At 45.8% G+C, this 71,622-nt stretch overlaps 1 protein-coding gene across 2 annotated transcripts; it reads right to left on the reverse strand.

Annotated features, from left to right (window-relative positions):
• Positions 1-17,351: 17,351 nt before the first annotated feature.
• On the reverse strand, positions 17,352-53,953 carry PDGFRA (platelet derived growth factor receptor alpha). 2 transcript variants are annotated; one of them, XM_026093746.2, is made up of 23 exons: positions 53,592-53,953; positions 47,320-47,380; positions 45,550-45,864; positions 42,150-42,413; positions 41,113-41,243; positions 39,549-39,720; positions 39,256-39,445; positions 38,624-38,739; positions 38,023-38,149; positions 36,996-37,189; positions 36,477-36,571; positions 36,230-36,362; positions 31,313-31,417; positions 29,804-29,914; positions 29,390-29,543; positions 27,812-27,978; positions 26,527-26,642; positions 25,838-25,960; positions 25,111-25,222; positions 22,829-22,928; positions 22,602-22,707; positions 21,587-21,822; positions 17,352-20,756 (listed from the first exon to the last, which is right to left on the reverse strand). In XM_026093746.2, the coding sequence occupies exons 2-23, from the start codon at positions 47,366-47,368 to the stop codon at positions 20,609-20,611; spliced, it is 3,264 nt and encodes a 1,087-aa protein (XP_025949531.1). In that variant the 5' UTR covers positions 47,369-47,380; positions 53,592-53,953; the 3' UTR covers positions 17,352-20,608. The 2 variants fall into 2 exon arrangements, with proteins under 2 accessions (XP_025949531.1, XP_064367218.1); XM_064511148.1 differs by having other exon boundaries at positions 53,585-53,953.
• Positions 53,954-71,622: the final 17,669 nt, after the last annotated feature.

Here is a 71,622-nt window from a genome sequence, read left to right on the forward strand (position 1 = left end):
GAGTACCTCAGCCATCTCCTCTGTCTTTGTGATCGCCTATGATAACTGAGCTCATCGGCACTGTGGTAGGTATTGTTGGTAACCAGAAGGGTGGTATTTTCAGTGCTAAAGTGTAGGCAAGGAAACATCCTATTAGAGAATCTCAGAGCCTAGAAGAAAAAAGCCCCAAGAACAAGCGTATCCCGGAACTCAAGAGCCTGTTTTTGTCTCATGCCTTCTGTTTTGCTGTGGCTCTTGCCCTCACTGATTACAGAATGAGCCTCTTGATTTTTCTGACATTTAGATGGTGTTTTCTTTGTTTGCTGCTTCTTACACACGGTTTCCAGCTCTGAATTTGTCAAGCCAGGCATCTCAGGATTTTTTTAGTGTCGGTTGCAATTTCTACATTGCTGGCAATTTCTTCTGGATTTTCTTACTTGTAGCTTTTACCAGTGCTACAAGATGACAAGAATCTGAACAGTGTCCGTATTTCCTTTTTCTCAGCTTTTCAGATACCAGCTTTTAAGGGTTCTCTCTAATTGGAAACAACATTTTTCCTGCTTTATAAAAACAGTGAGATAAAAACATAGTATTAGGTTTTCAGAAAACATTGAATGCAACAAGAAAGATTTCATACGAATTGGACATCCAGGCTGGTGTTACCAGCGGGGCCTACAAGTCCTTTGGTATCATGGCAGTCATCAGTATAATTGCTGAAACGAGACAGAGATTGCATGAAGGATGAGGAAAACGACCGAATTCCTTAGAAACACTTGTGTGAAAGTGGCTGATCCACAGGGAATTGTACAACCCTGTTTACCCAGTGTCCTTCAAGGTTGATGGAGGCTCTGCAAAATCAGCTGGCTCTGGATCAGGCCCCTACTACCTTCTTGCTGGCACAGGTCTGCGAGAAGCAAGAAGGGCCAAGCAGCTGCACAAACCCATCATTCGTGGTGGCATCTACATGCAAGAAGCAGAGCAGCACACGGATTTGTGGGGGGAGCGAAAGAACTGCTCTGCTCTGGGAAGTTAGCTTAAACTGGCTTTTTTTAACAGAATTAAAAACAGAAGGTTTTTCTAACTTCAAATATTTACACGAGCAAGAGTACTGCGCTATATCAATCAAACACTCATGGGCTGAAGACGTGTTGAAATCTAGGTACCTGATCTCTCAGAGAGCTTCATGAGCTGCTTGGAGCTAGTTTATATAAAAAAAAGCCCTAACCTGAATGACAATACCAGAGCTTGTTAGTTCTGTGTTTACACTATGTGAACTTAAGTTACCAACGCGACAGGAGAGGATGTATATTTTAGATAACACAGTCTGGTTTCTATCTGTTGTATTTTTAGATTTTAATCCTATCAGTCTCTTAGCCAAGCAAATGAATATAGAGTTTAACCATTGTTTTAAAGGAGAGGAAAATCCCAGCTTATCTTAAAAACAATGGGTTTGAGTATTAAAAAAGTTAAACCTATTAATTAATTTAGAAACCGAGTGACATTTCTCTAACTCCTCTTCCACTTAGTGAAGCTTGCTGTGCCAAAGTAAAAGGAAATGGATTTCCCAAATTTTTGCTTCTTCTGCCTGCCCTTTTTTTCCTTCATAAACAGAAATCGGCTCTGAGAACTGATTTCCGCAGGCGTTACTTCTCCAGGATTTTCATAACATTTTCACAAAAACATTCACTCTCCTCCTGCCTCCCCTATAAACAGGGATGTGAGAGCGGAGCCAGATGCCGGCTGCCTGGCAGGGCTGCCCAGCCGCCGCCAGCGGTGCCGGGCTCGGCCACACGCCCGGAGCCGGGGCAGCTCCGGCGGCTCCTGTGCGGCGTTTGTGCATCACCAGCGGGCCGCGTTCGTGTCCTACCTCGCTCCTTGCCGGCCCTCGCCCTCCCGGTCTCAGGAGCGACGTGTGGGGCTGACGTGCCGATCCCAGTCATGTGGGGAAGGTCAGGGCCGTGGGGGATGCGGCAGCTGCAGCCAGCGCTGGAGTAGAGGCCGCTCTTTGCAAGCAGCGGACAGAGGCGAGGGACCTGATTACGTGGGGCGACCTCTCGGTACCGTATCATATGGTGCTAATGACTTACCGAAACCTCCGGGCACCAAACGTGGGGCCGATAAGGAACCAGCGATGCACCAGCGATCGTCTTCCACTGGGACAGCGTTACAGGTTGCTGGGGAAAAGTGTATCACTGCGTGGTCTGAAGGCCACCTCTGCGCCCTTGGAAGCCGTGCTGCTGTCCCGGGAAAAGGCGCACATCCCCCAGACGGCCTCAGCCATTTGCACCCAGGGTTTGGGAGGTGGCTGTGGGCAGCCAGGTTTCAGAGCCCTTCCTCGCTGCTCCTTCCATAGCTGCTGTGGCGGATGCTCGACGCGCTGGGTGAGCAAGGCTGGTTTGCTTTGAGTAGGTTAGGGTTGCTCTGCACACGCAGGCCAGGATATTACGCAAGCTGATTTCTGCCAAAGCAGGCAAAGCCCGGAAGAGGTAGGAGCCAAAGTCAAGAAGTGCCTGGGTAGAATAAATGGGGATTTTGCCTCAGTAAGGTTTGTAGCTCAGGCCTTTAATACAAACCAAGTCAAGAAAAATATGTTTGATTCAGCACTAAGCTAGCTATTTTAAAAGCTTTGAACAGCACCTCTGATGTGACTGACCTTGAAGAAATTTGTTATTTATGGTGCCATCAGCCAAAAAGGTTTGAACTCCTATAGCGGCTTTGCAGGGTGGTTTCCTAGGAAATTTTTAGCAGTGGTAGCAAAAGCAGAAAAAGCAATTCAGATAAGCACATAAGTAGATCCAGAACTGCATTTTTCAGTGGATGTAAAATACAGAGCCGGAGAAAGAACAGAAAACTTCTGGTTTGTGTAAAGGATTGTACTTATTAATAGATAATGTATCATTAACACACGCATAACTTCTAAGGGACAACAGACAGCTTATAACTGTAGTGTATAGCCATCCATAGGAACTTTCACTGCGGGGCTTTAATTTGCCCGGATCGCTGAGGAGCTGCCGTGGTGCTGCGCTGTCTCTCCGTGTGTGGAGGCATCGCTCTGCCCGGCTCCCCTGGCTGTGCAGGACGACCGCTCCGGCACTCCCCGTCGGCCCTTCCTCGGCGGCTCGCCGCCTCCCGCAGCAGGGCTTGGCGTCGCCCGCTCCCGCTTGCCCCTCAAAACATACCCTTGTGTAAAGAAGAGCTAAGAAGTATTTCCATTTTAGTTGCATCTCCAAAAACCTTCGGAAAAAGGATCTGCAAGTACTGCCACTGCAACCACAGGCAACCGCCCCAGGCTCTCCATCCGTGCTCATTACTAGCCATGCGTTTATTCCTGCTCCTCCTGTGCAGGAGTGTCACACCTTGGCAAGCTCTTGCAAAGCCCGGGAAGATTTCCGAACGCTTGCTTTTATCTTTCCTTCCCACTCACCTCCGGCGGCTCCGGCGCCTGCCGTGCTCGTTGGGCCTGCGCCCATGCTGCGCTCGCCGGCGCTACCTGATGAACCGATAAGTGGACAGGAAGCCCTGAAGGAGATCGAATTCGGATCAATTATGGGAATTCTGGACACTTCAGATAGTTCCCTAATCTCGCCAGAAGCCTGAGCTGACTTTTCCTCTGGTGCTGGCAATGCTCTGCCCTCCACGTTACCGTCCTGTTTTCAACCTTGTTATTTAATCTATAGGGTGATTTATGATCTTTGTTCTATTCAACGTGATGAGCATAACTGATAAAAGTACAGGGGTCTTTTAGAGAGATAGCTGATTACAGCTGGGGCCCTGTGACAGAAGTCTGAAGACAACTACTCCTCTTGAGAACAATTTGTATTTTAATTATATAAGTAGGGACAAATGTCATATAAGGAACATACAGACCTAATCAGTTCAAGTTGTACTGTCAAAGAAAATAACTACCTGACACTTTTCCTCATATAGCACTATAAATGCTTCATATTCATGTTTAATATTCATGTTCATTCATATTCATTTTCATATTTTTCCTATAACCCCATATACTTATACCTTCTTAACATTAATAAATACATGTTGCCTCCACAGTTACAAGGCCTGGCAGCATTTTCCAAGTCTGATGTTTTGGTTGATCTTCAAAATCCTCGCGGTGCAGTGTCTGCTTGTGGCCTGCTTTAGATTACTACGGCACATGTAAGGCGTGAGCCGGAGACACTGACTGGAAGCTCAAAATGCAGCTACCTGGGTGCCTAATTCCCCTTTAAGCATTTAAGCACCTGCTGGTTTCCGCAGGGGTTTAGACTCTGACAGGGAAGCCTCAGGGGAGCCTGGGCCTGGCTACCCAGGGGTGCGGGGCCCCGGGCCGGTGCGGCAAAGCCGGGGGCCGCATCCTCACCCGAGCACGGCCGCGCGCCTGCAGCAGAGCGTCTGCAGCCCCTGGGGAGGACCGTTCCCTCGGGAGGCTCAGCGCCTTCACTTTGGAGGGGAGCACATGGGCGGTCGTTTAGCATCCTTAATTTGCTGCCGGTTTTCATGCACAGCACTCTCAGCCAAGAGCGAGGCTTTTATTAATAAGTTATACCACCACGAAAAGCCCTAAGTGAGTCATACGCAATCATATGCAGAATCGTTTACTGCCTGCAGCTCACAGATAGCGCTGTCCAGATTCCCCCAGCTTTATTGAGATTTCAGGCCGTTCGCCCCGAGTGTCCAGCCCCCTGCGGTGCCTGTGACCGGCCCAGGGCCATCGCCTCCCTGGCGCGGGTGCTCAGTGCGGGGCCCGATGCCAGGCTGGGCGGACCTGGGCGCAGGCGCCTCGGAGGGGCAAGGCTGAGAAATGCCTGTGGTACAGGCGGGATGGAATGCAGAAAAGAAAGGATTTAAGAGGAGGAAAACAAGACAGATGACTCGTTAAATGAACAGCAGCACACGGTCTTTCTTGTCATACCCCACTTATAAAAGGATGTGATTTTCTGATGAGAGGTCATGGGACAGATCAGAGGCTAGCCAACAACTGAATTTCATAAGCTTATACTAAAGTATGTAATGCCAAAACAACATGTAACAAGGATACTAGAGAACAGTTTTAATAACATATTCCAAACTTCCTGAGGTTGTTTATATCTTATCTCAGACTGATGAAAAGCTTTTTCTTACATGTGGACTTGTATGAAATACTTCTAGCTAGTGCTAGAAGATCTGCAGGCAGAACACAGCGCATGCTTTCTCGGCTAAGGGCAGAATTGCTTCTATACCTCAAAAAAGAAAACCAAACCAAAACAACACATAATTGCAAGATTTAGGTTTTATTACCAAACCTTTCCTCCTATAAATTAGCATCTCAAACAGAAGATTAGCTGTTATTTTTAGAGTAATTGCATTGGGTAGACATTATTCTGTAAATTTTTTTCTTAGACGTTAGAATGGCTCATCGGTCAATGACAAGATGTGAAACGTCACATAAAAATCACCAGTCTGACCAGAGAACAGGACCAGATTCACTTCTGCACCCCAGATGTTTGCTCATGCAACCCCCCCGATAAAGCTACAAAGCTTAAGCATGACAACCATGAATCAGACCCAAAGTCATTACAGATTAAAACTAGTTACTAATGAATGGCTTGTTTGGTGAGCCATGTGAAAAAAGATGGTGTTTTCAGTACAGATCCCAGAAGACAGATGTCCACATTTCAGAAATTATTTCCAAACTGGCACTACTTGGCACTCTTAGAGCAGAGAGAAAAGATTTAAAAGAACACTTTTAAGCTAAAAACATATTTGTGTCTGAACTCTATTTACCCACTATGGCCTGTGAGCTTTTGAAGGGAAAAGGACTCTATTCTGCTGTTGTACGGCTCCAGGTACAAGGGGCTCCTGATTCTGAGTCTTTAGAGCTCAGGAACATGTTAATGTATCTTGTCTGAATTGATATAAGCCAAACAAGCAAGCCTCTATTTCTAGTTCATCTTCTATCAGATGTTGCTTCCCTTTACCCAATCGTCCACTTGTTTCCAGCTCTTCTGATTTTCTAAAGTCCCCCAAAGTTGCCAGGTGAGAACTCCAGTACAAAGGATATAAAGTCTCCACTGCAGGCGCAGGCTTCTTCACCACCTTTCATGGTCCCTTGCATAGCTCATGGACCTGGGAAAGTCTGCATGCCAGAAGGGGAACCCCACCGAACTATGGGCTAGGGTGCATATTCAAGGTGAAGGAAATCTCAGCTCTGTTCTGCTTTCCTCTGTACAAGGAGATTTGCACCTGCATCCTTTCCCCAGGAGACTGCCTTAGCCTTGCAAACTATGGTGCAGCACAGAAAGACTTCTGCTATCTCTCCTCTTGATGCAGTCTCACTTTGCATATTACATTTAAACACAAATGCAAGAGAGAGCTTTGCAATGCAGTGATTAGGGCACCCAGGTGGGTGCTGGGACACATGGGAACATCAGCTCTGACAAATATTTAATCTTTGTATGCAAAGTGTAACAGCTTCAACAGGAGAGATGCTGCACCTGCTCACCCAGCTCAACCTAGGGTCTACTGGCTGGAGTACGCTGCAGGAAAACTAAGCTTCAAACAGATGGCAGAGCTGAACTTGGATCTCCCAAACCCTAAGCATGTGCTTTAGTCAATCTGCACATTTGGCCTGATTAGTGAATAGTGTCGGATTAACCAAAGCCATGTTCTTCTGATAGTAAACTATTGACAGAACAAAAGAAAACATCTTACCCAGGCTCACCGGCTAGTCTTGCTGCTGATCGTGGCCCCGCAGCCAGCACCACTGTTTCACAGCAGTCACTTTGTCCTGCTGTCAGTGTGCATCCTTTAGACACCAGCAGGAAACAAAGCATGAAGCTGGAGACAGAAAACTGTATGATGACAGAAATAGGCAAAGACAGTTGTAATCCTCAAGCTGCTTTTAACTCATTTGGGGAAATAAACAGGTATCAGTCTGACAGCATCCCTTTAACAAGCATAGCTCGAGATTCCCGGGGCAAGATGCAGACTTCCTAGCAGGAGCGAGGGAACCCTGGAAGAGCCCGCTCCCCCTTTGGTGGGTAAACAGAGAGGACCTGGGGTGGCAGTTTCTGTGAAATCAGCTTAGAAAAGTGTGTTTTAAATTCAGCTTCTTGTGTCTTTAAGATAGTTGTTAAATGACAGCTATGGTGTGATACAAATTGAAGGAAGTCTAATAGTATTTGCCCTTGACTTCACAGCTGCTGTTTAGCCATCAGCTTTGCCTCTGCTACTGCCATTTCCTTACCTACAGCTGCTCCTTAGCTGGAAATTTTGGGACAGGTTTAACTTTGATCCTTCTAATCTCCAGCACCTTCCCTATCTGGGGACTTGTCTCTGCTCTTTTCCTGCCTCTTCTCATTAGTCTAACAACTGCGGTTTTTCTTCTTGGTTCTCTGTTCCTCTTCCCCCCCCCCCCCCCCCCAAGCAGCAAATAGTGAAAACAATTATACATTTAAAACTCCAGGAAGTACCGATTTTAAACCACGGAGATGATTTGTGTTTGAGGAAGAATTTGAGGTCAGGTTCTTCCAGCTTCTCACACTCCCGTGCTGCTCGCTGTTGCACCCGAGAGCCCCGCAGCCTCGCTGACAGCTCCCTGCACGCACATAGGGTTGCTAGAGGAAAAAAAGTGCAAACAACACCCCTCTCCAGCTGTACGTTCACATACACAGATAAATCCTGCTAGGAAATGACAAGAAGCAGCTAGAGGAAATGGACTTCAGAGATATGAAATGCTCATCTCTGCTGCCCTAGGAATGGGTGAGAGGAAAGAGAAAGTATCAAATCCAAAGCAAGCGCCGCGTGTCCACCTGGGATTGTGTACACACAGCCACTTCAACCTGCAGGAGACAAAAAGCAGACAAGCAGCTCAGCCTGATAAGGGAATATGGGTATTTATGTTATTATATGGTAACGACTGCACCCAAACCAGAGTGTAAACTGGCCTTCGTGAGAATGCGGGAGATAAACAGAGGTAAATCACACTTCTCTTGCAGTCTGCTCTACAGGTGTGAATATTTGAGACTGAAGGTAGTGCCAGTGTCTCCTACAGAGTATAGCCCTTGAATTCGCCTTCAGTCCTGTTCAGATTACTGCTAATTATTACAGCTTATCCAGGCAAACTGTGGTACTGTTTAGCAACAGCTTCTGGGACTCTCATTTTACAAAAGTTATTTTCAAGTTGAAAAAGAGGTGGGGGAGGACTTTTTTTTTCTTGCTGGAGCACCTAACCCTGCATATAATATTACTAAATCGTCTGAATGCTGGTGGTTTTCCCTGAGAATGAAGTTCTGGAGAAGGAGTCCCAAAATCTTCTATGAACTCCTTCTGTGGACTTTTGTGCTGGCAGAAGGAGAGTTGGATTTACAGTGAGCTGGACTGCTAGGGCAACGTGTTGCATCAGATTGCTGCGCCATAGCTTTGCAATGGATGGCTTTTGCTGGAATCACAGTTTTTTCGCCTTCATTCGTACACAGCTTTCATGATCCCAGATAAACATCATAACGTGAGGGGAACCAAAAGAACCCAGCACGTTTTGTTTTGCTTTTAAACCATGCATTGGAGGATCAACGTATGATGTTTTGCTATCGGGTACAGTAATACTTCAGATTTTTCCTGAGGGCCATCACCATTTTGCTCCCTAGACAGCTATCAGGGCTAATAAGTTCAGCCAGTTAGGAGTATATAGGACATTACAAAATCAAGAAAGGCCCTAAGTCAAATTCCTTTTATGTCAGTAGGAATCTTTCCAGACCTGTACCAGAAGATGTATAGGGGTGAAACACCACATGAGGACATTTTGGACAGTCCTTTGGGTAAGCTACTACAAGCAGAGACGGGAATGGACCCTTATTTACAAAGGACTGAAGAGTCATGAATTCAGCATCCGGAGATGGTATCAAGGAGCCAGTGTATATTGCCATTTATTGTTTTAGTAATACTGTATTTCTGCCTTTTCTTTCCCTCCTCCAGTGGGCAGCCCTTACACCAAAAGAGTTATTTTTTAAAGAGAGGGTCTAGCTGTGTTCTGGACAGTCACTCATAAATAAGTTCCTTTGAAATCTGTGGGTTTTAAACCCAAGACCAGGCTACAATTCAAAGTATTGCAGCGAGCATATAGCGAAGCATCTGTGTCCTCAGGAGCAGTGTTGAGGAGAATGAATCACAGCACCTGCAGGAAGGGAAGGAGGAGTCAAACTGATTTTCCAAAGTGCTGACCACTGACATAACATGGGGGAGATGTGGCCTTAAGGAAGGGGAAGGACGAGAAAGGAGAACAGTACTGCTTTTTGATGTCTTCCACAATGTTATCTTTGCAACATTAGGGGAGAAGCAGGAAAGGCACATATTTATCAGATGCCACTTTCTGGTTGTTGTGTGCTAAGGGGACTTTCTGCCACTCTCTTTGCAAAAAGATTTCCGCTTGCTGAATGCTAAACTAGTAGCGGTTGTATTAGGGCAGGACGTATTGGCAGCAGGGCACAGGCAAACACAGTCACTGCACAGATAGTCCCTGCACCTACAGCTCCTCTAGGAGCGTTTTATTACCTTCGCTACTCCATCCAAAACAATATCTTCGATTTCATGAGGACAGTTGTCTCATCAAAGAGAAACTATAGCCCTTTTGGAAGGACTTTGGCAGATATATAGCCATACATCTCTATATTTAGTAGAATTTATTTGCAGAGTTACTTACAGTGTGCAAAGGGTGATATGCTGAAACTGCAGGTTTAGATTTTTGACAAAATTTCAACAAAACCTTTTGATGTAGTCATCATAATGTACTGAAAAGTTTGAAAGATGTATAGCTTTTGCAATAAACTATTATTCTCTTATGCTTTGAAGTATTAATGCTTGTGTCCAGCCTTTGAGCATTTCTAATCATAGAACTACTGAAGCGAGAAGAATTCAGCTGATTAACTGGGTGTCTTCAAGATGTGCCTTATCTATTGAAAAGATCTGATCTCAGCTTAGGCTCTGGGTCATATAAGATAGGTAATGGTTGATTTTTTATTGTTTTTAAAATGTTTTATATGATTTTTTTATTTTTACTAAATCAAACCTTTTCTTCTCTCTTCTCACTTTGTTGGTTTTTTTCCTAGATTCAGGAAAAAAGAGAAACTTCCAAACTTTTCCGGAACTTTCTGGTTGGCATTTTAATGAAATAAAAAGTAAACACAATGTTTCTTTTCATTTCATGAAAGAGGTAGAGTACATTTTTCAATGCACAAAATGCCCACTATTTGGAATGTTTGACCATTCAAAGACAGAAGAAGATACAGGCATGCATATATTTTCAGAAGCACGAACAATCCAATCTCATCACATCACATCAGTTTGAACAACATAAGAATATCATAAAATCATGATTTCTCAGTATTTCTGCTACTGCGTGACTAGATGACATAAAACTATAACTAAATGGCAGAACGGGTGGTTTGGGAAGTTGATAAGAGGATATATAGCTTGTCAGCTGTTTGAATCCAGCCCAGGTTGCCAACAGAAATAATAACAGTAATGGAAAGTCTTTACCATCTGACAGCTGCTTGGCTTAAGTGAAATGAGTCAGTGGCCTACTCTGATATTTTTAGATTACCCATCACTCCAGTTTGTAGATAGTACCATAAAATCTCTCAGACCGCTTCCTAGAGGAGAGGTGTCAATGCACAAAACTCAATGAGGGTGTCTTTAGTGATGGTAAGAAACTTCAAGGCAGAAATAAAAAACCTTCTCAGGCCTACTGGAGCCTCCTTTGGTGACTGCATTTACAATCTTCTGAAGCTCTCCTGGTGATATCCTCAAGGCTAAATCCTTAATTGTCCCTATGTCCATCCAGGTGATCTGAGAGTATCATTCTTTAGGGCTTACTGTTCCTCACCAGATCCTTTTTGGGTGCTCTGGTGTGAATGAGAACAGAGGTGCTTTGCCCTAGACCAGGGTGACAGCTTTTGCCTGTTGCAAGGAGTATAGGCTATGTTATATGATGACATTTACCCTGTATGTCAATTCAGTGTTTACTCCCAAAGCCTCTCCATGCACAACCGCACAAGGGTCCCTCAACAGCAGCCCATCCAGCACCCTTTGCATTGCTGCAGGTGCTGGGCCAGAGCTGGAGCTGCCCCCGCAAAAGTGCATCTGGGGGCCTGGCATTTCCTGGTGGGGAAATGCCAGAAAGCATCCCCGAGGACATCCCGGTGAGCCATAACTGCTTCGTTCCCCCCCACTCAGGGCAGCTGAGCAGGCGAAGCAAAGGCAAGACACCCAACCACATCAAGATGTAGGCATACCTCAGGAGATGACTGTGGGTGCTCATTATATCCGTGGGTCATTCCTTCTGCTAGCTCCTACACTGCTGTTTGCTGGGAGATGCTGGTGGATAACTGCATGAGTCAGCCTGGTGTCAGGCTTGTAGCACAGGCACGTTGAGGAACCTCAGCAGGCATCGGGGGACAAGACACCCTGGCAGTAGGAGGACAAGGTGGAGCGATTTGCCATGAGCTACGTTACTGCTCTTCAGTAAATATATAAGAAAACAGACCTCTTCCTTTCTGTTAATTCAGCACCTCTCGCAAGCCCTATGTTCATTCTTCAGTGTATGAGAAGAAAAAGAGCTGAACAACATCACACACAAAATGTGGTGCTGGTGCAGTAGAGCTCCTGTAGCTGACATGGTCTCAAGATAACAGTGAGTCAGTGAACCTGATAAAGTATATTAACTCCTCCTACAAGCCTCACTTCATTTATAAAACTCAAGATTCAGGCCACATTCTCTCAACCCCCATTTTTCTTTTTTAGGCATCCGCTGCGTTTTTATCCTAGATGCTGCTGTCAGCATCTCTGACTTACATGAAGTAGCAAGGCAGTGGCAGGATTTGGACCCTTCCTTCTCTTACTCCTGGGATCAAAAGCCAAGGGTGGGCAGGCACATGCCTTTCCCTGGGAGCATCCTGTGGCGGTGGGTCACGAGGACACAGCACAGCTCCCGTGTCCGCAAACCTATCTAGAGAGGCTGTCAGCTTTGTTGGAACCTGCCAGGATAACAAATCTTTAATCGATACTCCCTTGTGGTTCAAAGGCAACTTCTAACAGCAGTTCCTCTGAAAGGCCCTTGTAATGGCATAGTCTCATTCTCAGCACAGGACCTCATAATGCGCTCGCTAGTCTTTTCTGGAGGGAAAGGGTGCAAGTGGATTTCAACAGAAAAGTCAAAACTTTCTGTCAATGTTTTCCATAGCGAACATGGCATTTCCAGGAGAAAATGTGAATACTGAAACATTTGAGCCAAAAAATAAAGTTTTTAATTTTTGGCAGTGCAGGACAGGTTTGGGCTGTTCAGTTTTTGACAGTAAAACAACATATATTCACACCACACTTTTTTTTCTCTTTTACAGAATGCTGACATTTTCAAACCCATTTCCCTTCAACATCCAGTTTCTCTTGAACGTTTGCAACAGCGCTCGTCACAGGATTTAGTTCCGAGGGCTGCTCGCTGCCGAGGGAACAGCCAGGGATCCCGGGAAGAGAGCTGTGGCAGCGCATTAGCTATGCAAGCTCTCGGGGGCACCGGACCCCCGGCGGCCCTGGCCTTTGGCAGCGAGTCTGAACGAGGGAAGCAGCGCTGCTCCCGGCCCGCTTCGCCAGGGGAAGGCTGAAAATGCTGCGTGGGAGGAAAAACAGCCAAGTCGAATGCACTGCTGAACAAATCTGGCCATCTTAGCAAGGCGACAGAAGAAGCGGAAAACACCATGCCCCAGCATCTTCCAGACGATCCCGCCAAGACTTTACCCACTAACCGCGTAGCCAGGAACTATGCCCTCTCTCTTGGGAGAGAGAGGGAAAACATTAACGTTTAACTAAATTCACCCATGTTTTCTTACAGTGTGGAAATGTTTTATATCACTTTTTTGGCTACAGGCACCTTTCCTCCTTCAGGCCAGTTCCCCTCCACTAACTGGAAGCCAGAGGAAGCCCCACTGCATACACAGAGCACCAGCGCATCGCACACACGTAACCAAAACTGCCAAAGACAGAAATGAGAAACTGAACTGAAAATGATTGAAATACGTTGATGAAATCCAGCCGCTCCCCCATTCACCCAGCCGATCAGTCTGGAAATGATGGCTAACGGGTTTCTGAGCTCCTCTAAGCAAACAATGTGGAACTGAGTCTTGGTTTGGTGCATGCCTGGAGTGTCAAACTAATAACACTTGTCTCACATGTAAGCAGCTGCAAAACCTGATATTTACACAAGGATTCACAGAGATGAGAAAAGACTGGTTTTGGTTTTTTTTTTTTTTTTCCTAAATGACAGGCTCTGGTTCAAATGGGAATTAATTTGGGAAAACCCTCTGGTCTGTGTCATACAGCATGCCAGGTTAAATGACGACAATAGACTCTTGTTTTTATAATTGAAGATTGTCTTTAAAGTGTTGACATCCTTCCCACATCAACATAGCAACATTTTTACCTACCAAAGCACTCTTCATTTTTCATGTCAAATAGATTGTGAGCAAAACAAAATTCTACCTTTGAAAGCAATCAACCAGCAAGTTGACAAATACACTTTGTGTAAATACAAATACACCCAAATACATTTGCTAGTTGTAGCCAGTTTTTTGTAGAGCTGTCACTGGTAGCACATACGTACTTGGCTTACCTTTGACAAGGTGGCTCAGATTTCAAAGCTTAAAGCCTGCTTTAAATAGGCATTGCCAAGACTCCCAGCATCAGCTGACACATGCTACTGCTGGCAACACAGTGGTTATTGTCTCAGCCATCCAGAAGTAAATTTGCAATGCTACTCTTTACAAGTAAATGTGGAAAGAAATTGTTGTTGTAACTGTGAAGGTCTGAGCAGATTGGAAAGGCAAGGGCAAGCTTTGTGGAGAGAATTGTTTTCTTTTCTTAGACTACTAGAGCTGGAAAACACAGTCAAGTTTTTAGATATCCAAGCCCTACCTCCAATCCCAACATGAGTTACTTCTAGGGTTTTTTTCAGCTGTATCAGCTGGTCTGATAGTCACATTCCTCTCCTTACAAATCTTGCATCAGTTCTTGGGAGAAACGATATAGAAGGTGAAGCTCCTCCTAGGAGAGTGCAGCAGTACTAATGCCAAAGTGGATATTGAAATGTGTGATTTATCAGTATGCTGCAGGATTTGGAATAGTTTGCAAATTCATCCAAAGCATATTTGCATACTTTCCTGAGTAATACAAAGGTTGGATCTGGCCACTCAGTTCAGGAGTGCTTCTTGCCCTTCATCTAATGTCAACAAAATACTAAAGCAACAAGAGAATAAATGTGGAGGTGATGAAAGAAGTCTCAATTGAACTTGGGATACCTAAGGTCTCACTGCGCCCCCTTGTATAAAATCACATTTTATTCTAAATCCCCCCCCCCAAAAAAAGTAGGGTTTTTCTGAGGCAAAAGTGTCCTTCAGACCTATCAGGCCAGTGGGATAGCATGGCATTTTCCACAAAAGTTTCCATCCTTGCAGAATTTGGGCTTTATACTGTAACACAAAGAACTGTAACACAAAATGAATAACTTTGGCCCAGGTAAATCCCAAGCAACTTCACTGAGTTTCTTGACTCTGTTTCAGTTTTGTGCTTGGTAAGAGCAGAACTGAGTGTGTTTTTTATTCTTATGTAGGAGTGTCTACTCCAGGTCTTATCCAATGGAAAATTATGGTTATCATACCCAGATTCAAAGCACTTCCAAACAAAACATTTGGATATGATGGAAAATATATGTATTTCTTTACCTCCTATTTCTGTAAAGGCTCCCAGCTGCTTTGCCTCTGCAGTGGCAGCACATCTGTGCTGCTGAGGAAACAAAAACAGAAAAAAGGATGAGGAAATGAAGAGTAATGGATTTTTGTCTGATGCTTCCATCTTGTGGCCAACTCAGAAAAGAAAAGCTTTGCTCCTTGTGACATGCATTCAGCAATTTTTAGAAGATGTTTAAAAGCTTTTTTTGTTATAGTAGAAATAATGCTACACATTAAGAAGTAAATGCCTGCCTATAATTTATCTACTCAGTTCAGTAAAGGTATTGACAAGTGTAAGAAAACCTTAGAACTTTTAGAGATCATAAATCTGGTGTCTCAGAACATTTTCTCCCATTATTGGTATGGGGACAATTGGGGGCTGGAACTTAAAAGAATTTTTCCATTTGAAATACATTGGAAAAAAAGGGGGAAAGGAATTAAGATTCAGGAAAAAAATGTTAAAGTTTTGTTTGTTTTGTTTTTTCTGATTTCCAAGTTTGGGTTTTTTTTAGCAGAAAGTCAACTATTTTATCAGAAAAGAAATCCATTTTCCAGTTTCACAGCTGGGTGAAAGCTTTCTGATGTGGAGGATTTCTGCAGTCCTTTCCAGAGGGGCTCTCCCTTTCTCTCTTCTTAGCAACCCAAGATCCACCAAGGAAGATACAAGCTAGATTTTAGGAAAAGCTTTATCAGCAGGTGTAGTCCCAGATTGGGGTAAATGTCTTGAGGAGCCCCTGGAGTCTCCATCATGCTGACAGGCTAAGGAAGCCCTGGTCACAGCAAAACTGCCAGAAGAGGAAAGGGCTAGATGGCTCCTCGGCTGCCCAACAGCCTTGCTGTGTTGTGGCCCCACAACAGCCAGCTGTACCCCTGAAAGGGGTAAGGGCAGAGAGGTGGCAAGGCTGTCAGACCCATGGGCATTGAGTCCAACACTCTCCCACGGAGGCTGCGGGCACTGGCAGTGGACTTCCACGGCCTATGGACTCTCCCTCCAGCTGCCAGTTCGGTGAGGCAGCCCAGGTCCCACAAGGTGCCTTTGTCTCTTCTTCATTTTTGAGAGCATGAAGGGCTTAGCTTTGTTTTTTTCTGATTTTTCTATGTGAACTAATGTTTCTTCTAGCTGGGTTATCCCAGCACACAACTCCCACAGCCATAAACCTTCTAACCTTTTGCAAGACATAACAACCCCAAAGCCCAGCTGCAGATCTATTTACCCACATAAGCTGAAGTCTCCTGCCAAGGGCCCACGTAAAAAGCTGTTCCCTACCTTGCCCTGTCATATGCTCGCTATTTATTGGTCCACTGGCAGCTCTTGCTGTCTCTTTCATGCTTCCCTCACAGCTTCTTTGCAACCCCACTACATTCTTGTGCTTAGGTCACAGGGTCGTTTTTGGCAAATGGCTCCCTTTACTGGCTCCCAGTTGGTTCTCCGGCGCGCCACCCTGCATACCCTGGCTCACACCTTGTGGCAAACTGCCCTTTCCCCACACGGACAGGTCCCTAGGTCTGTTTATGCAGCAACCTTGAGACACGGAGCAAGAACAGGGGAACGATTCCTGCAGGACACCTGGGCTGTGTTTTGTAGTGCAGTGAGGGCTCAGGTTCTTTGCACAAAACGCGTCCCTTCAGCAAGAGGGTGTGACGCTTCCCATACAAGTTCCCCTACACATACGTGGACGCATGGGTGTCTTACACACCGGTGATCACACTCCTGTTCTGCAAAGGGAAAGGAGTGGGTCAGAGAACCAAATCTGAGCTCTGTACCCAAGGTGATGGCCCTCGTGCAGGGAGGGATTTTGGTGCTGCCGTCATTTATCATGCACAGCAGCAGTAACGATTCTGTCGGTTCTCGTGTCTCACACAACTGCTGATCTTCCAGAGGAGCGGCCACAGGGCTGAGGAGGACAGAAATAAGGACACAAGCACTGCCGTGACCCTTTCCTGAAACCCTGGGGCGATAGGAAGTGTTACATGTCCATGCAACATTATAGGATAAATAGTCCTCTTTGTGAAGGAGCGGAAACCTGTTTTAACTCATATTTAAGGTATGGGCTGAGGCTGTTCCACCCTATTCAAAGTGACGAGGGGCTTTGCTTTGTGAGGAGCTGGTGAAGGAGAGGGAGATGCTAGACAGAGAGTTCATCTCAGAGATGGTTTTATCAGATATGACCACTCCAAGGACAGGAGATTGCTAAGCTGCTTTTTCACAGTCTTTTTCCACAGTCAGCCTCACCTAGCTCCCACTGGCAAAAAGGGACAGACTTTAATGTAGGAAGTGCATCTGGCAAGTTTAATTCTATTTTCATGCTGGTATGTTGCAGTTCTTCTCAAACTTGTATGCAGTCATATCCATTATGTTAGATTAATTACTGTGGGAGCATAGAATCATGAGAGAAAATCCAGTTTGATTCATAAAGAAGGTGAGCTCAGTCCAGGCTGAAAAAAATAGGCACTTCCTCATCACATCCCCCTGAAGGGCTCAGAGCCCTGCTTGCCCTTTCTGCCTAGTGGCTTTGCAGAACACTCCATTAACCAAAACATCTGGGGGGAAAAAAAAAAAAAAAAAGCCAAGCAAGACTGATTCTTTATAACCATCTTTCAGTAAGTGAGTATAGACCCCTCACATATCCTTAAATTATATATCATTTATTGAAATATAGAGATCTTAATTTACAAGATTTTTTTAAAGACAAAATATCGACAGGGGCATTTTGTAATACATTTTGTGCCTACCATCACTCAGGCCAGTTTGCCCTTCTTCAAACATTTCACAACAGCCACCATTTTGGAAACACTTCCTTCTTTATTATTCTAAAATATAACTTTTGGACATTCAAAGTGCAACAGTTAACGTGCCTGTGGAATATATCACAGTAAAAAAAATATAAACAAAAGGCAGTGATATAGCTGTCATAAATGTTTGGCAGTATTCTAGAAGTCTATATAAAAATACTTATATACATATTGATGTATAACATCACCATATCTTACGTCCTTCATCATGTAATAGGACCATTTTTTACAAGTTGCAGACCACACTGTAAGGAATTGGTTGGCCATTCCAAATCACAAGCTGTGTTTCATAGGCTAATGCTGATTGTCATTATACAATTACTCTAGAGAAAGAATTGGGAATATCTCTTCCAGTGGCTTCTCAAAAATAAAGCCATAAAAGAAAAAGTCTGTAATACTGAAAATATTGTAAAACTAAATGAATCATCCTCTCCCACTCCAGTAAATCCCCTCTCTTCCTCTGCCTCTCATTCCCAATTCCTAGGCTAGTTTATGATTCCAAGCCTGAAATGAGCTGGGTTTGGCTAGACCCCTGGCATGGATGCAGTTCATTACACGGTACTCATTACAGGATGGAAAATTAACATTACCAGGGATCAGAAAGCAAGCCAGTTCTGGTTCATATCTCCAGTTTGGGTCTAGAGCCAAGACGCGTTGTGAGATACAGGATGAAACCAGTGAGAGGAAGGGAAGGTCACATGAAAATATCTTATATACCAGTACCTGATACAATTAAACATGCTGGGCCTGATTTTCAAACCATGAAGAACACGAGGCCATGTGCAAAAATGCAGGTGAATCCGCTTGCCTAATGTGTAGCTGTACTGACTGCATGCAAATTAAGGCATGTGTGGTCTCAAGCGGCCATTCAGATATCTGGGATATCTAGTAGATCATTTGTGTTTCCCCAATTTATACTTCATAGTCAGAGGGAGGCATTATCTTATCTGTCCTGGCTACATCAAGAGCCTTTAAATTTCACAGTTATCCCTGTACAGAGCTCAGTGACGTGTTTCGCTAAAGCACTGCTTCCAAAAAGACACTCGATCTGTTGACTGCAAGGAGTGGAGGATGTGCTCATGTGCTGATGGCTCATTCGGACCGTTAGCCATCCTCAGGGCTGAAAATCTCTGTGCCTCACTTCAAGTCATATTTTCACATTTGCAGTACATTTGCATGTGGCCTTAGTCAGAAGACATTTTTAAATCCAGATCCAGAATTATTTGCCTGTAACACTGACAATATTACATTTGTTTTCATCTGATTCACAACTCTCCAGAACAAGTGAAGTCAAGGGGAGTTGTGTAGCTTTTCCTAGGGCCATTTAAATTTGAATTTTAGATTTGTTATTCAGAATCCAGGCAGCATGTTCTGTCCGTCACTGCTGGTCTGTCCTTCACACTTCCCAGGAAAAGGCTGCAACACAGGAGTGAGTTTGCATCGCATTTGCATTGACTGTGTCATGCCAGATGCCAAGCACTTCGTGTGAGGCGCTCATTGCACTGAATTAGTGCCGAGTCTGAAAGCTGAGCACCAGAAAGGATGGGGTCCACTGTGGTAATGTACCTCTTTCACATGTAAGTCTTCCAAAGCATCATATGTTGATAATACATTTTACAGTGATAGCAGTAATCATAATACTTTGTTCGTGTAAGTGGCATCAATAAACAACTATTGCAAACTGAAAATGGATTCATTTTCATACGCCTTCCTCCAAAAAACACATTTGGAAGCAATTACTGTTTGTAGTTTCAGTCTGCAAAGATAATAGACTCAGAGTTTTCTGATGCTATTTAAACCTGACAGCTAAGACAAGTATATTTGTTGTGGAGTTACTTCTTCTTATTTAATCTGGAGTTCCAGGCTAGGGGAGATGTCTTTGTTCCTTGACCAGTTCAAATATCAACTCAATTATTCACAGCTCACCCCAGGACAAGATTTCTTTTGAGTTCCCATGAAACACTAATAATGGGATGTTGCTGGTGGTTTATCAAATACTTCCATTCTGCAGCATCTTGGAAATGTGGCATAAATTTTCATTTTAAAAAATTTAAAAATGTTTAGAACCTCTCTAAATCAGAAGACAGTAATTGCTTTTAGTACATCTGATTAGAAAAGCTACTCAGCTGATGATAGAAAACTAAATCTTAGCACATTAGAAGATACAAATGTTTCTCCATGTTAAAGTAGTTTTAGCTAACCAGAGCACTTACCATACTGTGTGCAGCCAGATAAAACGATTGTTTCATAAAAATTTTCAGGTCATAAATCTTTTTCTCCTACTTAGTAAAGTTTCTTGAAACTGTGCTTTACTGAAGGACAATGAATTATAAAATATATACTTAGTGTTACTGAAAATGGTAGTAGTATTATTATGAAAACAGCTATCTTCTACAGTTAATAAAGACTTTCTAGGTTTCTAACACCTATTATAGACTTTTTTTTTAATTATTATTATTATTATTCCCCTTTACTTGCATTAATGGTAAAAAGTAACATGTTTTGTAGTACCAGTTAGTCCCTTGTGGTTTTAGACCTTTTTGGTCCAAAAGTGGTTTTTGCATGTTCTTCAATTCACATGATAGTTCAACAGCAGCTGACACTGAGATTGAGGGAGGAAGTACACAAAATTCATGAGTGATCTCTTCTAACATCCAGAGAATATGTTCGATGTGCACCTCAAAAGATCCTTGAGTGGACAGTTATTTACATAATTACAAGGGTGAAGTATTGCTGCAGTGGAAATTCCATCCATCCAAGTCATATGAATGCCCTTGAAACACACAACTGGTCTGTTTGTGGCCTTTTCCTTCGTCCTTCTACCAGTTCAAATGGCAAACAACACTGAGATGCTACTGAAGTACTGCAAGAAGCAACACTAAAAAAAATCCATCTTCAACATGTCTCTCTCATTCGTAGTCAGGCTGATTCCCGTGCCCAACGCTGGGAGTTTCTCTGTACAAGTCCATCTTCTCTTCACATCATTTACATCGCAATAAAGTGGTTTTCTCTGTGGAGCAGAAGTCTGTAGACTGTATGGCAAGCTTCTCCTTGTGCAGAGCTGGCAGGTGTTCGTGGCTTCTGGGGGGTTACAGGAAGCTGTCCTCTACCAGGTCTGAGGAGTCAATCCCGATGTCGTCCATCATGTCAATGTCCTCAATGGTCTCATCCTCTCTCTTGATAAAAGTAGAGCTACTGGAACCAGTTTCAATGGCACTTTCTTCAGATGTCTGGGAACTGGAAGAGACAAACCTCTCAAAATACACGACAAATGCAGCTAAGGAAGCATAAAACTCTAATTTCTAGCACTGAACACCATCTCCCCACACACTTTCTGACACACAGAGCACTCTTAGGTAACTCTGACTGCCCATTTATCAGGATAGAGCACATCCTGCGTCTCAGGGGTAATGAACCACCAGGAGCAGGTTGTTTGTATGTCCCTCAATACACTTTCTGCCAGAGACTCATTAGAGAAATATCAGACTAACTGGATATTACTCTATGACACTACTGTGATAGTAGGTCAGTCAGGCAAATCCAGGGAAGTCAGGTGACAATAAGATGATGTAACAGATAGAGGCCATAAATCTTAATCCAGAAGCAGTAAAAGGTTCTGGATACCCTGCCATCAATGAAAAAATGCCAGTGAAGTTATTAAAAAACAAGTTATCCTGAATTTTGGAGCTGGTCTCACACAGAACAAATCCAGCCCTTCAGACCTCACACCTAGCTCCAAGCCATTCAGCTGTAGGGGGAAAAAGTCTTGTAAAATGTGCCCAAAGAGCCATCAGCAGTGGCTGTGAGTGGGCCAAGCTAGCAAGAGAACCTCAGGGGCACACAAGGAGCACCCTACCAGCAATCCCCGTCCCATGCAGTACACAAAAGAGGTCCACGTAAGGCATTTCCCATTGAACACACCATGGCCATGTTTACATGGGATCTTCCTTACGATTAGTTCCAGCAGAGCCAAGGAAACTATTTGTGTGGTAAGGTACTAAAAAGTGTGAATGCATATAGTCTAATATGACACAGAATGAAGACTATGGGCTATAGCCCCCACTTACCTGTGCCTGTTCCTTTTGCCAAGCTCGTCTTCAGAAACAGGGTCAATGTCAGGCAGGGGGATGATGTATCCGCTGTCAGCACTCAGTCTCTGCTCATCGAATCCACTCTCCCTGTCCTTTAACTTGTCTTCGTTCTTGTAGGTGACACCAATGTAAGCATTGTCACAGTCCCCTCTCATGCGCGTGACAGCTGGGTGATCACTTTTCAGGAAGTCCAGATGAATCTTCTCATAGCTCTGAAAATAATCATTTCAAACCCCTCATTAGATGCTGTTCATTAAGGCCTACTTTCTTCAGCCAGATAGCTGTGATTCACTAACCCAGCAAATATTCTGCCCTTTGACCAAAAGTACCACACTATTGCCCCAGGGAGCATGAGCACAGAGTACATAATTTAGGGCCAGCAGCACTGGACAGAGGAGCCCAAATCTTCAAGTGCCTGGGAATTTGAAGGGAGAAGTGACAAGCAGGTTTTGGGAGATGCAGAGGTGAGTGTGGCAGCACAGAGCAGCCAGGTAGATGTGAAAGAGGGGTAGAGAGAGAGGGAAAGGTGAAGGCAGTTGGGGAAATGAAACACTAAGTGATGGGGCAGGCAGAGCTTATCCAGAGGTGAGTATTAGAAGTATGAGAGGAAAACTTTCTAATAAATGATGTCAAGGTCCAAAGGGAGATAGGGAGATTAGACACTTTGCCCAAGAATTCCTTCTAGAATTCTTTCACTACCTGGAAAATCCCTTTAAAATATACAAAACCCATTCTCCAGCAGAAACATTAACTCAATTGAGTTTCATTAGAAATCGAGAGTTCTGCTTCCCAGCTAATACTGCAAAATTGTTTTTCTCAATAACCTTAGCTTCACATCCCCCAAACATGTAATGTCCCTGTCTGAATCATTTAATTTACATAGCTTAGGATGTGTCAGTTCAGTGCTCATGGCTCTGATGGTCAGAACAACAGTTACAATCCCCTCTGAAAATGTATGCAGAAAATACAGAGGAAACTCCAAAGAGCAAACCTTTTTATACTCCCCAGGCAACAAGCTCTCCACAATTTCACTCAAATGGTAAAAAGAAGGTCTTTTCTCCGGTTCACTGTTCCAGCACTTCACCATGATCTCATACCTACAGATACGATGGAAACCAATTTAACTGCTTGGGAGAGGAAAACAGGTAACCAAACAGAAATTAAAGCTGAAATTGTCTGGAGGCAGACCAGGCACTGGAAAACCAAATGCACACTTACACTTCATTGGTAGCATGATCTGGTTTTGCCATTCGGTAGCCACTCTTTATCTTATTGTAGAAAGTAGAATCAACCATCATGCCAGGATATGGTGTGCCACCTGCAGACAAAAAATAAGAAAAAGACTGTTATATATTGTATGCAACCTTGTAATAAACTACAGCTTATGATATTAAAAATAAAGGTTCACAAATCCACTAATACCTACTAATGGGTGTTTGCTGAACTATATAAGGAAGTTGAACGATGGAAAACTGCTCAATTCAGTTTTCTGCTTAATACTCTACTTGGGTAAATTTTAAGTCTTGGAGAGTGCTGAGAATGCATGCGGGTGTAGAAAGGTGAGAGACAGCTTTGTAAAGCTGTTTTAAGAAAAGTTCAAAGGCCAGAATACCTCTTCTGGGTAGTGATCATTTTATGTTTTGTGATGTATCAAGAGCTAGGAACTGATGGTAAAAATGATAGTTAACAAGCATTGAAGCTGTGTTTTGCATAGAACCGAAGTTTAATTCCTGCCATTATAATTCATTACTTGTAATGTCAAGTGGCCCTAAATTGGAACTTGCTTATAAAACCGAAACATCGCCCTTCTGCTGGGAAAGCAGAAATCCACGAAGACTGTGCCAAATACTGTCTTGCTGCTCATGTCAAAAAATATTAACATTATAGTTTAACATGCCATCAAAATTAATAAAACTGAGCTAAAGCTGGCAAAAATGAATACATGAACTATACTGTGTTATGTATCAGCTCCAATTCATTTGTTCTGATTGCGATCAGTCAAGGCCACAGCCCGCTCCTCCCCTGACTCCTCTACAGCAGGGCTGGTTGGGGAAAGGCTACTCAGCCCTTGATAGCCTAGTAGCATCCAGGCTGTCACCAAAGCGCAGCGGCTCTCTCAGCTTTCATGTGGCCTATTGATGGGCTCCCGAGTGCCTTGGGGAACTGTTGTCTCACAGCATAACATGCACACCGCAGGGCTTACATGAAGTTTCCCTGCCTGGACAACTAGCTTTAGACCACAGCTGGTGCGTAAGGTGCATGGGTAAGCTCGAAGTTTGGACTCAGCTCCTGAGCTAACATCATTAAGTGATCGTTTGGGGCATGCAGATATCAGAGCACTCGGGCTCAGTTGTAACTGATGTGTAAAAGGATTGATAAAACAGAAGTCAATGTCACAGCAAGACATCAAAGCTGACATTCTGAACAAACTGAGCTGAGGATATGTTTTTTTCCCAAGAAAGAGCAGTTTTCTCAGGAGCAGGCATGCTATAATCTTTACCCCAGAGATGTCAATCCTTTCAAAAGCAAGGTTTTCACCTAAAATAGCTTCAGACCCTTCCTTACAAACAGGACAGCCAAGCACAGACTTAGCTGTGCCTGAGTTCCCCATCTATACAATGGCACCACCGTGCTTCTCAGAGATGCTGAGGAAAGGATGTTTACAGGCTCCTGTGGTGCTCAGGGATTACAGTAATCAACACTGTAAATAATGATGCAAACACTGTTTTCGGAGAAGCAGTTATATGACAGCCTATTCTAGAAAATACCATTAGGCTTGGGGTTGCCATGGGCCAGTCACAGATACCATCCAGGCGTGATGAATTCTGCTCAGAGTAAATCTAGGCACTGCACACGCACTGAATCAGACCAGCCGCCTGCCCGGGAGGCAAATTAATCAGGCTGATCCCAAATGGGAACCATACATCATCTGTAACTGCTACGCGCTGTCGTAGCCACTATATGGTGCCATAAACCAATTGTGTGAACAGCCCTGCCCTGGAAATGAGAAATCAGCGTCCCAGAAGAATGACATTTGTTTTCGTTTGGTAATGGGACTAAAATGGTATCTTTTGAAACGTATGTGGAGAGACCATTTCAGAACAGCCACTAGGCTCAGATGCGGCCCAAGGCTCCCTGTTACAAGGAAGACCCTGACCATCAAACTGTAGGTTAATTGAGGAAATATCTTCCTTCTCATTTTGCCAGAAATTCCTTCCTGACCTGGAGAGACCAATACTTTTCCACATAAACTCTTCACTCAGTGCTTTTGGTTTTCTAACAAAAAAGTATCTTGCAAAAAAATTCAAACAAAAATTTTGGGAGAGTATGGACTTATTATTTCATACCTAGCACTGGGATCTGGAATGCCATACAGAAGAAAAACTAATAATTAATTCCATGTATATATTTTCACTGTAGAATTTGAAATACTTTATGCAGGACAGCTTGAACTGAAAAAGTTTAATTATTGCATGTAAGAAAGTGTTCACAGTACATACCAAGAGAAAATATTTCCCACAGCAGAATTCCGTAAGACCAGACATCACTTAATGTTGTGTACAGATTGTCAAAAATGCTTTCAGGTGCCATCCATTTTACTGGAAGGAAAGTCTGCGGCAAAGAGAAATAAACCCAAAACCCCACAAATTAATCATTAGAGAAATGTTTCCCATTACAGTGGTTGATTGACAACAAGAATTAACATCTCCCTAATAAGAAAATGTGTGTTACCCTTGCCAGTATTTATTTTTAATGCCATATAACACACTGAGGTGCCGGGATTATAAGCAATGTTACGATACGCTCCCCAGAAAAACTAATTAAGACATAATCGTATTCATTTTACTACTAGCAAATGACCAGGATGGCTGAGGACATGATACAAAAGGTGGCACTGATGATCTAGATCTGATGTGTCACTGATTGATGTGTTATTACTCTATATATCACAGTGACAGTTCCTTAATAATTTATCCAGTCACATAACTTGCCAGTTAAAATGTAAGTCCGTAAAGTACTAAGTGTGGCCAAGCGCTTTTCATCATTCAAGCAGGCGTAGGAAAGTTACGTGAATTAATGAAGTGGAGAAAAATTGTTCTCAAGAGTTTTCATCCCAACTGTCAATTACTGTAACCAATACCAAATGGCAAGAGCATTAAACAGCATTTAAAACTGACACTTCTCATTTCAATTAAAACCGAGCTTGGGAGATGAAGAAGTACATACACTGCCCTTGGAGACATAGTTGGAGTCATGCATGATGTCTCTAGCCAGGCCAAAGTCACAGATCTTCACAATTTTTCCTTGAGCCAGAAGGACATTACGAGCTGCCAAGTCACGGTGTACACACTGCATGGAGAGAAATTAAGTCATTCAAGGACATGCTAATTCCATGAGGGCCATTTCCCTCGCAGAGTTCTCTGAAAAAGTCCAGGTTTGTTGACTTTCTGGGCACAGCCTTAACAGGCACCTGCAGCGCACCGCTGGCAGGGGTAGGGAGGGAGGCACGAGGCCTCAGGAACAGAGGGGGCTCATGCGGATTTACTGCAGTGGGGAGCAAGCAGAAGTGATGCCATCCTTTCCCCGCTACCCATCATGTGCTAATGACACAGCTCTGTTTCGGAGCAGGCCGGCCCTGTGGTTGCACAGACCCTCCACTCAGACCTGCCGAGAGCCGCCGTCTCCGGCACCCTGCCTCGATCAGTGTGGTGGGCTGCAATGGGAGAAGAGGACCGCTGCTTTGATTTTTTTCTAACCATGGTGATCTTTGTTTCTGGGGAAGCGAGAAAGTCGCCTAGGACCCTGAAAGGCTGTTATTTTGTGTTGTGTTTTCAAAATCTAAATTGAAACACATCATTGGAGGTGAAGCCATTTTGGCACTTTCTTACATTTTTGCTTACTTTTTATTTACTTACGTTTTTAGAGGCCAAGAATTCCATTCCCCGTGCAACCTGATAGGTGAAGCTCAGCAAATCCAATAGGCTGAGGCCTTCTGAACTGTCATCTGAAAGAAGGTTTTTGACTTCTGAGTCTGTTGAAAAAGAGAGAAAAATGCTTGTGCTACAAAAGTAGGGAGTGTGAAAGTAGCACCCAGTTCCCTCTACCTATCATGATTCTGAACTGATGACTTTAACAGATCACCATGACCAAAACAGGCTTTTCATAGCAGCTAACCACTTTTCACGTCTGCATCAGTCACTGACAAATATTGCATTCTTAAAAAAAAATTCCAATATTAAAAATAGAATTTGTTTTTTATTCTGTCTATAGCTTTTTTTTTCCAGAGAATTGTGGGAAAAGGTGAAGATAAAAAGGCCAACTAAAGTATTAGATGGGTTGTTTATAATGCTCAGCATGTGGTTCAAAAACATTTATTTAGAGGTGGTAACTTCATTAGATTTTTGTGCGGGCATGTACATTTTTATCCATTTACTTTTGCTGAACACTGTTATGTTTCCCAGCAAGTATTCACTGGGACTAATCCAATACCAGCAAAAAAGGGTCAGGAATTCTATGGCAATGATTGTTATTTTTTTTATGAAAGATGTCAGCAAAAAGCGGTCAAAATTCAGTGATTCATTTACCCCTACTGTCCCAGGGCAGAATATGAGTACATTAGTCTGCCATGCAAGTCTGGGTCTGGATATGCTTCAGTTCCTGAGGCCTACAGCCAGAAGTGACTGTGCCTATTTTTAAAGCAAAGCATATTTAGTTTCTGAGAAAAGGGACAGGGAATGGGATGCATTCATTATCTTCATTACATAATCCAGGAAAGTATTTGGGAGTGTTCTCCATTTGGTAAGTGTCAGTTAGTGTGAAATGTAAGTGGAAATAGAGCAATATAAATTACTATTATTGCTCAAAATCTTGAAAAAATACAAGACAGGAATAAAATCACTGCCTCCAAAGACTGTGTCTGTGGCCATATTGTATAATCTAGCCACTCTGTACTTCAGTGTAGAAGCAAAGACACAACTTTATCCCTTCTGCTCCAGAAGGAGCACATGCTCCTACCTCAGAGCACGATGAAAATCAGGAGTATTAGCTTTTAGCTTATAGTTTATATTCATATAGTTTTATGCTTACATTTTTGCAGCTCTCAGTGGTTGAAGTCCATATCAGAGAGGGCAAAAATAAGACATGGCTCTATGCAAGAATTACTGGTGTTAATAATGAATGCAGAACAGACAGCTCTGTTACCTGACATAGATTTCTTCTTGTATGAAGCAGGGCGATCATACACGGATCTCTGGATATCCGAGTATTTAGAGCCTTCCTTCCTTTCCAGCATCGGCACATATTGAGTGGTATCAGCTTGTTTCATGTCCATGTATTCTCCAGTGTTTTCAAAAGATAAAATCACATAACTGGAATTGGAAAAATTGGAAAAAACACAGAGGTATTGGCCAGGATTGCACAGGTGGCTTCCCTGCCACGTGTATGACAATGTGTCTGTATATTACCATCCATGCATTACCACATATTAATACCTGCTACCGAGTATCACAGTGGTCAAATACAAGTGCCTAAACGTCTTTCTGTCAATAGCCAGGTATGCAAACGCGTATTGTCTAGCTTCTAAAAATCCCCCTGAATTTAGCTATTACTGCCTAGGACATTTATTTCAAGGTATTCCAAATGAAACGAGTAAACTATTAGCCCAGTCTGCATCAAATCCAGCCCTGCTAAGCAAACCCACATTCAGATAAATAGTCCTTGCTGTAGTCAGCTACCAAGGCAGTTGGTCTCTTTGCCTGAGTGATTTTTTGAAAAAAATCTCTGTACAACTTCTAAATTTTAGAACATGGCTTTATTGCTGAATGTGTAAGGACAAGCCTTCTCTACCATCATCTAGAGAAAGCTTCAGGATGAACATTAACCATAAGAGAACCGTTGAGCCTGGCTAAGCCATCGGTAGGTAAAGGAAACTACGTGAGCGTAGAGAGCACCAGGGTGAGCACCAGGGCTTAGGGTGCACCAGGCACTCCCTGGTGACACCAGGCTGCTTGAAAGGAAGGAGTTTTGGAGAGCGGAAATTCCCCAGACCGGGAAACAAGGACAACTAGCACTAGCTAGAAGTGCTTACTTTTAAAACTCAGATGGATGGGTAAAGGCAGAAGGACATTTAGACAGAAGAGAGGAACACTGGACTATGCTTTCAAACTAGAAATGTTCTTTGGGCCCTCGGGATCAGCTTGGGAAGAAGGAACCGAGCTGCAACAGAGAAAAGACTGACTGTGCTCCAGAGCAAACACCGTAAGGAGGCAGGTGTAGGGCTGTGTGAGTCCAGCAAGGATGTTAGCTAATGCCAAATAACTAGACCTTCCAGAAGAAAATGAAAAGCAGAAGAACACACAAATTTTGTACGATTTTTCTCTTGATCCATGTATCTCTTATGCTGCCTTGGGCAGAGAGGAATTTGTTTGGAAAGTCTGCAAAATCTGTATGTTGTGTGCTCCCAGTAGTACGTGCGTTTACTAGAGATTAGAGAGAAGGCTGGTGAGCAACTGGTGTGTCTACAGTGGACGTGCAGGGCTGGGGGGCTGCAGGGTGTCCCCGCACATGGGAAAGAGAGGAGAGCCTGGATCTGGGACCTATGTCAGGAAGAGTGAGTGAAAAGTGCTGAAACCTTCCCAGATCTGTGAAAGCTGATAAATGAAAGTCCAGTGAGAATCATTAATCATGGCTATAGCACAAGGAATAAGAGGAAAGGAATAAGGGTTAGCAATGACATTCCCTTAAATTGCAGGCCATACAAGTTTTTGTCCTGTTTCCCACCTTCTTGTGCTTTCATCAGCTGGGTTCATTCCAAAGATGTCCAAATCCTTCTTTGGCTTCTCCGGGTGTCGGCTCAGGAAATTGTCCCTATTCTTATGCAAATAGTTCACCAAATCACCATAAAAGCAGTATTCAGTGATGATGTAAATAGGACCTAATGAAATAAGGCAAAAAAACACATTGATGAGTTTTAAAAAAATCCAAAAATAATACATAAAATATACAGATTATTATTTACTGTTATGACTGTAACAGTTACAGTTATGATTGTAACTGCTACCAGATAGCAAGCAGGTTCGTAAAAACCTTTTATTTATATATATTTTTAAAATGCTTTGCCTGACATTTGTGTGATTGTTAAACAGTGAACAGTGGCTCCACAGCAAACCTCCATTTCGTGTCAGCCAAACCCACCTGATTTTGTACAAGCTCCAAGCAAATTCACAATATTCAGGTGAGGCCCGAGATGCGTCATTATCTTCAATTCAGACATGAGTGCCTGTTTTTCACTGGATCTAGCTGTAGCTGTTGAAAAAACACACCAGCCACTCAGAGAGAACGCTCACTTTTTTTACAAAAACAAATGAGCTCTATCCAGCTAAGTAATTTTTACACGTCGCTTGCCTAATTAGAACATTTATGCCATGGTCTCTTGAAGAAGATTGTTTGTGTCCTTTATTTGATAAGGGAATTCTGTAAGACTTGGAAAGGACTCACAAATCACTAACAAGGGGCTTGTCTGACCCAGCTCAGTAGCTGACCCAGTCTGTTTGCCCCTTTCCAGTGAACATCTCAGGCACCAGTCTGAGGGATGCTGTTTTCCCAGGCGTCGGTGGATTCCCCCCGCAGCCCAGAGCCACTTTGCAAGCTGCTCATCTCCACACCACAGGGTGGTTCCTGGGCCAAGTGTTGCAAACTGGTTCTTGTCCATACTGTAGGTAGCATCTGGACCTCAGCAGCAAATATCTAATTTGTCCCCACCAAAAAGCAGACCTTGGGTGCAAACCGACTTGCGTTCTGTGTGATTCATATGGTTCTGGTGTGACACCAAGAGCAACTGGCTTGACAGTGTAAGTGCACTGTAAGGCAACCCACTCCTGGGCAAAGGAAGGCTGCTTGCAGAAAAAGACCACAGCGAAGTATTAATACTCCCTGGTGACACCTGATTGCTGAAATGACTCCTAGCAGATGAAATAAAGTAGAGCTGCTCTGTGAACTACTGGACTTCATGCTCCAACACTAACTAGAAGCCAGACATTTAAAGACCTGAGGAGCACAAAGTGACAGAAAGCTGTTTCTGTCAAATCACACCATTCTTTTCACAACACTTGGCACAGCCTCTATTTGTAGCATCTTATGTGTACAAGACCCATACTGCCATCCTCGCAATATAAAATGGACTTGAGAAAAGCCCAGAATTATTTATAGCATTACTTTTATCATCAACATCTCATCATGTAATATCTCCCTGTGCTTGGTATTCATTTTGATGTGGCTGATATTCATTTCATATTCCTTCCAGAATCACTACAGCAGGTTCTTAGCTGTGATGAACTGGGTAATCTTCAGTGGACAGAAGAGTATCACATGAGACCTGACTATTTCTGCTTTGCTGCATTGCTTTAATTCGATATCAGAAATATTCATGATTATTTTATTTTTTTTCTGAACTTGCTGCGTTATCACGAGTGTTACAGCCCACACAGCTAAAATCAAACCTCTGATATTTTCAAAAGGCTGGACACTGCCTGAAAAAATTGCAAATGTCATGAAGAAATCTAAGATATAATTTCAAATTCGAGTCATCCTGCAGGTTATTTTCAACTTCAAATAAGGAGAAGCTATGTATACACAAGCAATGCTTAAGTAACCACGTGGAAACATGCACTACCCAGCTTGGGCAATGGAACGAAGGTAACTTACGTTTCAGCATTTTCACAGCTACTTTCATCACTGGTTGAGAGCGGCTCAATCCATATGCAGTCCCTTCAACTACTTTTCCAAATGCACCAGAACCAAGGATTCGACCTGAACACAACAGAGACCGTTATTTATTCCAGAGATCAACAGTGACTCATCTCGTTTCCTGCTGCCATTCCTCTATAGGTCGTGATTCCCCTGTGGAATGAGCACACTCCTCTACCCAGACCATGGGTATTATGATTACTGTTGTTGTTAAGCAGAAAAGGCAAATATATTTTAAACAAATGCTGTCATTAAATGCAATTTCTGAACAAAAGCAAACAAGCAAACATCGGGAGCACATCTGCATGTGGGAGTCTAAAGGAAGGAGCTTTGAGAAACAACTGCTTTCATTCAGTTTTGTCTCCTACTCTGCCCTAATTCCCTCACTTTACCCTTTCTAAATATCAGTTCTCTTGTGTTTAATTTGACTGTCCTGCCTCAGTCAATATCCAACTACATTTCAGTTGTGCCCTTAAGATCTGAACTGGACCTTTTAGCTATGTATTAGACTGTTACACCAATGTTAAATACATCTAGCAGTCAGATAGACTAAAGAGAATCAGCAACATATTTAGGAATATAAAATCAGGGCCATCAGTGATCTGAAAGAAGCTGAAATACATGTTGATCACATATGAGGGGAAACTCCTCTGAAGTTTAATGTACAAGTGTGTTTCATATGCTTGAATAAATTTTATTGCAAATTTCCAAGTGCTATAATAAACCAGCCAATGTTTATACACACTTTACTCTTTCCACAAATCCATTTAGACAAAAATTTTGGATTATCATATCCTGTCTTCTGTTATGGATACAGTGTGCAGAAGAACTGTGTACAGATTGAGCCAGATTTTAGAGAAATATGAACTGCACAAACATACTCCAAAATACTGTATTTCATAGGTTCCATATTGAAAAGCAAGTTCATTAAGGCAATGTTTATTCAGTGAACAAACCCGTATATAAACTCCAGATGCCAGGGCATTATCATATTCCTGATGAGCTTGCTGTTTTATTTTATGTTGTTTTTTGAACCTCCAACACAGGGAGAATAAGTAGTGGTTTTTACTATGGAGAAATACAGCATTTTGTCTTTGACATTTGTACGCAATTTGAACTTGCCATCTCCTACACTTTTGAAGGTGTTATCTGGCATGAAATACCACATGTTTCTGTTATCCTCAAGCTACAGTCCACACTTTTATCGTATATACACTTTCAGCAGGATGTTTTCAGCCAAAAAAAAAAAAAAATCTGCATCGTTAACAGGCACAAGAAATGGTTAAAGCATGCTTAGCTGTGTTACCACTGAAAAACCTCTCCGAGGTTATGACAGTGTAGTTTGTCATGCACACAGAAAAATACGCAATTTCTTTTCAAAATTCTTGTGCTCCAAAGGTTACTCTTCCCAGTCAGGATGGGAGAAAGCTTCCCACCAACTTTCAAACTAATTCAAACAACCTGAGTCTGAAATTTGGCCCCTGAAATTTTTCAGAGCGAAGATCTGGGAGCCACATGGCAGGATGCAGCCCTTCAGAAAGTGATGGCATTTGCTGAGGCTCCTTGATCTTCTTGTCTTCACAAGCCAATTCCTCCCCAGTCCATATTGCCAATCGAGCATGAGACGCACATCTCCTGCCCGAGCACCTCAGCCGTGTCTGGGAGCATGTGGAGGCAGTGAGAGCACTTCCTGAGCAGCAGGCAGCTATTATTATTTCCCCTTTTCACCCCTCTCCATATACTTTGGCCTGACCCCACATGTTTTACACTTGAAATTTGGAGCCCGGTGGAAGCTGACTGCTCGGGGGTTGGATACATCTATAACGCAACAAGCTTCATCGCATTCGTGGAGGCCTTGACTGTAGCCCAAAATTATACCAAGTTTTACTTTTCTTAATATAAAGGCTCCACCTTTATCCGCTTCTCAGAGAACAGTGCTATTTCTCTGTAACAGAGGGACTGCCCAGAGACCAGTAACACTAGGCTCATTAAAGTAGTGGAGGAACCATACTGGGGGCTATTTTCAGTTGAGCCTCTGTGTCTATCCACAGAGCTACTCTGCTGAGATTGCCCAAGAGATGCCATTTTTCTGCTCTGGGCAATGCAAATAGAAACGTGAAGTCTGTGAATTTGTTCGAGACATAGCCTTCTCAAGTGGATGCTTCTCTGGTTAAAATGGAGCTGTGATGATCAGCGCATTTAAATAAGCCTTCAACTTCAATCCTTGCCCTCTTGGTCGATACTAAAGGCAACAAGTGACAGGCTTTATAATCTACATCCAGTTTCTAGACTCACAAGAAACTGGGTACCACATTGCTAAATGCTGTATAACTAACTTGCCTTTTACAAGCTGCAAACTGGGACGGATCTGATCCCATTTGTTAGACCAGGGTTTCATTTTACTAAGGCCCCCGTGACAAATGGGTGACTCCCTGGGAAGCAAAGGGAGCGAGTCTGCCACCTTTCTACTGTAATCCATAAGTCCTGAAAAACAGTAGGGAGGGAGCTCATCCTCAAGACACCCTGCCCTCTGCTGTCCCACTGAAGGAGGAGGTCCCGCGCGGGGACAGCGAGACACTCCACCTCGGCAGCGGCAGTCGTCCCGGGAGAAGGCAGTGGCATACAAGCAGCTCACTGCATTACAAGCTTTCTTGTCCCTACATGTTGCACAGGTTGCTTAGCGCTTTAAGCAGCAGGCTCCTATGCACTTTGTGGAGCAGGGATAGCGAAGGGAAATTTGCAGTGTAACCCAGATTTATCAATTGAAACTGCAGCTAGCCGATGCTCAGAGTTGGCATTTAACACAGCGCTGTTCTCCAGGCACTACTAGCTGGAAGAACAAAGCAATGCCAGCTGGCTTTCACAGCTACAACGGGAAGTGCTCATCTGAACGAGCCAAAATGGCTTGTATCCTCGATGCTTCAGAGCCCCCCCTGAGCTAAAGGTGCAACTCCTTTGCTGCTGTCTCCCGCTTCAATAGCAGAAAACCCAGGCAAACCAAAACCATCAGACCCAGAAACAAAACAGGTCCCCAGCAGCCTGAGACAAGGCATTACATATGGCAAAACTGCCGGGTGGATATATATTAACTGTGTCAAGAAGAAACTGCTAAAAGAATATGTAGCACTAGTTTTTAAAGCAGTTACTGTTGTGGATATACTTGTAAACAGGAAGGCATTGAAGTAAACTGGTCCTTATGAGTCATAGGGAGACAAAATCATAGTGGTGGTCTATTAACAACTCAGATGTGACAAATCCTTTTAGGCATGTAATTAAAGTTTGAGTTGTAATAAAATAATTCCTTTAAATATCCGCCCTCTTCTAGTTTTCAATTAACAACGTGAATTTAATTAAAGGACATTGTTCCTGAACCAGAAATTTTTGTGCCACTTCTTTCAAGAATTAACATTAATTCTTTCTGTATGATGGAGAAGTAGTACACCAAGGAAACACGTTCCTTAAAATATATCGAACAAAAACATCCTTCAGTTTTCTTCTCCTGTATTTTATGTATACAGCTTGAGCACAGATACATGCAGGAGAAGGTTGTCATAAGTATGTAAAGCACTACCTGGATAGACCATTACAATTATTTACAATCATTGCAGTTATCTATTACTTTCAATTGATATAAATGATAGATTGGGCCAGCCCTGAAGAATCATTAACTGTATTATATATGAAATACAATGCAGGAACAACAAAGCAAAAACCAGAGGGGGAAGGAGGAAGGACAGCATTCACAAAAATAAGATTATGCAGTTACTCAGCAATGATACATGTACTTCATGGATTAATAATTTTAAAAATATTTTTAATAGAACTACATAATTGTTTCCAGATCTCGCTTGGCTTCTGCACATAAATACATGAATGTCTTGCAAACAAAAAAAAGCTGATTCACTTCTTCTGGGTGCCTCAGCAGAAGTGAGTCGCGAAGCTGGAATTTGGTGGTGGGAGGGGTGGCACAAGCCATTTTGAGGCAGGCCTGATGCATGTGGGGCATGTGGCAGAAAGCTGGAATGGAGGCCCGGAGGCACCAGCGTATGGGGCTCAAAGGCCACACCACTGCGAGAGAGGACCAGGCAAGGGGCAATGTGAAGGGAGGTGCCCTCGGACAGGTGGGAAGAGGCAGAGCTGTGAAGGCAGGCTCAGGGAGTTTGAACCTGATGAGGTGAAGCAGAGGTGGTCAATGGAAAAAGGGAAAGAAAGGACTATTTGGAGCACATCCAGGTGGCTCAACAGAAAGCAGTGGGGAGAGAATCTTCCTTGCCCCAGGACGTGAGCAACACAAGCCGCGCGGCTTCTCAGCAGCGTTCACTGGCATCGCCTGCAGAGCCACGCTCACAGCACTTTTTGGTGCTGGTTTCCGAGAGCAGCCAGTATTAGCTTTGGGGCTCCACACAGTGCTCCATGACATGGACGTGTCCCTAGAGGGGCACACATGTACTTAGAGGTGGCAAATTTATCTCCACAGATGGATTATCTAAGCACTGGAGAGGAGCTGGGCAGAGAGGGCAGAGAGAAAGAAGTAAAGAAAGAGATTATTATTAGTAGATGAGAAAGTATTCCTCCTTTCTGGCAAGAGAGCTGCTGGAAACATAGAAGCAGCAGCCTGGATGTGAGCAATAAAGTAGAGGGAGGAAGAAAGAGGTGTAAAGCCCAGGTGTTAGAGATGGCAGACTTGTCAAATGTGGAAAAGAAAGGGAGAAGAGAAGCTATGAGAGGAGAACTAAGGAGAACAGATAGACACAGAGAGACTCTGGACTTCACGGCCATGAGTTACATCAGAAATCCTGGTAGCAGAGACTTCAGAGTTGCCCTTAATCGTCCTTCTCCCCAGGCAACTGGATTAGTCCCTTAGAGGAAACTTACCAAGCACTAGCCCATCTCGAGGAAACTCCCATCTGGAGTCATAAGGCAGTTGCATTGGGTCCACATAAATGTATTCATGGCCATCGGGGCTAATAGACTCAATGACTCTCCATCTTATCTCATACCTTGGCTTCTGCAAAGCACAATGAATGCAAAACCAAATGTTAGTCGTGTGCCTGATTTCAGAGTAGATCAAAATCCAGGTGGGCTCAGCATCCAAACCGAAACATTTTTATTTCTACATTACCTGTTTCCATATGATGACCAGCACAATCAGTGAAATTATCACAATCACTAAAAGTACTAAGACTGCGGCAGCCACTGTTAGCTCTGATCGCAAGGCTGTGGAATAAAAAGACAGACGATATTTGCCTCCTGATCCTTGAGGAGCTTGACACATGTACAAGAAACCCACCTCCCATACCACTGCAATTCCTGTGTCCAGCAGATGTGACAGGAGCAGTTCCTGGGACTAGTGACCGTAAAGTCATTCCCAGCCCAGAGCAACTCTGCCTTCCTGTTTCAAGACCAAACACAGAGGTCTTCTAGAAGAACCTCCCATAGTGAATGGTAATAAAATGTTAAAATGAATCATGGAACCGCATAATAAGTGAAAAACAGATGCACAATAAAGACCTGCAGAATGCCTCATTCTCAGATGTCCCAGGGTAGAAAAAAATCCATTTTCATTTCTTTTCAATTGCAGCAAATCCATGTTTTTATTTATCAGTATTCTAATGTCACCGAAGTGACAAAGTTAACTCACTGGGAGCCACGAGCTTCAGTTCTCGAGTAACAGCACCAAGGTCGTTTCTTGCCATGCATCGAACAGCCAGGGTTTCCTCTACCTTCTGGAAGGTCACCTGGCTTTCCACCATGTTTTTCTCATCCAGATGAGCTTCCATGTGTATATCAGAGATATTGTTAGTCAAAAGAGTCCATGAGGTGTCATTGCTGCATCTACAGAGAAGAATAACAATGGAAATGGATATTGGCCTCAGGTATGGATATAGACAGACCTTGGTGCCACTATATATCCCATAGAGTTTTGCACTGAATGGACTTCTATTTCTCCCAGACTATATCATGCTGAATGCTTAGTGCAGCACAGGGAGCTGGGGCAGGGCTAGGAGGACAATCGTCCCACCAGAGTGTGAGCAATTTTAGCGTAGTAACAGCAGAACATAGTTAGGAGATGCCCAGGGCTGCTAGCCTCATTTCATGTGTGGTCTCCCTCTCCCTGAAGAAAGGGATACAGGTGTGTAATTTCCCAGCAAAAGTCCAGCTTCCCAAAGGCTATAGAAGGGATCAGTCTAGAACTAGCAGACGTATGGGAATAATTACTCTGCATGTCTGAATGGCTTTGAAGGTGAAAAGTATCATTTGGGGGGAAATCAATTAAAAGAAGTGAAAATTTAGAAGAGCACAACAGTGTTAATGAGACAGACTGGTCTATCTGTGAAATGATAAGAACTCCCTGAATGGAGAGACATCTACTCCTATAGATCCCTATTCAAACTGGGACTGTGAAATCTGATGAGTTCACTCACTGGACACAAAACTTTTAGAGAAACCTGCTGAATCAATGCTTTGTGTCCTACAGGATGCAAACAATAGGAAGGGCACTGACAACCTCTCTCTAAGTATAAGCAACTTGCCTCTAAAAAGACAAATCAGATTTATAGTTTACTGGCCCTTGATAAGGAAAGTGTGGTATGATAACTAACAGTACTAGACTAGTCAAGGACAAAACCAGTCACAATTTGAGACAGCATGGCACCTGCTCTCCTTACTTTTTAATGTCCTTGCAAACCAGCCATTCCACGTCGGGAAGCGGGGTCCCTTCCGCCAAGCACCTCACGGTCTGCCCCCCTGCTGAGCCGTGGTGATCGTCCACCAGGTCTAAGATTAAGGCTGGAACTGGGGATGAATCGGGAGTGTGTTAAGATATTTGTTAGGGTGTACAAAACCAGCTTGAAATCTCAAATAAAGCAGGACAGGTATTGTTTGACCAACAGCCTAGTGACGGCAGGAGACCCAGACACAGCTCAGAGAGTGGATCCTAGGTTAGAGCCATGCAAAGGAAGTGCTGCGGCTATGCCACGTCCACACGTCACACTAATGAGCTATGGTTCCCGCCGTCAGCTGGAATAACTTAGACGGGAGGATAAAGTTTCTTTTTGGCACAAAGCCAGTGCAGAAGTCAAAGCCAGGATCAGACTTGAACACTCCAAGGACTCGGCACACACACCCCGCTCCAGACACACCAATTGACGCCTTTCTTGTTTCAAGACTCCAGGCAATCCAATACTCAGTGTTTACCCCATGGTTAAGTACCTCAAATGTTTGTCATGTGCCATCGCTTCTTGTGAGCAAGGCTTTGGGAATCCTTACCTTGTATTAGCAATGAGAAGGTGTATCTTTTAATCTCATCTTCATTTTCAGCAACCAAAGTATAGTACCCACTGTCTTCTTCCTTGGCCCGGATCAATTTTAATATACTTTGAAACCTGCAGAACCAAGAGGTTTTGTTTGTATCTTTAAAGTAGACATAAAAAAAATTCCACTTCAATACAACATATAATCTAGCTATGTGGAGATTATAATGTGTCAACATTTGGCATTTCTACCGTATTGTTACTCTAAAATCATTATTCAAACAGTAAATGACTACCAAAATACAACTGAAAAACAAGTGAGCATTATTATATCCTGTATGGATCTGACAAAGTACCTGATATTATTGGAAATAGCTAGAAATTTTTGGAATGGAGACATTATGGAGAGACTGAAGAGGATTAGTACCGAGAAGCTAAGATTTCTACAGTTTGGAGAGGTTAATGTTATCAAGAGGATAAAAGGAGGCATTACTCTTTAGAATAGAAAAAAAAGAATGGATTTTTAATGCTATTGAGGAAGAAGCAACGATTGCAGAGGAAAGAGAAAGCAGGAGTGGTGCTGAGGCTTCTGGAGGAGAAACACTCGAGTCATTATGGCAAAGTGAGATCCATAAGGATATTTTTTACCTTGTCTCCTCGACTCTGTTTGAACTAGTAACAATCTCAGTAAGATTTTCAATCAGAGTCACATTGTCCTTCAGCCAGTACATTTTTGGAGCTGGATATGCCTGCACATCAACAACAAAATGCTTCACTTCATGTAGGTTGACAGCTTCCAAAGGGCTGAACTGAGGCTCCAGATGAATGAATCCTTTGTCTGTAAATGATAAAGCCTTGCGTAAATAACATTGTGCAGCATATTTCAAGAATGATATTTTCCAAAATGTTAATAATTTTTGAACACTAAAAACAGACTATACCGTGTACTGTAATGACTACTTTCTTATTTTCCTTAACCTCCTTGGTTGCATGCCGAGCAGTACATTCATAATCCCCTGTGTCTTTCACTGATGCCTCAGGAACGGTCAAGGTGTAAACCAGCTTCTGCGATGGGACTTTGATATCATCAAGTTTTATCAGACCTTTTTCTTTCTGTAGTTTGGAAAAGGAAAAAAAAGCTTAAGTAACTGAGCTGAAAGCAGAGCACTGAGGATTTATGATGCCACTAGAGTGAGAGCAATGATCTAAACCTCGTATGGCAGAAGACTTGCTTACTCAGTTGGGGATGCGTTCTCAGCCACAGGCACAAAAAGTACGTCCATAAGAATACACCCTTTTGGGGAGAACCACAAAAGGCTGAGGAGTTTGAGAGCTCGTATTTTGTTCACTCAAAATAAAATGCCATCCAAAATTTGTGTGAACAGCCTGAAAGAGCATTTTATTGCTTATGCTACCTTCTCCTCAAACAGAAAAGCAGGAGGTTTTTATTCTGAATTTTCTTTGTTTAGTTCCCAAGAAGTAAGGTGGATTTTTATGCTCTCCACCAGACCAAAAGTGACCAGTTGCTGGATGCTATGTTCTGTCTGCTCTCAAAATGAAAATAATTTAGTGGCAGGGAGGAGACTCTGGTGAGAACAAGGATGGTGAGAATGATAGACGAGGTTATTATGGGAGACTGGAATAAAAAATATGCTTGGGATAGTTTTGAATGGCAGCAAATAGCAGAGATTATGCTGTGTAATGTGGAAAATAGAACAAAACCTTCTCAAATCATTTTCTCTATTGGGTTCTTAACTTATTTAAATAAAAGCTATGATTTGGGATCACAATTAGGTAGCGACTTCAACTACTCCATCTCTTCGGTTACCAGAGTTTTTATGTGGGACATGCTGAAATTCTCCATTGGCAGGGGACCTGGCTGGCTCTAATCAAGCCTCACTGAATAGAAATTTTCACTGTAGAAGAATGGTATGAAAGTTTGAAAATTTGTGAGAGTGTCCAAAAATTTTAAGGCTTTCTTATTAGGAAGTTCTTATTAGTAGGTACCTACACTGACTGTAAGAGTCATTTTAATTTACACCTGCACAATGAAGAACAGTTAAGACTATGAACTTGATTCTTCACTGTCCTTTATTATGCCCAAGAACGCAGGGTTTAAGAGCGCCATTTTAAAGGCTCAGACCTGTACTTCAGCAACAGAGTTATACACAGATGTCAGACACACTTCTAAATCTATTTCCACAACATTTCTCTTTTTGTCCCAGAAAGCTTTCTAAGGGCAAGACCTGAGAGACAGCATTTCTCCTCGGCACACGTACTCCCAGTCACACCTCACCTTCCTTTCATGCTTGGCATACTTACTAACAGTGAACTCTAACTTTTGGCACCGACGCTCTTTTGTGATAACTGAAAATAGAAGAAATTATTTTTTCTCTCCTCAGCTGTCCTCATTCAATCAGAAAAGAGAAGAATATTTTACAACCCCACCTTCTTCCCTAATAAGTAAAAACAATCATTCAAACCAAAAAAAAGAGAGATATTTACCACTTTCCCAGGATAATTCCATTGTAAATTAACCACCTCATTGTCGAAGACCACACAAGTTACCACAATGGTCTCGCCTGTTTTGTAGACAGTTTTAAGAGCTTCAATTTCAACCGGCAGCTGTGAAGTAGCTAAAGATAAGAGAGAGAGAGCGAGCAGATTTAGTCTGAAACAGTATGCAGTTTTTGCGTGGTGTGATTTCAGGGGTAAACTTCCATTTCACTTCCTCTACTGAGGAGCTACCCTGGAAAATTCAATGAAAGCATTTCTGATTTACAGAGATATAAACGAAAACAGAAGATGATCCCTTCTTAGCTTATTAACAGTTACCCAGACATTGTGTATTTAAAGCACAAAGTTTACAGGCATCAAGTTCAATTCCACAAAGAAATGATCCATGCATAAAATTTCAATTAGAAGTTCCTATCTCAAAAGGTAGGTTGCCCCTGTGAAAACACACTTGGTACAAAAGCAATTTCCCTTTTTGCTAATCAGTGACTGACTTTGAGAATCAATTGCTGACCAATAAAAACCTTGTTTCCAAAATATTTGAACCTTGCAGTTTTTCAGACTACCAGAGTCCCAAGACATGAAGCCACTGAGAAACACCAGTCTTTTAAGTTTCATTTAAGCAAATAGGAGGAAAATGCATATATTGCAGAAGATTTTTCTTGCAACAGTTTGGGAGATGAGGTGAAGTTAAGGACATTTTATTCTCATCAAAACTCTATGCAACTGCTGAGATGAGATTTCTTGGGCCAATTTTCAAAAGCGATTCAGAGTAGGTCGGTACTGTAGCTATCATGAAGACAACGGCACTAGGCAGACACATATCCAAGCTAGCGTACCCTGCCCAGCTCAGGCACTACTGGCAATATGAGCACAGGAGCAAGAAGCTCAGCGTGGGGGAAGCAGCTTATACTCGGCTTCCAGGGTAGATTTTGAGCCTGCACTGAATCCTGGGATGCTCAGCATGAGAAAAGAACTGAGCTGAATATTATTACTTCTTTTTTTTTTAAACGAACCAAAATAAATACCTCTTAAAATATAGATGAGGAACTCTTCTGACTTGAACTCCACGCCTTTAACTGTTGTTTTGCATGTATATGAGCCTGCAGGAAAATTCCCAATGAAGCCTTGCTTGCTGTCGTAGAAAGCATGGACAGCCTTGTCTAAACTGTTAATTAAAGTCACTTGAGCATTTGGGTCACTTGTACGACAAGGGATAATGGTAGGATCACCTTCTTCTACTAAGATGAACTGATCTTCTGGTATGGAAGGAACAAAAGGCATGTCTGGATCTGTGAAAAACAAGGAGGGGTTTTACAGTGTCTTGGTTGTAGTAGGTCCATACACAAGAACAAGGATATCAATGACCAGTTATAGATCTCAACTCAAATTAGTACAGTTTGTCACACCACGTCTCCAGAGACTGCAGTTAAGGCATGCTAAATGGTATGTAGTATCTCATTTTCGCTCTCTGACGTGACCTGTAGTGAGACTTTCAACCCAAGCATGACACAGGAAAAGCCTCCGTTGTGACAGTTCAGGAGGCAAAAGGAGAACTGCGAAGGACTCCAAGAAAAAAAGCTGAGAATTATTACTCCCCTTAGACCTGGTTCTGATATATTCCCATGGAGAGGACAAAAGGATATTAAATGACAAAATGCAAGAAAAATCACTAACGGGTGTGAAATGTTTGTGCAATTGCTGGGGAATAAAGTAAAGATGAATGCCCTTTCTCTATCACAGACAACTCTGTCAAGATATATGCGCAGCAAGGACTTTAGGGCAGAATTTGGACTTAAACATCCTATTTTTATGATACAAGATTTTCACTCAGGTATAATCTTCACTGCATTAAAAATATTTATTAAATAAAGATCCTGCCTTTTATTGGCATAGCTCATTCCTCTTCTTCTTCAGTTAGATTTTTTTTTTCCTTTGGTAATATTAGCTGTCCCCTACATGGTATGTAAGCACTTCTAGAAAAAAATCATTTTTAAAGTGAAAAAGTATAAATCAGTCTGGAGTTGTTTATGGCTAACACCGTTAAAGCCACATTTCATCAAAAATAACTTCAAGTTAATAAGTATATCTTTATGCATTTCTAACATGTCTAACATTATGGCTATGAGGTACAGCTAATTACAGTCATACCATGTGGTTTCCAAAATATGATGTTCAACCATAGAAAAGCAAACAAACACCTGACGCTTGTATTTTTTTAAAAAACCAACAAAATAGATGCCAGCTTTCCTACCCAACCAATGCCCATTCTGAATTTAAAACATAATCGCATAACATATGAAACTTTAGAACTACACGCCTCAAATTATCTAAATTGGGCTGTTTGAAATGAACAAATAATCTCTGCTAGCCTGACGCTTCTGAGCAAAGCTTTATAATGAAATGTAATAAATAGCAATACAAATCCTGCCAACAAGAGAATTTGTGCTGCCCTGGCAGGCTCTTTGTAGCAATATTCCAAACACAGCACTCCCTTCCAAACGCTCTGCCAACTCCGTGCATTTATTTTCCCAGTGTAATTTGAAACAGAGACGGGATTCACCTAGCTTAGTTCTGTGTGTGCTTTTAGTGAAACTGGGATATTGTGCGAAGTCTCAAAGCAATCTGCCTTGGTTAAAGTGGGTTGCTGCCGTCCGTTGCCCTCCTAATTCACTGCAGGAAAAAACAATTGTAAAGACAGGCTTTACGGTGGGAACAGAAACATTCTCTATAATTTGGAGAAAAATACATGTTTCTGCATTTCTGACATCTTGATGTTTAGTGAGCAGAGGAAATTACAGGGTGTCTCTGCCCTGCAAATCTGGTAGGCTGAAATCTAGAGGCATTTAAAATTTGAAGCAAAAAAACCACTCTTCTTGAAGGAATCTTCTGTCTCTTGCCTTTATATTCCTTTGTTATATGGAAAGCTCTGAGTTAAGTGGGCTACAAGACTGTTTAACATCATCAAAATCTCTTGGTGTTTTTTTTTTGGCGCTGTTTGGAAATTGAGATACACATGCCAAAGCCTCTGCTGAAACCTGTTATTGCTTCAAGAACGAATACTGACACTTCAAGTTCATTGTGGGAAATGTAGAGGAAATCTTGGAAGAATCACTTCAGTCAAATCACATGTCATGAATGCACAAACTTCATACTGTGGCAAAATAGGCTTAAAAGATCCCTTTGGTATGCTTGGCCTTTTTCCCCTTCCACCATCTTCCTCGCAGTTTCAGACATCATTTCCTTTGCAATGTGTTTAAGCTTTACGGGATAATTTGCAGTCTCTTCTTGATTCCTTCATTTCCTGTTCAAAATATTTACTGCAAATTCACTAGCCTCATCTTTTGCGATCCTGCAGTTCTGCCACTCATCCCCTGAGCTCCAGCCAATGCCCAGGAAACATCTCGACAGCACTTTACAAAGGCAGGCCGTGGGCCACGGCTTAGCCTGGGTGCCTATCTTGGCAACCACAAAAAAGATGCTGATCCCATCACCAGCACAGAAAGCCATTAAAGGAATTTGCAAGCAGAACAAAGAGGTGGGAGGGCAAAGCTGGTGATTGGTACTTGTAAAAATAAGGGATGCTGTTTCTTCTGGGTCCAAGTGATTTTCCATTACTAAAGGGAAAGGTGGCATGGGGACAAGGAAGGCTGTGTTTGCTATGAAAATTATAGGGCACTGCGAGAAATGATGCTTGGAAACACCATATTTTTGATCTTCCATCAGACTGGCCAATAGTAAAATTTCTTGTGTTGACATCTTTTGTGACAGCTACGCCAAGACAACTCTGCTGCTTTATTTATCGCCTTGCTTCCTGCGCCCTGTGCACACACGGGCACTTTCCGGCAAGTGTTTGGTCAGAAATTCCTTTTTCTCTTCTGATTGCCAGTTCAAGCCTTGTTCAGGCTAAAAATGAGAAATGGCCTTTAGCATCTGGCGACTGCTTTTGTGTCAAACATGGTACTGGTTTGCTCAGTAAAAGTCCCAAAATGTCCACCAAAGTCTCCTTTGAAACAACCAGCATCAGCGTTATTCTGCGGGGAATTGCGAGTGCGGGGGCCAGGCCTTGGGAGACATGAGGTCTGAGCACTCTCTCGCAGAGCTTCTCCAAGCTGAGCTGCGGCTTGCCCTGGCCACCACGGCCAATTTGCCCAGCTTTGGTGGTCAGGAGACTTCAGGCTATGAGGTTGTGAATTCACCCCTCTTCCTGAGAACTAAAACTCTTACCAGAGAGGTGGAAAAAAATAGAAAGAGAGAGGCATGCATGCATAGACTCAGAGGGACTGCTCTTGATTTACATGTTAGGAAATGGCCACGGGTGTCATCTTCACCTCACAGCAAATTGCCGCTATTAGGTGTCTTCTAAACATCCACGTTACAGCCCTCCCGTTCAAACCTGTGAGTTTTGCTGTGACCTCCCCAACTTACCAGGCACATAGATGTAGATGTCCTTCCCTTCCACTTCCCCATCCTCCACCTGAGTGTGGTTGTAATAGCAAACGTACAAGCCCGTATGCACGGCTGAGGCATTTCCTACTTCCAGCACTGTCACGAAGAGGCCACTGTTGTTCTCTTCGTGTCTGATGTCTATCCTGTGGCTTCCCTCAATCACTGGGTACTGCCAGCTCACTTCGCTGTCTCCAGAGCATTTCAGTGTGAAATTGGAATTCAGCTGTACGACCATTTTGTTTCTACTGGGAACAATAGTTGGCAGAGGAAGCTGGCAAAATGTTAGGAATGGTCCTGCAAAAAGAATGGAACACATAGCATATGAACACACAGAACATCCTCTGCACAGGGATGTGACAGAATGAAGAACAGATCCATAGCAGACACTTTCATGATTTCTGACACACTGATATCTCAGGACATTTGCCTTTGTTAAAAGCCAGAGCTCTTCCCAATGAAGGGCAAATGGCTTCCTTTGAAATGCAAAGTAGAGAAATGCTTGCTTGCTGAGTTTGGTTTGGCAAATCAGGAGGTGAAAGACGAGGTGAAGTTAGAGATGGCTTCTAATCCACACCTCAGCTTCCCGGCCCCAAATGTGGGCACCGATTGCTGCAGGCCAGTGAATCCCAGCCAACGCTGGGATTCCCTGGTTCCCTGGCATTTTACAAGCTGGTCTACAGATCCTTACAGTAATGGTCAGGAAATCAGCAGTTCTGTGAGCCTACAAGGAAGCTCACCATTGACAGTCCAAAATTTAGAAGCCACTTCTCTAGGCCAATGCCTGCCCTTTACATCTGGCTTCTATTTCTGCGAAGGGCTGGAGCAGGAGCTCAGCTCCAAACTTCATGTATCAGGTCTACGCCCAGCCAAAATGTGCAGAAAGTTTATAGCCAAATAAAACTGTAATTCACGGAACTAGATGTTGTAGATGGCACTGCTTTTCAGATGCAGTCTAGATTTATAGGATCAGATTCTCAAGCCTACGCAATTTGTAGGTGGGCTGGTAGAGGTCCAACTCCCAGAAGAAAAATTAGAGGATCCACATCCTAAGCCCCACAGAAGGAGAGAAAACAGAATTCACCAGGGAGACAGATTTGCTGTTTCAGTCTATCAAATACCCTGCACAAAACCCATACGGGAGTCCATGATAAAAAGGCATTTAGGCCCACGGTGTGAAAGTGGGTTCTGTGCAATAAACTGGCTGTAGGCATCCAGACTTGCTTTGAAACCCGTTTCTCACTTTTGCACATGTTATCTCAGTCTACAGGCCCTTTCTATATTTGGCACCCTGTGGCCAATCCTGCCCTCCCCTCCTACCGCCATTCGCTCGGCAGATGTGGCCGGCCCGACAGGCAGCCCAGCGAGTGTGGTTATGTGGCGGGGAGCGGGAGGATGCAGGGAGCCCACACAGGCAGCCTCCTCTGCACCATGCTGCTGGAGAAACTCCAGGGTGGCAGGGCCAGGACAGCTGTAGGTACACAGGCCTGTTTTCCCTGTGAAGGCAGGCAAACCATGCGGGAGGTTATAGGAGCTGTAGAGGTGCCAAGTAGCTGGCACGGGCTAGCAAACGTCCTACTGTCTTCTCAGTAGTTCTCGTCTCAGCTACCAAAGACAAGGCCAGAAGAACGGGGGCTGTAGCCAGCTGCCAACCGTTTGGCATTTGTTATTGTAGACGCAAAGAAAGCAAACTTAAACATGGATTTACAAAGGAGCAGGGTTGGGGAGGTTTAGAAGACTGAGCAATATTACCTGTGAAGAAACATCCCAGGATCAGGAATATCCTTGGGGAAGTACCCATGGCTATCAACAGCTGGAACAGAAAGAAGGAAGAATAAGCTAGTTAACAGACTGGTAACAGATGTGAGCGTTCGCAGCGACCCCGGTGCCCCAGGCCAGCGTACAGGCCCTCTGCAGAGCACCGCGGCGAGGAACAGCCCTGGCAACCCAGCCCTGCACCGCGGCACCTCCGCGAGGTGCACAGGGCCAGAGCCAGACCCCTGGACGGGGAATGCAGCTGGGCACCGCCACCTCTTCCCCACACCGACAGCGGGAGGAGCCGGGTCCTGCGCCTCACCCTGTGGAGCCTGGAAGTTATGCTGGGCACAGAGCTGAAGGGAGGCGCGCGCGGCTGCGGCCAGCTCCGGTGCCCACCACAGCCTCCGGGCCGGAGCCTGCCGAACCCCCCTGCACAGCTGCAGTAGCCCCACACGAGCCTGTGAGGGTGCAACGGCTTTATGCAAGAAGTTCTAACTTCTTAGCTGCAAGACAATTTTATGGGAGAAAAAACATATTTAAAAGCTACTTTTATTACAAACAGTACTATCATCAGTGATGTTCCTTTTGCCATTTACATGTGCATATATCTAGTTTACTAAATACAGTATGAATACAGTAGTGTTTACTTCATATTTAGCAAGAATATCCTTGATCAAGAGACATGCTGCCTAAAACTTGCACTGAAATTTTCTAGCAGAATAAATGTATGACAGACTGTAGGCCAGTGTTACTATTCACAGAGCATCTCTTTCCCCTAACAGTGTGAAGAGGCATAGATTATTTGAGAAAATTTCAGCTTTCAAGCAAATAATCATAAGGCACCAGCGTCAAAGTGGCAAAACCAGAAATAAGCATCTCTGTAATTTTCGTGCCATCTAATCACATTTCTGCTCAAAACCCTCAACCAGCCTGCTAGGTAATTTCCAAAGGAAAAGCTCCTACAGCCCCTGCTCCCATTGAAATCAATGGATGTGTTGTTAGTGATTTTAATAGAAACTGAATTTGGCCCAAAGCCAATATAGATTAAATAAAGACCGTACAGAAGAGCCTCTGATCCGACACTCAAATCAAGGAGTAAATAAGAGGATGATGTGCCAAGACAGGGACTACTTTTCAAAGGTCCTGGACAGTTTCTATTCACCCTCCTGGTTCTGAGACAGGAAAGCACGTAGGTGCATCTCGTTATTAAGACTATGCCAGTGTTGGACAGGAGTTAAATGATTACCGCATGCCAAGCAGTATTTCTGACCTAGTCCCCCTTTCCTCAACCAACATGTGGAATAGGCTGTGGTCTTCTGCAAAGCAAAAAGTGTTCGATACTACAATAAAACATGAAGGTCTCAGAAGCAGGATTAGAAGACTTACAAACTATGAGCCCAAAAAAATATGTACAAACAACTTCAGAAATTTGGCTGACGACATTCCAGCAGACAAGCCATTTTGCCTGATTCTTCAATTAGCAATAATTGCCATGTGTTTACGTATCTGTCTCCCATTGATAACAGACTCCTGGACATCAAAGAATTCCCTTGGCTTCAGCCTCCTTTCTCATTTTTATCACATTTATATCCTGTAATTTTTCAGATAAAATAGCCCACTGTAAATCGTGAAAGAATTCCCATGGTCTGCTTTACTGATCTGACTACTACGTTCCCAAGATCCACAAGACAATGTTACCTTGCTGTCTGCCAAATTTCCTTCTGCCTTTTCTGTCTGAAAAGGCAGATCTCTCCGCCAATGTATTGTTTTTCCAGAGTTTTCAACGCAAGTCATGCAGCACAGAAAGAGAAAACACAAAGCTAACTCATCTTTTACACAACGAGTAAGTCTGGAGAAGCTCTGCTGAAGTGGACTTAACACTGTTGCTGTGTGGGTACGGGGGGACTGCAGCCCCATGAATACACTGGTGTAAATCCAGGTGATGGCATGTATTTCCAAAGTGCTACTTGTAATTCATTGCATCTACTCTAACCACAGAGTCTGATTGAGATTTGATATCTCTGTTGTGTGCTTTAATGATAAATTTTAGGAAAGGAACATCAGAAGAGCGTTTACTGCCAAGGAACCAGTCTTCCAAGTCCTCGCTGCCAAGCTTGGGGCTTTTTACCAAGAGTGGTTCCATTGACTGCTGTTGAAGCCAAACTAAAATCAATATCCAGAACGTCAGTGGAAACATGTTTTAGAAAATGTTGATACATGAACTAGAGAGAAAGCATTGTGGCAGGGGAAAAAGATTTACTACTGTAAATCAAATAAAGAACTCTTTCAAGACATAAAAATATCACATCTATCAGAAAACTACAGTCTAGCAAGCTCATTTCCTGTCAGCTACCCAGTCACTACATTTCATCCTCTTGGCCACAGGATGGCAATGTTGATCCACATTAACGAGCCAAATTTCTTGCCTAGAAGAAGGAAACGTTAGTCTCCAAAATAGCAGATGGAACCTAAGCTAGGTCTCCTGGATCAACTTAAAATTCAAATTACTTATATTTTCATTTTATGTGAGTTCCACTTTTTTGGAAAAAAAAAATCTCTATTGCTCTGTATTTACAAAAGCAATGTGACAGTAGTGGGGATGCAAATCTTGGTATGTAATAATGTGATTATCCTCGTTATGAGAAGGGCGGGATACTTTCTGTGGCAATTTTGTCAGTGAGGCAGTCTGTCCTTCTGGGGAAACTGATCTTTCCTAGGAAGACTCAAAGCTAGCCCAAGAGGAAATCATTTCCTCCTTGTGATATACTTCACTAGCTGAATTTAAATGTTCAGATGGGACCTCCTGAAATTTTTCTTGGTTCTTAATTCCCTTCCTCAGTGGACTCCACAAAAGCAGACCTGCCCTGCACAGTGAACAGGAGGCTCTGAAGGTTTCACTGGCGAAAGGCACAAACAAGAAAAGAAAAACTCTCCGTATCTTGAAAAAGCCTGGCACAAGTATTTTTCTAAACTGAGGTTTCTTCCACATCCCTTTACAAGCGTTTGCATCCAGCATAGCCTGTACGCCTCTTCTGAGCCATGTGGGAATAGCTAGAGCTATGCAGGAATAAGCAGCTATGCAGCGAGCCTAGCACAGCGCTGGGCTCTTGCAGGGCACTTCGTGCTGTGCAGGGCGCAGGGCAGGCGGCTGCTCTGCTAAGAGCCTTCCGGCCAAGAGGCCAGACTCCACCAGTCTGGGAGCTAAAGGTGGGAGGGTATTTGCAAAGTCTAAATTTCCTTAAAGGACTTTCCAGACTGTCTCAGTAGGCAAAGACTGGTGCTTCCAAGGAATCAGATAAGGACCTTCAGAGAACACTTCAGATCCCGACTTAGGCACTCAGAAGCTCTGCATGGAAAAAACAATCCCTCTCTGTTGACTACAGGACCTAGGAAGCCAGCCCCTGTGAACCTCTCCCTTGGGTGCCCATGCAGTTTTTTTGACTTGAAAGAGGTGAATCAAGCAGGAGAGCAAGGCGAGGGGGGGAGAAGCGACTGCTTACTTCTTTCAAATTATCATCAGTTGTTGTCAACAACAGAAAAATAACCTCTCAGAAGTCATGCCTGGGTCTTTAAAACAAGTGAAGTAAACATAGTCTATCAAAGTTTTCAGAGTTCACATGTAGGACTAGTGCCATTCTGGCCATGGTGAACAAAGGACACAAGCAAGGCAAGGTTCGCACAAGGCAATCCGTTTTACACTCTTTTTTAGACCAAGTGATATAGTTGGAAGTAACCAACAAGGTCTGTGGTATGCAAGTCTTTTCTGGCCTACATAAATGACGCTCAAATCCTAGCTTGATACCGTAGTACTGTGGAGAGGTATTTTATTCAACTATTTATTACTTCCTGCTTTCGTGAAACCTAATACACATATATTACCCTCAACGATCTTCCATACATCAAGCAGCAAATAACGGCAAGATAGCCAGACGGCCCCAGTGCCCAACCACCGCCGTACTGGCACACCTTGGGCCCGCTGATGCCTGCAGAGCAATGCCAGAACAAGGAGTCTCATTTCGCGCCACGGGTGACTGCCTGCAAGCTGGGAGAGCTGTTTTACTTGCGGACTCCTAAATCCCAGTGCTTTGTACGATCTCATTTTTCTTCAAACTTTTTTTCAAGCTCTGAGAGGAAGGTTGACTAAACCACTGTTTAGCAGAGGGCCTTTCTAAAACGCTCATTGTTAGCTAGAAGCTAAAAGTGAAGTCCCTTGCTGGGAGATCTTCCTCTCTCGCTTCTAGGCCCATAATTAAAAGCCAGATCTCCACAATTCGCATTTTGCTCCAGCCGCTGACAGAGGAACCTCTGATATTTGTCTCCTCGTTTTGCCAGATCCCGTCTCCTGCCCCGTGCAGGGCCACTACGACGACGCACGAAGCTGGGAGCCCAGCTGGGGTGCTGGGGGTGCCCGGGGGTGCCCCCGCCTCGCCGTCGCCCCCAGCCCCGCTGGGCACAAACCAGGGGGAAGGCGGCGAGAGGGGAGCGGGGCTGCCCCACAGCTGCGGGTCCCCCTGCCCCACCTGCCCTGTGCCGGCCCCGGCGCTGCTCACGGGGGCCGGGAGCCCCGAGGGGGCGGGAGAAGCGCCGCTTCCCGGGGCCCCCCCGCGCCGCGGACCCTCGGCGGAGCCGGGCGCCGGCTGCCAGCGAGGCGGGCGCCCGCAGGCTGCCCCGGACCCCGGCGGACCCGGCCGGGACGGCAGCTCCCAGCCCGGCTCTGTTTGTCTAGGAAACAATAGGAAAGGCTTTGCCAAGCCGGAGCACATTTTTTCACGCGAGGTAGCCGGGAAAAAGCAAAGGGGGACGGGGAGGAGAGGGCGAGGGCAAACGCGCCTTTCCCCCGGAGCTGCTTAAGCGCGGCCGGCGCTCCGGTTCGAGGCGAGCTCCGGGCTCTTCCCAGCCCTCCCCGTCGGGCAAGGCTCGGACCCTGCCGCGTCCCCGCGGAGGGCTGCGCACGCTCCCCCGGGGGCAGCCGGGATGGCGGCGGCGCAGACGGCGTCGTGTCCAGGGCCGGAGCAGCGCGGCCGCGGGAGGGCGGCGTGCGCGCAGCCCCGCCGACGTGTCCGTGGGGCCCGGCCCGGCGCAGGGCGATGCCGGTCCGGCCCGGCCGCGGGGTCCCGGCGCCGGCGGCGCCCCGGGCGGCTGCCGCATGTGCGAGGGAGGCGCCGAGAAGGCCGTCGAGGGGCGCGGGAAGCGTGCGCGGGGCGCGGGGCGGCCGGGGCACCGTGCGCGGGCTGCGGGCGAGCCGCAGGGGCCGGCTGCCGCGGCTCGGGCTGCTGCTGCCTGGCGAATCCGCCGCTGCTCACTCCAGAAAAAGCTGTCCAAGTCCTGTTCTCTGGAACGGCTCCTGGGCTGCTGCATCCCCGTCCAAAAATGTTGAGCAATGCCGCGGACAGCCAAAAAGCCATTTCCTACTCGCTCCTAGGGCTTTCCAGGGGACTCCAGCCTGGCAAGGCTGGCAAGTCGGCAGCCTCCGCGCTTGACGAAATCCAGACGGCGGCCGCGGGGACTCCGCCGCCGCGGGTGCGAGGCGGTGGGCTGCGGCAGTGCGGCGCGGCGGAGCGGAGCGGAGCGGGCTGCGTTCCCGCTGCGAGCGGGGCTGCGAGCTGGAAAGCCTCCAGGTACCAGCCGGGCTGCCTGAGTTCAGCATCTCCGCTTCCGCCGAGACGTGTAAAAAAGACGGGGCGCGCCGGGACGGAGCTGGGCGGGGGTGTTTGTGTGTCCCCTTCCCGGGGCCGCAGGCTCTTTAGAGCACCGGTCGGGGGGACTTAGGTGGGGAAGGGGGCTCTGAAGAGGCGAAGGTGGTGAAAAACAAAGGGTGGGGGAAGGGACCGGAGAGCAGTGGGGTGAGGGACGCAAGGGCAGAGGTGGGCATTAAAGGGGCTGCGAGAAGAAGGGGAGCGGCTGGCCGCGACCTACCTCCCTCCGTCGGTGCTTGTGCCCCCGGCCCTGCCCCGGCGGCACCGCCGCAGCCCGCGGAGCCCGTCGGGGCGCTCCGGCCCCGCCGCCCCAACGTGCTCGGCACCGGCGCCGCCGCTCGCCCCCCGCCCGCCGCCGCGCCCGACAGCCCGCGGAGCGCCCCGCGGGAAGGCGCCCGCCGCCCGGCCCAGCCGCGCCGGGGCTTCGCGGGCAGAGCGTTAAAAAAGCCCACATAAACAAGGCGGGGGGGTTGGGGGGGGGAGAAAACAAAAACAAAAAAAAAAAAAACGAAAAAAGAAGAGGGAGAAAGGATGGAAAAAAAGGTGGGAAAATTCCCCCTCACCTCTTACCTTCTGCTTTGTAATCCGCAGCTACGGTCCTGCAAATTGTAAAGTATCCAAAATATGTCCACGTCTTTTGTGACTTTCCCCGCTCCACCGCGCTCTTTCGCTCCCGCTCGCCCTCCCTCCAGACCCGACTGTAATGGTCTCACAAACCGCGTCCCGTAATTGATTCAATGTTATAGTCCATCCTTCCAAAACTAATCATTTGCTTTAAGTAAATAGCTGTCAGGAAATGAAGCCCCCTCCGGCCCCTTCAGAATAAGAGCGGCGCTGGCGCGCTCGGCGCCCCCCGCCCCGCGGCCGCGCCGGCGGCGGGCTCTTACGCAGGCAGGGGGGCCAGTCTCAGCCTGCAGCTCTCACCAGCCTTGCAGGGGAGGGGGGAGGTTAGCCATATGGCAGGGGCGAGGGGGAGGAAAGGGGGAATCTGAGAGTTTTGCACGGCAGGGGGAAAAAGAAAAAAAGTTTCATGAAAACCCAGTGTTCCCAATTTCATGAATGAGCCTCCCTCCTCGGACCCTCTGGGAAGGCGGCTCAGGCGCCCGGCTCGGTGGCCACAGTGTGAGTTTATGGATGAGGAGTTTGATCGGGAAACGAATTTGCGGCTTCCTCAGCTCCTTTGCACACTACTGAGCTTGGGCTTGATAGAGAGAGCTGGACGGACGGCTGGGTGCCAGCCAGAAGCAGGAGGCACCCAGAAAGGGGGAGAGCCGCACCACTAACATTTATGAATGAGAGACACAACGAAAGGTAACCTTCCCGAGGAGCCAGCCCCGCCGAGCCCTGCTGCTCTGACGGGCCCCGCAGAGCTCGCCTGCTGCTCTCCCCCTCTGGTTTGCTCAGCGCAAACAGACCCAGCAGCAGCCAGGCCCCGGGGCACCGCCGAGGGCTGGAGGTGCCCGCGGAGGCGAGGGCTGCGCCCCTCCGAGCCGGTCCGTCTGCAGAGGCTCTGGGCAGAGCTTTGATCCCGCTGGGGAGAGCCGGGTGTCTCCTCCGTGTTGGCTCTGGCTGTTTGCTGGCGATAAGAGGCAGCCGCGGGAGCGCACGGGCAGCCGCGCTCCCCTGTTCGCGGCGAGCGGGCGCGGCGGGCGATGCGGCGGCCGCGGGCGAGGGGGCAGTGCAGCCCCAGGAACGGAGCGCGCCGCCGCCGCCGCCCCCTCCTCGCCGCGAGGCTCGCCGCCTGCCTGCCTGCCTCCCTCCGCGCCTGCCTCCTCGTCGTTGTCGTTCTCTTCCCCCGTTCACTGTTGCACAAAAGAAAAGTTTGTTCTCAAAGTCAAGCAACAGGATCCAGCGGTTTCTCTCTTTCCTAACACAAGGAGAATTCAGCCTCTGAAGCGCAGATCCCCCGAAGGGGCCGGGGGCAGAAACGAGAACCAGCTCCTGTGAAAAGCACGTTCAAGCTGAGGTCCCTCTGGCTGGGTTTGCAGGGTCCCCAGTGGTGCTCACAGCCTTTTGCATGCTCTCCACTAGTGCATCCTCAGCCTGGGTGAGTGCACAGCCCCGCTATTGCTTCCACATGTTCCTCCAGGAAATCATCGCAGTCCGATCTGCGAGCAGCCCCTGCTCGGAATGCTAACAGGATGCCGTAACGCTTGGGGATAAACAACGGGCTCCGAGCGGGCAAAAGCGAGGCAGAAAGGGACTGCACCTTGGAGTTATCTACCTTGGGGTGCAAGCAAACACAGCAGCCACGTAATTTGTGGAGGCTGGAGGAGAAAAGTCCTATCGTTAATTTGATCAGAGCTCCGGGTGCGCGCAAATGCAAGCGCCACGAAGATGTAAAGTTCAGATCCGTTGCAGCAGCTCCCTGCGAGCTCTGAGGAGGCTCTGCACGGCCGTGCTCCGTTTTGGTTGTGATTTATCGGCGTAAATGTATCTGGTTTAATGTGCAAAGCGATGAAGGTGATTCTTGGCGAAGTACCGCCAGGATCAGATGTAATGGGAGAGTTACTCTTGCAAAAAGAAAGGAGGAGAAGGAAGGGGAGAACGCGCCTTCTGGTTGCAATTACCTGCCTCATTTAAATAATGCCTTTGTCATGATCATTATCGAGCATTCGTTAACGGCTTCCATGTGCGATCTCACAGGACCGAGCGAAAAATAAAAATTGCAAACTCGGGACTGGCGGAGCCGCCTGCGAGGCCGGCCCGGCGCCCCGGCTCCTCCGCGGCCGCGCAGCACCGCGCCGCGGCAGCGCCGACGCTTCCCCCGACGTGGCTCCCCGTCCCCACGCCACCCTCCCCCCGCCGAGGAGGGCGAGGAGCCCCACCGCGGCCGGCAGACCCACAAGCCGCAGGGGAGAGGGCCGGGGGGGCTGTGCCCTGGGCGAGGCGGGGGCCGGGTTTCTCCCCGGGGTGGCGAGCGGCGGGAGGGACCCCCGGGCCCTCCCCCGGCCCCCAGAGCCGCGCCGGGCTTTGCCGCGGGCCTCGGGCAGCCCCCGACCGCGGCGTCGGGCGAGGGGCCGCGGAGCCGCCCGCAAGGGCAGGTCGGCCGCATCAGGAAAGCAGCCGGGTCCCCCCCTCCCCGAAGCCCTGGCGGTGCCTATGGATTGGTCCCGAGCAGGGGAGGTGGTATTTGAAATAAACCCTTCGGGACGGCTCCGGAGCTAGCTCCCCCCGCCCCGTGTGGCTCAGGGGGTCCCGTCCAGGGAGGCGCGGGGGGCCTGGGGTTACTGAAAGGACAGGCGGGGGTGGGGGGATTTTCTGCCCCCGAGTCTCTCTCCTCCCCGCCCGCCCCTCTCCCTCCCCCCCACAGGGGCCGGAGCATAAGGCATCCTGCTAGCGTGTGTTTATGTGGCAGCAGATGGGAGCTGCACGTCTCCGGCAGAAGTGGCGGCCGCGCTCTCGCCTCTCCGCGCTCCCGACGTGCCCTCGGCGGGGCGGGCAGCCCCTGCCCCCGAGCCCACAGCGCCCGGGCCGAGGAAAGCTGCCTTTCCCCCTTTCTTCCAGGCGGCTCTCTGCCGTCTCGGACTTTTCCAGAGGAGCCGGGAGCCTGCGAGAGGCCTCGCTCAGCCCCTCGGGAGGAGTCCCAATTTGCTGCGAATAATGAGCCCTTTCCTGCAGCGCTCTCCCAGGGGTGAGCTGGGTTGAGTTTAACTAGCTGCAGGCTATTAGGCAGGCTAATAGCTGGTTAATTTGGACTCTAAGCGGCCGCGGCAGCGGCTACCCCCTTGCGCAGCGTGCAGCGCCGCCCGGCCTGGGCCCCGCAGAAAAGCGCCGTCGAGGGGACGGAGCCTCTGCGTTGGTGGGAAGGGAGGCCTGGTTTTGATTACCGCTGCCCCCGTTTAAGCGCTCGCCGCATCCACTTTGGTGCCCAGGGCCGGCTGCGCTCGCCCGGAGCCGCCTCGCAGCCGCGGCCCCCGCCGGGCCCCGGGCCGGGCCCCGCCTGCCGCTCCGCTCCTCCCGCCGGGCCTCCCCAGGGCCTGCAAACACAGGGCTGCTCGCACGGACCAGCAAAACGCTGAGCCTCCCGCGTGGCTACAGGGAAACAGCTTCATCCTGGCCAGGCTGTATTTGCATGGGTCATCCACGGGCTGCTCACCCTCTTCCCCTTTATGTCCAAAAAATAAAAAGGTCGGTAGTGCGTTCTTCTTTAGCAGAGAGCAGACGCTCGTGCCTGCTGATCCCTGCAGCCTCCGGGGAACCAGGGGCTCCGAGGTGGGGGCCGGCCGCTCACGGCCCCCTGGGCGGCCGCCTCCCTCCCCAGCCCAGACCCCCACCCAGGCCGCACCCGCGGCGCCTTCCCGTGCGGCTCCAATCTGGAGCAGAAACCCACCAAACCCCGAGAGAGGGAGAAAGCTGCGCGGCCTCTTCGCGCTTGTCACTATAAATCTGTGCACACGTCCGTCGGCCAGGGAGGGGGACAGCACCGAGCCTTTCCTGCGGCAGCCGGGAGCAGCTCCGCGGCCCGCCGGCCCGGCCCCCCGACGGGCGCGCACGGACAGGCTCCCCGGGCTTTTTCTTGCTCGCTCTCCACAGCACCAGCTCCGCTCCTTCTGCTTGCTCAACACGGTTTGGCTCTGAGTAGCGGGGATCCCGTGGCACCGGGAGCGAAGTGAGCCGGACCAAAGAAATGAAAGGCCAGGCCGCCGCTCCCCAGCCTGCCCTCCCCTCCCCTCCCCACCTTTATTTAGCTTCACCACAGGGTTGTTTAAGGCAGCTCCTTGTGCCGCCGTTTCCCCACTAAGGCCGCTGCTGCCGCGACGTCGAGCTGTTTTGCTTTCATTGTTGCATTTGGCTCTCGACATTAAAAGATGCCAGAACAGCCGTGGAAGCCTTATTCTTTGCAGAGAGGCTTTGTTTTCCTCCGGCCCCCGCCCCGGGTTTTGGGCTGGGGCAAAACAAACAGGCTGCGCTGTGCAGCAGCAGCCCTAACCCGGTTCAGGGGTGAGGTAACACAGCCCAGAGAGGCAAGGGAAAACTGACGGCTCCCGCAGCCAGCCCCGCACAGGCCCTGCTTGGCCCTGTCCTGCCCCCGGGGCGGGGGCCGCAGGCGAGACCGGGGCGCCGCCAGACCCACGGGCGGCGTGGAGGTCTCGCCGCCCCCGCGAGGCGCTGAGCGCGCCGCGGAAGGTGCCCGGGGCAGCGCCGCCGCCTCGCCGCGGCCCGCGACACTAGAGGGCACCGGAGCCCGCGGGAGCAGCCAGCCGCCCCCGGCCCTGCGCCTCGCCGCCCGGCCGAGCCGGCGCCGCCGCCCGCCGCCCGCCGCCGCAGCCCCCGGCCCCGCGCTGGTGCCGCGGCAGAGCGGCGCGGCCCCCGCAGCTCCCCGCGCAGCCGCTGCGCCGCTCGGGCAGGGCGCGGGGCCAGCGCGGCTGCGGAGGGGCCCGCGCGGCGCGCTCGGAGGCACGCTGGCGTCTCGCAGCTGGGGGCGATTAACGTCGCTGCTAAATATAGCCTGGAAGCAGTCATCGCGCCCGCGACGAAGTTCAGCGGGCCGCGACACACCCGCAAGCGCTTGGTTTGGCTGTTCTTAATCAAGCGATCAACCGGTTTCGGAGAGGATCTTGAAGCGGGACCGTCCTGGCATCTGCGCGAGGCTGCTGGTCCGCCCGGCCCGGCCCGGCCCGCAGCCGGAGGCGAGCAGCAAGCCAGGCTGAGAGGGCAGTTCCTCCCCTGGCGCAAGTGGGAAGCCTTCCCTCTAAAATCAAAGGACCTCCTCTGCTGATTGAGCCCAGGTTTGATCTCGGTCCTTAACCACCCAGACCATTATCTTTGCCTTTGTTCTTCCAGGCTGCCGCAATTAATGGATTACAGCAGCACACGGACGCAGTCAAGCCAGGAGGCTGCTTTGTTTCTGCGCCTATCGACTGTTAGTACTAGCTTTCCCCTCGGGCTGCCTTGCCAGGAAACCCAGCCCCGAGACCTGCGGGGTGGAGCCGGCGGGTGTGGGGGCCACCCTCAGCGTGGCAGCCACCATCACCCCTGATGCGATGGGCACAGCCAGCCTGGGCCTGCTCGGCGTCACCCCCAGCGCTGGCCTGGGCTGGCCATGGCCACCACGGATCCCTCCCGTAGACGCAGAAGAGCCAAAGTAGGCTGAGCATCATGAAGTGCCAAACTCAGGAGTGATGCAGCACATGTGCTCACTGACTATCCTGAATTGCCTGTGCTCCACACGTGGGATATCATTTTTCTGCTTCACCACATGGCAGGTCTTCCTCTGGTGCCTCGGGATTGGCAATACATTCCCTTGGGACAATCCACTGCAGAATAACTGGAGCTGTAGCCAAGGTTTCTGAACTGTAACCAGCTTTGCAAGTGGCTCCCTCTCTGCCCTGAATGTTTTACACTCCAGAATATCAAGACAAACAAAACGCTCCATCTCTGCAGGATGGAGAGATTCTGAACATGGGTCTCAGCCACCCCAAGGATGAAGAAGAGGGGATGCCATCAGTGCCTCCTAAGAGCTTGCAGAATTTGGGTTTCTGTGGAGATGGTGGAGGTTGCGAGTTTCACCCAATATTTTCCAAAAACAGTCTGGCCCAAACCCGCTGTTAGGAATTGCAAGAATCAGCATCCTGGTTGGCACGGTCAGCAAAAAGCTCCAGAAATGGAAGTTAATGTAGTCATTCGCCTGTGCGCTATCAAGGTTGTGCTGAGATGTATGGGCAGGAAGGGTGAAGCTTGCTGTCTTTCTTCGTGCAGCGCTCTGTGTTTCCTGTGCTGAAACACAAGCTGGAGGTTATTGGAATGATCCTTATCTGTGATGGAGGAAATCAAACAGGCACACGGTTGTATCAGGGTCGTACTCAGAGGTAGCAGTGACTAAAGCTCTCATGATCACTTGCTTGCTTTAGCCAGGAGATAGACAGGACTGACACACTGAAAAGTCAGGGGAAATCATTCCTCTCTTTTCTGCCACTTCTGTAAAAGGGACCTCTGAGACTAGCAGGGCTTTACTTCTTGTCTGAGGTCACCAGTTTTTAGTCTGTACCTCATCAAACTCAATAGGAAATGCTTTCTGCCTCGGTTGTACGTTTATTTGCCTGTTCATTATTGACAGTCCTTTAGAGAATTCAGCTATTTGCCCTTCAGTTGACTGAGGTAGTTGCAGTGGGAGAAACGGAAAAGGGAGATGAGAGGTAAAACGTAGGCATAGGACAGTTCCCTGAAGCTGTGGACGTGAAGCTACAGCTATGGGCTTGGCTCCAAGAGGAGCGCTTTGGTGGACTCAAGGACAGGGGGTATGGGAGCATCTAGGTAGGTTTTGATCTGCTGGCCGTTGGCTGCTGGCTGTGTTAGTCAGATACCCCTCTTTTTAACCTCAATTATCTTTTGAAAAAGTGTGGAAACGGGGCCAGATTCTTCATTGTGTAAATCTGGTGTAACTCTAACTTCAAGGGAAATATTCCAGATTCAATTTGAAATAATTAAGATTAAAAATTGGCTCTGGAAGTCTTTTCTTTGGCAATAAAGTTAGAGAAGTACTGTGAAGAAAAATAATTCAAACCAGAACATTGTTTCAGGGCTCTTTTAAATAACATATGCTATAGGCACTTTGAAGGCATTTGTTTTCCATGGCAGCAGTTTTTTTAAAACTTTCACTTTGGTTGCACTAACCAAGTTAACCCTTGATAACCAAGGGTGTTTACTATAGATGATATGTACATAAACTTAGAACTTTTCTGTAGATTCTCCAAATTATCAAGAAAAAATGAGTGATCCATTAAAATGATATAATTGTAGTCATAGCAGCAGCAAACTTGCTGTTGCTGGTGGGGCCATGCATTTCCTTCTTGTAGCCAAAGGTGCAGAGGCATTGCAGTGAATCTGAGTTTATATCTTACTTGCCAACAGTGGTTTTTTCATGGTGAGAGCTTTGTTGTCTGACTGGTAAGCTCTACACACTAAGAAGGAGCAGTTTTCCAAAGGTAATTGCTTAGTATCTCTGGGAAGGAAACTTCTGCATGGAGTCCCTAAAGGAATGTTGAAAAACTAAAGACCCATAAATTACTAGACATTTTTTTAGCTCCCATGCATCAGATGACAAGACGTCATTTAATAGTTGGTCCAACATCACTTCATTTGTTAGGCCTATGTCTCTAATAGAAACTATTTCACCATAATTTGATTGCAGTTGGTGAGAAGGCACTGGTGCTTGCCCTTGTGTTACTGGCAATTTTTCCAGGTCTGGCATTCAGCCCCCATGAAATCACAAAAAGGTTTGTCATTCTCTTTAGCGGTCCCAGATTTTCACCACAGGTTAATCAGATCTTTCTTAAGGGTGTGTAGGAAAAGGGGAAAAATAAGATTCAGCTGTGCCTGTCTTTGATTCCTTGTGGTACTTGACTTGGACTTGAAAAATGTGTTTTGCTCTTTTTAAGCGAGGTTGGGAAGCAGGAGGAATTAAATCCTGCTTGTTATTTCAGAAGTACAAGAATACTGAGCCTTGTCAACCCTGTTTTGGCAGGAGGAGTCCCTACTGAACCAATGAACAAAAATGTCTGTGATAAAGCTGACTCTTTCACTGAGCAGTCTTTTAACCTGTTTGTTGAGCATCAGGACATGATAAAAAGTTAAGGAAGAGTTTCCTGAGCCAATTGCCTTCTTCACGTCTTTGCACCATTGCAAATATTGCACTGGTACAGCAGTACCAGTTGTTGTAGATTCATTCTGTTCTTGCTTCTGATAGCAAAAACCCACTACTTACCCGAAAATTCACTGTCAAGAAAAACTGGGGTAAAGGAAACCCAGGTTTGAGATTTAAAGCACAGTCACAAAGGTGACATTTTAGTTTTCCTCCTGAGGTTGACAAGTCACAGCCGAAAAAATGAAGGCGATGTACTCTACAGGGTGTATGTGGGGTGCACTCTGTGCTGCAATGAGCTTCTCAGCTGTCCTTCCCCTGTCCCCCATGGGTGCTTTGGAGAGGGCCAGAGAGACAAGAAACAAATGTAAGAAAGCCCAGAATGCCCTCTAAATGGACCTTTCCTGCAAGAACCTGGAAAATGGGGCCCATTCCAATTTTATCCATTTGAGGTTTCTTCTAGAAAAGATGAATAGTGGGCTAATGCCTCACCTTTCTGGCTATTCCCATCCAAGCTTTGTCTCCTTGTCCAGAGCTGACAGGTGAGGTGCTGAGTGAGTAGTAGTAAGTGCTTTTGTTCTGTCTCTCCCCCTCCACAAGTGGAGGATACCAAAAAGAAGGAACATGGCAGGGATGGAGTGAGCTCCATCCTTATTTGCTGTCTTCGTAGTCAAAGGGAATAGAAACATGCTCTTCTCATTGCCATGAGAATTCACAATTTACTCTCCCTCTCTTTTTGCGAGAGGAAAAAACATTTGTAGAGCCAAAGTAAATCCAAATAAATTATTGCAATTCCCATCCATCAAAGAACTTATTTTCTCTTCTTAGTTACTTATTTTTCTCCCGATGTGTCTTACCCTACCATAAGAAAAAGGTGTCATATAAATCCTTGCCTCTGTGAAACTTTGTTGGGAACTTTTCTTTAAGAAAACTGCAGGCAGAGACCATGGTCGTCTGAATGAATGTATGATGCCTATTATTTTTGTCCTTTTCCAAAACGTAGTAGGATTTAGTCAACTTGACAAGATGAAGGGTTTGAGGAAATGCTTTACTCCAGAAACAGCCGCAGCTGTACAGCTGGGAGCTGATCAAAACAGTTCTCAGAAGTACAACTGTAGACTCTGTCATTAACAGGGATGAGAGAGGCAAGCAGTTCTGCTTACGGGAGGTTAAAATATATAGGTAGTCAGACAGTTTGAGTGGACAGAAGCCATTGTAAATATCTGAAGAGTCGAGTGCCTTTTTTCTGGGAGACAAATGGTCCCACAGCCCACTTAGCACCTGCCAGTGCCCCTCTGCTGCCCTTTGCCCCGTGGGACTGCTTGTTCTGCCTGCTTCTAAGGCTCTCCCTCCTTCAAATTCCTTTTCCGTATGTTGTTTTTTTCCATTGCAGCCTATCCCAATATTGACTTAGGAAAGGAGGAGAGTTAAAAATAGCTAGCTCCTTTATGGTCTAACAGACCTTCTGCCTAGCTTTGCTTTAGGCCCTTGAATCACAAACATTGGCTTAAACTATCATTAGCATCTGAATAGAGATAAAGGTCACAAGAGAAACTAGGAGAGGCAGTTACCTTTTATAAATATCACCCCTCATTATTTAGAAGAGTAGGAGAGAAGCAGGATCACAGCGGAGAATGTTTGTGTCCCCTTGCAGCAGCAGAGATTATTGGGAATTAAGAATGTAACAGATTTGCTTTCAACAAACATGTTGGATCCGTTAGACTCCACTGGCGCCTGAGTGAAGGCTACTGTCATTCACAGTAGCCTCTTTTGCTCGGTTCTCCTTGTGTGCCATCCCAGCTGCTAAACTGTCCTGCCTGGCCAAAATCAAGATGTAGCAAGAGTAAAGTCCCAGGACACTGGGGTGACTAGTGAGAAGTAAGATGTGTGTGGCATGGAGAGGGGCGGATCTTATTGCAGTGGGTGGCACAGTTTTATGAAGGTCAATATACTTGGGCTTCATCAGACCACCAGAGAGAGTGGGTTTCCCAGCTGGAATCACTCAAACATGTGGCCCTGCACGGAAAAACACCCTCACTCCAGTCTCCAAGAACGCATATCTGCAATGGTTAGTAAAAGTGCCCAGAATATCTCAGCATCACAGTGTTACACAAGCAGAGAGCCAGACTCTGAGAAAGATGTGTTCTAAGTTGAGATTAAAACCAACTGCACGATTCCCACCCAGAAGCAAAAATAAAATCAGCAGAGGCTGTGAGCACAGACACCATGGGCTTCCTCGCCCAGCTCCACAGTAGCACTCGGCTTTGCCTACTCTAGAACTTCTGTGGTGTCTCCAAGATCAACAGCAGAAAGGAAACATCGTGATAGTCAAATCCAAAGTACACTGCGGAGAGGCATCCTTCAGGGAGAAAAGCTTTCAGAACTCTCCAGAGGTTAAAACCTACCAAGAGTGACTGCTTTGACCCCGTTTTGATTCTAAGAACAGCTGGCAAATCCAAAAATACTCCAGCACTTTAGCTTTCTTTGGCAAGGAGTAAGCACTAAGTGTGATCTGATGTCACCGTGATGTCAGAGCTTGAATTTGATACATAGATATGGCGATGTAATGACTAACTTACTTGGATGGTGCAGGAGCCTCTATCATCTGCCGAGGAGGCCCAGCCCCGCCACACAGTGAGTCTGCAGAAGTGACCGCAGGGAGAGCACAGCAGTATACTCAAGGACATGCTTGCCAGCATGCCCTGGCAGTTCCCTGGCTCTCCTGGAGGCAAAACATGGATGGAGGGTGTGAAGACATCAAGCACGCAGTGCACGGGCTACTCCCGAGGCCACCCTTGCCTTGCAGTGTGCATGTAGCCTAGGAGCCTGGAAAGGGGCATCCCTGGGGCTCCTTGTCTGGAGCATCAGTAGGGATCAGCGATCACTCTGAGGACCACAGGAAGAAGGGAGAAACAAGGAGGGATTGTGCAGAAGCTCTAAAACAGTCGAGAAGAAATTTGACATTTATGCTTTATTTTGTTCCTTAGGTTAACAATGGATGCAGAGCTGGGGCAGGAGCAGGTTTGGGCTGTATTGCGCACACATGTTGATAATCTCTCCACAGCAGGCTGCAATGCCATTGTTTTACATCTTTTGCTGGGAGAAGGATTGAATATCCTCTGCAGTGTTAAGGGAAATGGGTGCACTGGTGACGAAATGACAAAAATCCACCCTCATTACAGTGGTCGTTGCTGTCCAATGCTTTGCCCACCCCCAGCACCTGGTGGGGTATGCACCAGAGGTGCCCTGTGGCCTGATCGGTACCTCCAAAGGTTATTTCAGTTAGGGAAGACCTTGGCATAGTGTGTGGTCTCAGGAATCCATGGATTATGCAGAGACCCTGGAACCTGAATATGACCTTGATATAAGAAATACCACATCCTGTGAATACAGGAAGAGCTTGTACCCTACTAGTGCTCAAAGTGGTGGTGACAGGTCTCAGGAGTGCACTGTAACAGTCATCTATTGAAATATGCTGATGTCAGACCTTAAATTCTTCAAACAGGCAGGGGATATTTTGCTGACAATTCAATCAGGTTTAGCAATTAGCTCCACATTAGGATCATGAGTCTTTCTGGTGCAGAGAAAATTCAGGGTAGAAGAAACAGCTAAGCCTGTGGAGGAAGAATAGGCAGAATCTTACGTTCTCTTGCTAGGATTTAAGCTAATTATGCATTTAGCAATTCATTAAAGCAACTGCACATCCACAAAGGTGCAAGTTTAGACTACCTACCATTTATGTTCACATTAGGATGAAAATCTTAAGGCCTCTATATCACAAATGGCATAGCTGTCTGAGAGTTACAGTCCAGGAGATTGGGTCTTACTGACTAGATGAGATAGAGCAACTAATGTTTGTTGCTAGCTGTATAGGAAAAAAAGGCTGGTGACTTCACAAATGCAATGGTGTAAATGAGGAATAATGCAGTTGAAATCCGTAAGTTACCCCTCTGTGTTAGTGCAAAGAGGACCAGACCAAGAAGATGAGTCTCTTGTTTTTCAGGTTGCAGTGATCACCCATGGTGTTTTTCACATTTGGAGAACTGAAATGGTAAAACAGAATATCCATAAGGACAACATTATATATAACAAGCTAGATCTACAAAGATCTGTTAGATGTTGCTGAGAAAAATCTGTATCCCAAAGGTGGGGTTCTAAGAAAAGTTTCTGGTGTTTTCGTCTCAGTCATTCAAGCTATGTTAAGAATATCACTGAAAGGACTTTGTTGTGGAAATACACAGAAAACAGAGCCAACTTTCCACTTCCAGCATCTCCCATTCAGAAGGAATGTGGAGAAGACCTTGATATGATATGAATTAAAATGATTACTTCTTTGCCAGCCCTAAATTCCAGGAAGTGAAACACACCATCTTCATCTGCCATTCCAGGGAACATTTGGTTTTACTCTAGCCTAAATACCAGACTGTTTCCTAAATCTCGAAAAGTTGACCGTTCACTTAGATTCCTCAACCTCTCACAGCAGAGCAGCGTGCTCTAAACAGGCATTTCAAACACTCTTGCATACCGTCCAAAATCGGCTCCTGCCCCTAGGGATTTAGAGGCGCCTCTGGAAGAAAAACAATGGGATTCCACTGCGCACAGGGTTGGTAGGACACACAGGCTCCGCAGAGGCCCCTCCATGGCGATGTGTAGAGTGATGGGGCCAGGAGATCCTTTGCTATGTGAATCCCTGCTAACATGCCAGCTCACAACCCTGCAGGGAAGTACGTTTCATGAAGTAGATTCAGAGCTTCATAAAATCCTTCCATTGCCCTGCGAGGCTGCTTTCAGTTATTGCTTCTTTCATTCCTCTGCACAGCGTCTTCCGTTATACTACTTCCTATGCACAGACTGTGGGCATCCTACCCATCTAGCACATATATGTACATAAAAATGTGTAGAAATTCTCTGGCCTGGGGTGGCTTTTGCATGTGTAAATCTGAATGCTTGGCTACCTCTACGACCCCACAGATGCCTTGCATTTAAATCTTACTGGGGATGCTTCTTGGTCCAGGGCACCTATAGGAATGAGAATAGACACTGGATGGATTGAAGTAAGAAATAGAGTAATAGGCTTAGCAGAAGACCAAAAAAAAGTGTTTCTGCTCTGCCACACACACTAAGCAGGCAACATTAGCATGGGCTTCCTTAGAAGTTTTTCTCTTCCTCAAAACCCTGAGAGAAGCAATAGGCAGGGCAGTCTCCCAGCACATCATCCTAATATGCTTCATTAGACCTAGGAGGAAGGTAGAGGAGCTAATGCCAAGAGGCACATGGCTCAACAGCCCCTTGGTCCACAGAGATGTCCCAAGTGTGTGAGTTAGCTCTGTCATGAGGCAGTGGTACCAAGCTCCCTGCCCCATGCCCTGACCAGGAGAGCAGGTCATTCGGCAAGAGATTTCCTCCTGCCGGCCCTCAGCCCTGCCTCCTGAGCTGATGGACTGCTGTCTCGCTCTCGGTAACTGCACTAATATACTGAGTGTGGAATACATCACGTTAGCAACATCTGAAGCTCTTCAAAGGCCATTCTTACAAAAAGGTTATACGCTGCATCTGGTGGAGACTGGATTTACTGTGCTCACATAAAGGAAGGATGCAGATAAAGAGAGTTGCGCAATCACCAGACAGTTATTAAAATGCAGAGGTCCTGATCCTGGGCACAATGAGGTTAATAAAAATCTTAATTTTCCTGGGGATCCCCCTGCCTTTTGTATGCTGATAAGCTCCCACTCTGCCTGATTCCCCCTCCTCTCACCAAATGCTGCTGGCAGTTGAATCCCAGACGCACAGAACTGGGGTGGAAACACACAAAAAACAGAGCAACTCTGCCTGCACAGCATCAAGCACCCTGCTGTGTGTAGGTTTCTCCTGGTTTACACTGATGTAAGATAAAAAAAAAAAAAAAAAGCTCACAAAAAAGTTGTGACATACTAATTATTTTGGAAATTTGCTGAAGGATTTAAGTAGTGAGCAAATGATGATATTACTCAGACCTAGTGTAGTAGCTTTTTGTCTTGAAAAGCAACCGATCAGGCACAATAGCATTTTTTTTGGCAAGCACCGTTCATTCCCAGACTTAAAAAAATATATATTACCATGGTACTAACTGCATAACAATTAATCAGGGACTCCAGAAGCATTTGGTGAAAAAACATATCTCTGTATATAGCACAGAAAAGGCTTTCTGCTTAGCCACACTACCTGGGGCCTAGGTAAATAGCTGTGTTCCCCGAACTTACTATAAAATTATTAGAAAACTTCAACATGCTATTCATATATATTCGTAACCTCATGTCAGAGGTGCTCTTTTTACATCACTATGGAAGAGACTCAAGAAAGTGAATTAAGGTTAGGAGGGCTGTTTCCACCCAAAATCCCATTGTGGATAACTGTGCAAAATTAGAGCTCAAAATAGGCTCCTGACAGCTGCTAAAATAAATGTAAGAACTTCAACTAGCCAAAACAGCTCACTGCCTTTTGTTGAGAAACTCTGAAAAACCCTTGTGTTTTTTTTTAAATTTTCCCCAAGAAAATTTCTCTTCCTTTTTGATAAAATTACAAAGATCCATATTCTAACATAGAAAAACAAATTTAAAAAATTTTTAGGTTTTCTTCCTCAACATTTTTTTATCAATTTACTTTTTTCCTTTTCTCTCAGATTATATATATAATGAAAGAAAGAATGAGAGAGAAAAGAATGACAAAATCCCCTCTGAGTGATGACTCCCCCCAGTCAGGCAGCCGACACTGAATGCCAGGGTTATCTCGACTATATATTCCAGCTGTGCTTGTTTACTACTTTGTGCAACGATGCAGTCATGCTGGCTTACTTTCAAGCTGTCGCAACAGACAGCCACATCCTGAGACCCTTCCTCCGTCTTTCTTATTTCATACGAAAGCACATTACTATTTAATGGAGAGAAAAATTGGGTCAAAATTAGACAATGCGACACTAGCTCCTCTGCCTCTCCGTGGCAAAAGCAGCAGCCAGGGTCAGTGCTAAAGGCCTGTGACCTGCCCTGACGGCACGGGCAGGCCGGATGCTTGCCGCTGTTTCAGGCTGGGATATAGGGCCACGGCAGGCGGAGGCTGTGAGGCGCTCCAGTCAGGTTTGGTCAATAAATGGTTTCCAGATTTTGCTCACCAATTTTGAGAATAGAGAGTGGTGAAATGCAGAGACAGGGCAGAAGAAATGCGAAGAGCTCCTTTTCAGCTCCTTCTCCCCCCTGCCATCAGCATCATTTAGTTAGAGCTGCATGTGCAGCCCGTGGCTGGATGTGGGCTTGAGAGGCAAAGTGACTGTAATCCTAAGTATCCCTAAAATGCATCAAAAGGCAAGAGAATTTGAAAAAATTCATGCTTTGATAAAAATATTGAGTAGTGTGAAGGATACTGACTGCCTTAAGAAAATGAGATGTACAGTGTTTTCAGTAAAGCAGATAATATGCACATAACAAAAACTTACAATAAAAGCATGTGACAACACAAGATATTTAGGCTGATTTTTAATTTAATTTGACAACTGCTTTGAAAACAACATTTTGCAGAAGATTTTTCATTTCCTATACTCATACGAAGAGGATTTTGAGGTTCAAAGACCATTCATTTTTCTGAAGGGTGCAGTTCTATAGATCTAAAAGCTGTATCATGCTATTAAATTTGCTTTGTTACAGACTTTGGCCACTATCAGACTGTTATGATTCCTATTGGAGAAAAACATCAAAAAATTCAAGTCCTGATAGCACAGTTTTGAAACACTATCTCTAGTATTCTTTTTAAATCCCTTTAAAATATTTTGTCACATTATTTGCTTTTGATAGTTTGTTTTCCTAATCTTTGAGCTTTCTGTTTTAATAAGGGTCGTTTTAGCAGGGAAGGAAGTGAATAGCTCCCTCACAGAAGAGAAGAAATGTGCCCAGTTTGTTTGGTATACCATATATTACTTACCACTGTGATAAGTACATATTTTGCAGGCACAAGTATAATTTTAAGTTGGCAATGTCACCTTAAAATTTGATTTCAAGAATGCTATTGTATTAACATGACCCAACGGATTCCCGTAAACTAGCAACGTTGTGCAGTGTCCGCCTGTGGTTTTTCAACCCTTTGCACAGATCGTTTTCTTCAGAACAGAAGGGCATTACAGTGTTTCTGGAGCAATGTACATAACTTTACAAGACACCTCTTCTAAAGAAAGATTATCATAATCCATTATTTCCTCCTCTAACTAATCCAGGAAGTGTCAAAAGTGGCTTGATCAACTGTCTGGAATAAATGAATGGGAAAATGAAACAACACAGAGAGCTGCATGAGTAAGCTACATGCAGATGTAATTTATTATTATACTTTTCTATGCACATATGTATGTAAACATACTTTTCCCTGCAACTTTCTTAATTTCCCTACATTTTCCCTTCAGACTGGGGCTTTTTGTTTGTTTCTAACAATTGCTTTTTTCTTATTAATATTTTGTCATTTGTTTTTTATTATGGTAAGTACCAGTCAAGATCAAGGTTCTGCCATCATGGAAGCTTTGTGTGCAGACACACACATACATATCTACACACACACACGCATGCACACACACACACATGCACATATTCATACATACATAAAGCCTGTCCCAGCATCTGTGCTCAAATGTATATGACAGACCAAGCAGTGGCTCTATGATGGTCCCAGCTGGCCCTTGTCCCTGGCTCCCCAGAACTTGGCTTGGTCTCAGAGAAAGTCTGTAGAGCTCAGAAGTGTCTGCTGCCACCCACACGTGGATCTGCTCTTGCCCTTCTATCGGTTAATGCAGAGGAGCTATCAAGGAGTGGCTGCTACTGAACCACGAGGAGTGAAAGGGTTCAGAGTACACAGCAGCACTGGGTTCAGCACCTGAAAATGTTCCAGACAGGCACGCCAGATTTCGCAACGGGAGATTTCAGTTAAATGCTTCTCAAAAGCGTCTCAAAATGTTAAAGTTAAAAAAAGTCAGAAGAAGCAAAATCTGGGACTTGTGGCCAAGATAAACAGAGACAAACAGCTGTACTGAGTCAGACCACAGGTCCATCTTGTCCTGATTATGGCCAGTAGTGGATAGCATATAAGCAGAGGCAAGCATGTGATCATACTTTCCTAGGGTATCAACCTATACCACAATTCGCGTCTCAGAGACTCCCTGAGCCAAGAGGTAGTTTCTTTGTATTTATTAGGTCTCAGTAGATTTTTTTGTCCACGAATTTGTCCAGCTGAACTTTGAACCCAGGTAAATTTTTAGCCCTCGCACATGCAGCATAAAGGAGTTCCTTGGAAAGCAACAGCAGCAGGTGCTCAGAAGATATGAGTACGACTGACAATCGTTTGCCACCAGCAAGGTCTGAGAGACTCTCAGACAAACTCAAAATCAGGAAATCAGATTTGGGGGATGCCAATAAAGAGAATCATAAGTTAGAGCAAGCAATAAATAGGGAGAAAATTAATAGGAAGTGCCACCATAAATTTAGAAGAGAAAAGTACTAAAGTTTGAAACAAATAGTAAGGGAATCTTTACCTATATCAGAAAGAGGATCTCATGGAAAGAATTTGAGGGCTCACTGGATCACTAAGGATCAAAGAAGAAACACATAACAAGCACTGAGAAGCTAAGTGTTTTCTCTTCCTCCATGTTTAGCATCAAAAATGTGGAAAGATACCTACCCAGAACTTGACCTTTTTCTTTAATAAATATGAGGCACCCTTGGAGATGGAAATGTCAGAAGAAACTGGGATTTACAGAGAAGCAAGTTGCCAGTTCTGGATGTTGTTTATCTAAAAGCTTTGAGGAAGCTCAAGGTTGAAAGAGATGAGCGGCCAGCCACAATACGCAGTCTCCAAAGTGACACTTCCAGGAGACTGAAGGATAGCAAAGATCACACTTCCATTCCCAAAGCACCTCCAAAGATGGCACAGGAAAGAAGAGTCTGCTAAAGAAGTGCATTGACACGAAGCTGGAAAGTATCATCAATAGACAAGAGGACCAAGACAGCAGAC

The sequence above is a fragment of the Dromaius novaehollandiae genome, chromosome 4 (genome assembly GCF_036370855.1).
Source record: "Dromaius novaehollandiae isolate bDroNov1 chromosome 4, bDroNov1.hap1, whole genome shotgun sequence".
NCBI classification, from domain to species: Eukaryota; Metazoa; Chordata; class Aves; order Casuariiformes; family Dromaiidae; genus Dromaius; species Dromaius novaehollandiae.

Excerpts from the sequence above, each read along its gene's own strand:
- PDGFRA (XM_026093746.2), bottom strand. The coding sequence starts at position 47,368 with ATGGGTACTTCCCCAAGGATATTCCTGATCCTGGGATGTTTCTTCACA. Across the intron at positions 38,150-38,623 it reads CTTCTCATTGCTAATACAAG|TTCCAGCCTTAATCTTAGAC; the intron begins GTAAGGATTCCC and ends ATTCATCCCCAG. Across the intron at positions 25,223-25,837 it reads ACTATGTCTCCAAGGGCAGT|ACTTTCCTTCCAGTAAAATG; the intron begins GTATGTACTTCT and ends TCTTTGCCGCAG.